This window comes from Amblyomma mixtum, chromosome 5 (genome assembly GCF_055824585.1).
Source record: "Amblyomma mixtum isolate Tamu chromosome 5, ASM5582458v1, whole genome shotgun sequence".
Taxonomy (NCBI): Eukaryota; Metazoa; Arthropoda; class Arachnida; order Ixodida; family Ixodidae; genus Amblyomma; species Amblyomma mixtum.
The window spans coordinates 194,511,562-194,583,650 of record NC_143016.1 but is presented as its reverse complement, the minus strand read 5'-3'; the positions used below and the strand labels follow the sequence as shown (position 1 = coordinate 194,583,650).

The following is a 72,089-nucleotide window of genomic DNA, read 5'->3' as shown; positions in this document are numbered from 1 at the left end:
TCCTCGAAAACGCAAGTCAATTTCCTTGACACCACTGTCCACTTAGAAAATAGCAAGCTCAAAACCACACATTACAGGAAGCCTACTGACCGACAACAATACTTAGATTTCAGTAGCCATCATCCAAGACACTGGAAACAAGGTATATTCGTAGGACAGACAACGAGACTAAGAAGAATATGTAGCAACGACGACGACTACCTGAAACACCTCCACTCGCTAAAAAAACACACTAATCACCAGAAACCATCCACAGACAAGCCTTACTAATGCGTTCCAACGAGCAACCACTTTGAAACGAGATGTAGTTCTTAAAAAACGAACAAAAGCTAGCAGTCAACGACCTCCTGCACTTATCACGAAATACTAAAACGCGCTTGCAAACATAAACAATATCCTGCGGAAATACCACCCCATTTTAACTGGTAACGACCTTCTCAAGAAAATATTTCTCGACGCACCAAGGGTAACATACAGACGCAACACAAACCTGAAGGACATCCTGGTGCATGCTAGGCTCGGTAAGAAACCACCACCGAATGTAACTTCATGCTCTCAACCTAGATGCAAGACATGCAAACATTTACAAAGGGACACTACGGTTAAAAGTACGGCAAGCGATTTCAGTTTCGATATAAAGACCAGTTATGACTGCACATCGTCCAATATTACCTACATGCTCCAGTGCTCCTTTTGCCAGAAACAATATATCGGAGAAACCGGGCAAACAATGAGTGCCAGATTAAACGGGCACCGGGATGACACAACACGGAATGAACAGAAGGCAGTGCCGACCCATTTTAATCAACGCCATCACAAATTCGACGAACTCATATTGTCATTCTTCAGTCAGGCTTGAAATCGACTAGGGACAGAAAATACAGAGAAGCATTCCTAATCCCCAAATTTAAAACACTGAAACCAACAGGGATTAACATGTTCAGAGGAAACCTGGAATCTCTCAGGTACATTCCAGGGTTAGCATAATTTTAAATTAACAAATGTCTTGCACGTGGTCAGACTATTTCCTAGAACCTCGCATAAGTATATTATCGCTCTTTGCACCCTTCCCACGTCATATCTTCAACCACATTTCCGCCCTTCTCACCCTCTCCCTTTCTCCTTTTTTTTTCTTCTCCTAATCCCCTACTATCAGTTCTCGGAAACCATGACATTCCTATTACCCCCTCCGCCCCCATCTTTTGGCTTTCTCTGAACTCGAGCCATTCCCCCCCCCCCCCCCCTGCCTTGTCCTTCCTTGAAAATGCCCCCCTTCCTTTCTCCTTCCTGTGCCAGCCTATTTTGTTTGCCTTGTTCTCATTTCCGTGTACCACGGTGACTAATCCTCTTGTCTGAGTTTTATAGGTCCACCCAGCGCTTCCCCCCCTGTCGCAGCCCCTTCAAAGCCTATGTTTATTACACACCCCCCGGATATAAGTTTTTCCACTCTTGCAGCTTAACGAATCAAGATTCACCTCCCTCCCCTTCCTGAGACGCATCCCCTCTCACACCACTTTCCTTCCCCACCCCCGGGGCCTTCCTCCTCGGAGCGAAGGCCCTATTTAATCCCTGCCAATGATGAACGCTTTGCCCAGACGAAGACAAGTCCCCTTGTCGAAACGTTGGCTCAAGCAAGCTGAGGTTTGCCCTCCCTTGTTCATTTTGTGATCACTCTCAAGGTTAGGTTATTTGTAAACATAAATACCCCCGAAAGCAGATTTGACAGTCGTCGCCGTAGCTCAGCGGTAGAGAACCGGACGCGTAATTCGGAGGTCGTGGGTTCGGATCCCACCGGCGGCATGTGGTTGTTTTTTCTTCTGCTTTTCTAATCAATTAGCTTTAAGCGATAACATATTCAGTAGTATTCTAAACCGAACAGCACACGATAAAAAAATCCCATGTGCCCCTTGGTTTTGTGGCTGTTAGCTTCTCTTATATATATATATATATATATATATATATATATATATATATATATATATATATATGAGAGAAGCCAACAGCCACAGAAACCAAGGAGCACAGGGGATTTTTAATATTTTTTAATTTTTTATTTATTTATTTTGTGGTGTTGATCAATTTATAATATTACTGAATATGTTATCGCTTAAAGCTAATTGATTAGAAAAGCAGAAGCTGTAACTCCGGACGTGCCACGTCCGCCGCTTAAGAACGTGGGTGGCGCTGGTGAACACTCCCAAGGTTAGGTTATTTGTAAACATAAATACCCCCGAAAGCAGGAGAATTGACAGCCGTCGCCATAGCTCAGCGGTAGAGCACCGGACGCGTAATTCGGAGGTCGTGGGTTTGGATCCCACTGGCGGCATGTGGTTGTTTTTTCTTCTGCTTTTCTAATCAATTAGCTTTAAGCGATAACATATTCAGTAGTATTATAAATTGATCAACACCACAAAATAAATAAATAAAAAATTAAAAATCCCCTGTGCCCCTTGGTTTCTGTGGCTGTTGGCTTCTCTCATATTTATAACGGGCCCCTCATTCCCCTTTTCATATATATATAGTTTGCGAAAGCATGAAGTCCTTGACTGCTGCCAAGAATATATATCGAAGTATGTGCTTCGTTAAAGGAAACATATTTATTCGACTCGACGTTTCGATCGGAAGTCCGATCTTCTTCAGGAGTGATTTTACTTTGTTAATTAAGAAAGTAAAATCACTCCTGAAGAAGATCGGTCTTCCGATCGTAACGTAGAGTCGAATATGGTTCCTTTAACGAAGCGCATACTTCGATATATGTTATGTTTCCTTTCGATGTTTCCTTTAACGAAGCGTATACATCGATATATATATATATATATATATATATATATATATATATATATATATATATATATATATATATATATATATATATATATATATATATATATATAACCGTAATTCGGTTGACACACGGTAGAAAAACAACAACCGTTCTACCGTGTGTCAACCGAATTACGTTTATGTTCTACCGGATCCATCCGATCTTCACCCCCTTCTTATATATATATATATATATATATATATATATATATATATATATATATATATATATATATGTGTGTGAGAGAAGGCAACAGCCACAGAAATCAAGGACACAGGGATTTTAATTTATTTATTTATTTTGTGGTGTTGATGAATTTAGAATATTACTGAATATGTTATCGCTTAAAGCTAATTGATTAGAAAACCATAAGAAAAAAACAACCTCATGCCGTCAGTGGGAACCGAATTCACGATCTCCGAATTCTGAGGTCGGAGGCGCTTTCGGAGGCAGATTCGAAGGCGCTGATGAACATTCTCAAGGTTAGAGAGAGGGTGTGGTAGATGGTCCCCAGGTAGCACACGGCAGCGGGCCAATATTGGAATTCCACTGGCAAAGCGTGGCCCTAACTAGGCCCAGAGTTGCCAGTGAGCATCCGATATTGGTTGTGCCACTCCTTAGCACATCCAACAATGGCCCTGGTTGTCCGTTGCTTTACCAGTATTGGCTGAGCCGTAATTAGATCCTGGCTATCATGGGCCAGGTTAGCCAGGATTGCCCCACTGTTTGCCATTGCTGGCTGTGCCATCATTGAATCCTGGCTATCATGGGCCATGTTAGCCAGTGTTGTTCCACTCTTTGCCAGAATTGGCTATGCCATTTCCGGGAGCTGGCTATATTGGCCTAGGATTGCCACCGCTTATCCAGTGTTCAAAGTATACTGGCAAACGTTGGTAAACATTGTGTCATCCATTAAAATGGGTTCAAAATTATTTTTATTGTCGAGTACCATATCTGCAGTTCATAATTTTCGAACGCGCTAAAACATGCGAGTTCAAAGATTTGGTTTTATTTATTATTATATTTTAACCGAACACTTTTGCAGTTTGTGAGCAAAGCTACCCATGATTCCGTTGGAAAAGCTGCACTCTGGTTGAGCAGTGAGCAGCAACAATACGTTTAGGAGAATTGCGATCGAAGTCCTGTTGATCAGAATTAACGTTCTGATTACACCCGAGACGCCTTCAACGAAAATTGTCAACAGGCGCCTTCTACAAAAATCAAATAAGTTTGATTTGATTAAACTTTTGGAATAAAAAAATCACTTTTTTTTTATTCGCTCTAGGAATTCACTGCCGCAGTGCGCAGCTGGTGTCTGCTTCATGTAGATCGCGATACAAACGTAATAGATTAGCGCAAGTGCATTCGCTAAACCGAAATTGTGCTCAGTTTTGGCAACGTCCAGAAACGAAGCAGTCGCCTCGTAATTTCGAATTATGCGTTGCGCTCGTGAAATATTAGGCGGGTGCTTCATAAACGCACGCGGACACGTGCTAAGCGATTCCTACGCTTCCCTACCTAGTGCCCTGTGATCGCGCCTTTCCCGTGTTTTCTGATTTGCTATTTCCTTCCTTTTCTGCAAATCGTAGTGTTGGAAATTGTTGTTTTTGACCAGTTTATTCTTCTGTTGCGTAATTTGCATTGGGGGCAATATAGCTCTTGCTCACATCCTTGCATATTTACTCGCAAGTTTTTTTTTCTTTCGAACATGACCTTTATTGATGAAAACCATCGAAAGTAGTTGCGAACCGCAATTCAACATGCCTTTGTTTGTTTTTGCTTTTTTTGCGCAAAACTTCCACACCAACAAATAATTTGAGGATTCCTCGACGACCACTGAATAAATGGATTGACAACTGTAGTTAAACGCATGTTAACCTAGCTTGTTTGGCGTATGTACGGTACATGAAACTATGAAAGAGCACGCATTCTGCTTGGATATTTTTTTTGCTTTATATTTTTGTAATTATGTGGTAACATTTTAAGCTATCTTGAACTGACAGAAGCCACATCATACGGCCCCACAAAATACGCGAGTGTCTGAACTCCTTTTGGCGAAATTCATCTTGAAGCTCCAAGTTTTTCACTTCAAAATTTTCGGGCTTTTGCTGCAGCTTTGTAGCAATACTTTGACGCTTCCTTGTTTCCCATCCACTTGTTCCTTGTAGGTATTGCTTTCCGTACTGCCTGTGGCCATGTGACTCATTCTCCAAAAATTCCAAACCCTTGTCACGTGTTTTGGCCCCTTTCCCTCTCTCTTTCAAGTCTTCCCATATCTCCCTACCTGTTCTCCCGGCCGCGCCCTTTCTTTAGGTAGCGGGCTAACACCCCCCCCCCTCCCACCCCGCGAAGCGCTTTTTTTTCTTTTTGGTTGTCACTTCCTCAAAGCTATTTTCCCTCGCGCGCAGCTACGCGCTTCGCTGTTCGTGCACCCTTCCACGATCTCCCTGTCTCCACCTTTCAGCTCGAGAACTTTTCTCGGAACCACAAAACCTGTATAAAGGAAAACGACTCTCTCCCCTCCAGCCAACCCCCCCCCCCCCCCCCCTGCCCCCACCATCGTCTCCACTGCTCGTCTTGGAACCGCGCGACGCATCAGAATAAAACATTCTTGACTCCACGGCGGAGCCCAACCACGTGCACAACCAACACGACGAAAATGCATGCACACTCGAGCTAGCACCGTTCATAGTCTGTGCACGCGAAAAGCCACGCTCATATATTAGGAGAGCTTCGACGCTGTTCGTACCGCCTGCAAGATCTTATTTGTAAGTACTAAAACTCTTTTATCTTGATATACGTCTGGAAGTTAAAGTGGTTTTTGTAGTAAACGTTGCTTTGACTACATGCGCCTTTATTTTTTCGGCAGGAAAACAGAGCGAGCCAATAAGCACGAGGACGACTTCTGTGTACCCACTCTCATTGCGAAATGGCTTGCTTGACGTCGTGCGCAGTGGAATTGTGGGCGAATGGTGAGAATTTAATTTTTCGTCTTTGGTGAGATGAACTCACTGAAGATTCACTACTTTGGCTAACAGCGGGTTTGAACTCATATGACCTGATATGGGATGCATTCGGGAATATGTCCTTTACCGCTTATGCACGACGGAAATCAGAACCGTTTAATTAATTTTTCACTGCAGACCAGTTGGTAAGAATATGTGTAATACTTCCGTACTGTTTCTTTTTGCCTTCTACACTTGCAGACTCAATAGAAAATCCGCAATTTCTGGTTAAAGCTTTTGCCCAAGTTCTCTCGCAATGAAAAAGGGCATTACTCTGGACTATCAGACTAGTATATTTGTGTGGTTTGCAAGTCGCAGTTTCGAATCCAATTATAGCATGCATGCGAAGCGACTAAGGTAAAACAAAGGTGCCCTGAGTTCCTTGCGTTCAGCGTATTTCGCAAAAAATCGCAAGCCGTATTTTTAACCCTATTAAAAAAAACTAATCAAAAATGTTGTTTTGACGTCCATGTGGAAGAGACGCTACAACCTGTGCATATTTACTTGAATAAAAAATTAGCTCGCAATTTAGAGATACGAGTTATGATATTAAAACAAAATAATACATTAATCTGTTTTCAATATCACATTAATTTGCTTATCTCGCATTGAATATATTTACTGGGAGTGCGACACGACGCATTGGACTAAATTAAACCATTTGGTATAAGGGAAGTTTAGTAAATTAAATTCCACTTTGTGCAACTAATGTGGTGCTGGTTCTTAAGAATAAATTTAAAATTATCCTGTAAAATATGTTGCTAGTGTCTTCACGATGACTGTGTTTCACAAAATTCGGTGTTATTTAATCATTTTTGTTTTTGTTCTGTGATGGCCATAATTCAACTTACCATGACATCATGCATCTCGATCGTTGCAGGCTTGGCGCATCGTGAGGCCATCGTGCAAGAGCTGGACGAGGAATTTGTTTGAATGCAGTCCAGCAGCCCTCTTGCAAGTGGAGTGCAACGATTACTTCGGATATGTCTGATCAGTTCACTGGAGGACAGCTCCATTGAGCATTTTATGGATGCCTTAGCCGTGCCACAGCAGCTTGCCCAGATGCTTTGCCCAACCTGATCGGCACGCACCAAACTTGAAAATAAATTGTTTTCCCACAGCCTCTACCACCATGCTCTTGGGCCCCCTTTCTTTACTCCCCAGGGTGGCTGGTGGTAGCGCAAACCATCCTGTGCGGGCTAAAAGCGTGATTCTTGTAACTCAAAGCAATAAACGGGTCTTTTTTCTGGAATTCTTTCGCACCCTCTATTATGAATATTTGCTAGGTAGAATGGTATGTACATCCATCCACAGTGCCGGTCATTGGCTAGTGGGTTAATTGCATGTGCCAGCGTTCGAAAGCTGTATGCCGTTATTCGAAAGCTGGAAACCATTATTCGAAAGCTGGATGCCATTATCCGAAAGCTGGAAACCATTATTCGAAAGCTGGCTACCAATGTTTGAAAGTTGGCTACCAATGTTTGAATGCTGGCTACCAATGTTTGAAAGTTGGATACCAGTATGAGACCCTTGCTGGCCCATGCTGCAGAACGAACATTGGTACTGCGTTGGCCGCTTGATCGTCCGAACATTGGCCCAAAACTGGCATGAAATTAGGTCCAATGTGTAAAGTGGTAGCGCTCGGCCCAAATGCCAGTGTAGGACCGATGTTCGTGCCAATTTTTGCCAACAGTTGACCGACCTTCGGCCATTGTTGTTGTGCTGCCTGGGTCCTTTGCGATCACAAAATGAACAAGAGAGGGGAAAACCTCAGGTTGCTTGGGCCAACGTTTCGACAAGGGGACTTGTCTTCGTCTGGGCAAAGCGTTCATCATTGGCAGGGATTAAATAGGGTATTCGCTCCGAGGAGGAATGCCCCGGCGGTGGGGAAGGAAAGTGGTGTGAGAGGGGATACATAACCGGAGGGGAGAGACATAACCGGCCGCGGCGATTCACCTTTGTTCTCTACGTCACGCGCTAGCGCCGCGCGCTCTCCCCTCGCGCTCGCCCCGCGCCTCTTCTTTATTTGTATACCGCAGCGCGCTCTTGGTTGCGAAGGTCGTATGCCGTTACATCTTTCCACCGGGGGGGGGGGGGGGGGGGGGGGGGGGGGGGGGGGAAGAGGTGGAAGATAAGAGTCTCTTCCAGTCTCCAAGATAAGAGGGGGAAGACACCGCTGGTGTCCCCTAGCGCGGGCTTCGCTTTGCAGGCGGCATCGAACTCGTCCCGATGAGCCCGGGCTGAGGTTCTTCGCACCGGCGCAGCTTGGTGCGCAGGAGGCATCGTCACGTTGTGATGACAGTGTCGTCTGACACGAGACGGTCCCGGTAGATCCCGGGGCTGCTTGTAGGCGACTCCTCGCCGTACGAAAACTGCGAGGGCTTCTCGCACCGCGGGACTTGGGATTGCGTTCACGGAGCAGCGCTCCACTTAAGGGGCGGCATTCAGGAAGGGAGGCCTGGTGCTGGTACGGGAGGGCGGCACTAGGGAGGACGTGGGAGCCAAGTCGGGATCACGGTGGGGGCCGGAGACATAGCGCTTCATGTTGGAGACATGTTCCGGAAAAATGTGGTGCACACCGCGTGGTCGAAGCTCGGGGAGGTCTTCTAGACGGTACGTAACGGGGCCGAGCCGTGCAACTACACGGTAAGGGCCGCGGTATCGGGGCAAGAGCTTCGCGGCACGGCCAGTCACGCGGATGGTGCGGCGAACGAGGACCAAGTCACCGGACCGAAAGGAGGGAGGTGGTGGTGCTGCAGCATTGGACACTTGCGCACGCACATGGGCCGTGAAAAGGTTGCGCTGAGCGTCGAGGAGGGCGGAACGAAGTCGTTGGGCGCAGTCAGTCGGTGACGCAGTAGGATGGCGAAGGCCCAACTGCGCGTCGAGAGGGATGGAGGGCGTTCTGCCATAGACGACTGAGAACGGCGTGACATGCGTTGTTTCTTGAGCCGCAGTGTTGAGTGCAAAAGCTGCAGCAGAAAGAAAACGATCCCAGTTTGTGTCAAACGGAGCGACGTAGGAGGCGAGTATATCCGTAAGGGTGCGGTTGACACGCTCCACGAGGCCATTGCACTGGGGATGATTGACGGATGTAGTGGAATGCGCAATGCCGAAGGAGCGGAGGGCACGCTCAAATTCTTGGGACATAAAGCAGCTCCCGCGGTCCGTGATGAGGCGTTGTGGCACACCATGCCGAAGAACAAGATGTTGTTCCACAAACAAGACGGCATGAGCGGACGACGTGTCGGGAACGGGCAGTGCTTCGACCCACTTGGAGAAGTAGTCGACCGCAACCAGAATATACCGGTTGCCGGCGCGTGTCTTCGGGAACGGGCCCAAATGATCCAGTCCAACCAGTTCGAAAGGTGAACTCGGCGGCGAAAACGCCTGCGGGGGTGGCTTGGTTACTCGTGTGGATGACTTCCTGAACTGGCACGTCTGGCAGGACGCCACGTGTTCCTTGACGTCTCTGGGCATATTAGGCCACCAAAAGCGCTCCGACACTCGTGCGTAGGTTTTGCTGCGACCAAGGTGACCAGCCGTGGGAGCGTCGTGTAGGCCGGGCAAGATTTGCGACCGCAGTGTTGCCGGCACAACTGGCAACCGCACGGGTGGTCGACCACGGAACCACTTCACATGACACAAGAGGTTATCCTTCATTTGATAGACCTGGCGCAGTTTGCGGAGACCTGCGCCGACGGCGGTGCCAAGGGAGTGGATTATGGCAGCAACGTCGGGATCTTGCGCTTGCGCAGTCCTGAGGTCCGTCAAAGCTGTCACGGAACAAGGGTGGCGAGAAAGTAAATCGGCATCCTGATGTGCAGAGCCGCGCCGATGCACTATGTTGAAATCATACTCTTGAAGTTGCAGGGACCAGCGTGCAATCTTGGCATTTAAGTGTTTGGCAGACTGCAGCCAAGTCAGAGCGCTATTGTCCGTGACGATGGTAAAGTGACGGCCGTACAAGTAGGGACGGAACTTCTCGACGGCCCAGACAACGGCGAGGCACTCGAGTTCTGAAGAGTGACGGCGGCGCTCAACGTCGGAAAGCTGGCGGCTGGCATAAGCTAGGACTTTATGGTCACCAGACTCGTCTTCCTGCAGAAGGACAGCGCCGAGCCCATCTTGGCTGGCATCCGTGTGGAGGACGATGGGGGCCGATTCGTTGTAATGGGCCAACGTAGGAGGCTCGAGGAGCGCGTGCTTGACGTCAAGGAACGCGAGCTGTTGGGCCGGTGTCCAACTCCACGCTGCATTCTTCAGTAGGGCGGTCAACGGAGCGCTTCGCTTGGCAAAGTTGGGTATAAAACGACGGAAGTATGAAGCAAATCCGAGGAAACTTTTGAGCTCCTTGGCAGTGGTGGGAGCTTCGTAAGCCGTAAGCGCTTTTAGCTTCTCCGGGTCGGGACGGATGCCATGCCGGCTCACAACGTGACCCAAGCACGTGACCTCTGCGAAACCGAAGAAACATTTCTTTGGTTTTAAGCGAAGCCCAGCAGAGGTAAGGGCTTCGAGGACGAGTTAGAGTCGCCTTTGGTGTTCATCAAACGTGGCCGCATAGACAACAACGTCATCCAGGTAGACCAGCGCCATAGTCCACTTCATATGGCCTAAGACGCGGTCCATGAGGCGCTGAAAGGTGGCTGGAGCATTTGAGAGACCTAACGGCATACGGTTGAATTGGTAGAGGCCGTCGGGAGTCACGAATGCTGTCTTTTCCACATCATCGGGGTGAACAGGCACCTGCCAGTAGCCCGAGAGCAGATCTAGGGTGGAAAAATAATGGGCCCCCTTCAGGCGGTCAAGTGCATCGTCGAGGCGGGGCAGCGGGTACACGTCGAGACGAGTGATGGCGTTCAACTTGCGGTAATCTACGCAGAAGCGGAGTGTTCCATCCTTCTTGCGCACAAGGACGACAGGGGAGGACCAAGGGCTACAAGAAGGGGCGATGATTCCCTGGTCAAGCATGTCGCATACGTGCTGCTGGATGACTCTCCGTTCAGCTGGCGCGACACGGCGAGGTTGGTGATGAATAGGCCCACGGTTTTCGGTGTTTATCCGGTGTTGGGCCCAGGAAGTGCACCCGAGTTCACTGGCGCTTAGAGCAAGGCAACTGCGATGCTCGAGCAGCAAGGCCTTCAGAGAGGCGAGCTCCACGCAGGTCAGGGTGGGCCCAAAGTTAAATGCGTCCCATGATAGGACCGCCGGCGCTGGAGTGTGGTGAGATGGTTTTTCATGCTGCAAAGACGCAACCGGTGATGCTGAGTCCAAGACTGACGCTGCACCCAATTGCGTGCCGGGAGTCAGCACGAGCGGTGCGCGGCTGATATTAAGCATTAACACGTCGGCCTCTCCATTGAGCACCGACAGAAGGCTTCGAGGGGAGGTGAATCAATCAATCAATCAATCAATCATTTTATTTCCTTAGAATAGGAGGAGTACGGGACTAAAAGCTCGAACAGCTTGACGAGGTCCCGACCCCTTGTTAGTTGGCATGACAGCAGGATGACGGCCAGTCTTACACAAAAATGAAAAAATATCACAAAGCAACGGGTAATACAGAATGAAACAAGACGGCAATCAATCGGAGAAGCAACAAAAGGTAATACAGATAAATCAACACACATAAGCAACATTAGTGAACAAAATTAGGCGAATAGGAAGGCATGGTTTAGTGTTGCGAATGAAGAAGTTGACAAAAACGTTTAATGCGACAGTTTCGGTTTCTGGAGGGATCAAAATTTTGTCGGTCTAGTAAGTTTAACAGCGAAGGTAATGTATAAGATACAGATTGTTCATCATAGGAGGTTCTCGGGGTGTGTACAAACCACATTTCTTTATGTCGGGTTTGACGAATATTTGTGTTTTCTTGGAGTTTTGCCAGATGAGTTATGTAATCAATGACAAACTTTACAAAACCTTTGTAGCACAACATCAACCTGTAATTATAAAAACAAAACACAGGAAGAATTTCATATTTTGGAAAAAGTGGTTTTGTGGAGTATGTATAATGGACATCAGCTATGTCACGTACAGCTCTTTTTTGTAGCAAATGTAGTTTCTGCAAGTTTGTCACGCCAGTTGTGCCCCACACCACAATGCAATACTGCATGACAGATACCACCAGTGCATTGTACAACATTAATTTTACCTTGGTCGGGAGAATGCGACGCAGACGAGCAATGACACCAATGGCAGATGACAATTTTGATTGTAGGTGATCAACATGCTCATTCCAGGTAAGGTGCTTTGAAAAATGCACCCCAAGGATGTTAACGGAGTCCACTATCTCTAACTGCTCACTGCCCAGACACAAATTCATATTAGTTGTCAACATCTTACCTCTAGGCGTGTACAAGATTACTTTTGTTTTCTTCGGGTTGATTTTTAAACAGTTTATCGCGGACCAGCGTTCTAAGTCAGACAGCGTCTTATTAGCCTTTATTTCTAGATCTGTTTCCACGTTGCCTGTAATAAAAATGGTTATGTCATCGGCATACGAAACGAATGTAGCATTATCTGTGCAGCTTGCAATGTCATTTATGTAAATTAAGAATAAAAGTGGGCCCAAAATGCTTCCTTGCGGCACACCAGTGGTAACTGCCTTCCGTGAAGATATTGCGTTATTGGCATCTACAAACTGTGACCTGTGGGACAGATAAGATGACAAAAGCGAGTGGGCGATTCCACGCACACCATACATTTCTAATTTGTTAAGAAGAATGGAATGATTAATTAAATCAAAAGCCTTAGAGAAGTCTATATATATGCCTAACGCCATATGCTTACACCTGAACGTGTCTAAAATTATTTCTTTTTGGCTCAGGAGGGCTGTTTCCGTAGAGCGATGCTTTCTAAAACCATGTTAAAAGTCTGCAATCAAATGGTGGCGGTTGAAGAATGAGAGTAATCGCTCATGCATTATCTTCTCAATGCCCTTAGAAAATACTGGAACTATTGATATAGGCCGATAATTATTCAGTGCAGCTTTATCACCGCGCTTGAAGACGGGAACAACGCGGGTGATTTGCATCCTCTTAGGAAAGGTACCTGTTGATAATATTATGTTATACACATGGGCAAGAATAGGGCTTATAATATCGAGCACAAACTTTACAGGGCGAATCTGGATACCATCGGCATCTAGTGACTTGCTATTGCTTGTAGCTCTGATACATGAAAAGACTTCAAGAGAGGTAGTGGGAGCAAGGAAAAGCGATGCTCCATTCCTGTTTACTGGAAGAAACTGAGCGTAGTTAGTGAGGCTGTGTTCTAAGTCCTGTTGCGGTGCTTGAGTAAAAACGTCATTAAATGCGTCTGGTACTGCATCTCCAGAAATTTGCTGGAGATGTCATCTCTCGGGCCGGAGTCGAACACCGGGTAGGTTCAAAAATCACATCCGCTGTGATCGGATTGTCAGACTTGGCATGCACCCAAGTTGCCGCACCCGGTGGCAGAGTCACGGCGGTCGCCACAGTCACGGTAGTGACGTCGACTGGCTTGACTCGACGTGGCCACTTCGTTCCGAGGTAGCGCACAGATCCTGAAGCACGCTTGGTCGCCGACACCAGGGACTGCCACAGGGTGACACCGACGCTGGAAATCCAGCTAAGCCAACCCGGCCCACACAGAGTTTGGCTCGTACGTGGTTCTGTGGTGGTAAAATTGAGAACGACTCCGGCTTGCTGGCACCACCCGCACCCGAGGACCACTGGCCAAATAGGGCTGTCCGCGACAACAAACTCGGTGGAGATGGTAACACGTCCGACTTGCTCCACCGGGGCGCCGTTAAAAGCTACGAGCCGGGTTTTGGCGGCTGGAAGAAGCAGGTGGGGCGCGTTGACAATAAGCGATTTGTCGAGCACATTAACAGCCGCTCCAGTGTCGACCAAGGCCGCTACGTGCCGATCAAGCAGGGCGACGTCAACGAGCACGTAGGGAGCTTCCGTTGTCATCGAAGCCGACGAAAGAAGAGGACACGGCGAACTAAGGAGTGCGGGGACGGACTTTATCCGGGGGCACCGTTCCACCGAATCGTTTTCCGACGTCAGAGGGCCAGCACAGTCCCTCGCGTAGTGTCCCCTCAGGCCGCAGCGGAAGCAGGTCGTGCGGGTGTCATTACGCCTGCGTCGGGTAGAGGCCGCTGTGGGGACTGAGAACCGAGGAGCCTGCACCGGGACGCTGTGCTCGGAAGACGGTGGCGACCCCCGCGTGGCCAGCAAAGTCGATTCCGCCTCGACGGCGAGCGCCATGGCGGCGCGGACGGACTCAGGACGCCCAGAGCGGACCAAGCGCTGCACCTCAGGGAGTCGGATGGCGTCGACGAATGCCTCGGTGCCGACCAGGGCCGCGGCGTTCTGAGGCGCCCCCAGGCGTTCAATGGCGGCGGCGAGGTCCTGGTATGTCTCCCCGGGCTCTTGACGGCGGACTCGCAGGCGGTGGTACTGCACACGGGGGTGACCTGAGGCACTGTAGTGGTCGGCGAGGAGGCCCGCCAGGACAGTATAAGAGCCCAGCTGGTCAGGCGGCACGTTCTGCAGCAGCTCAGTCGCGCGGCCTCTCAGTTTGGCGACGAGCATCCGTGCCTTCATCTGCTCGTCCCAGCCTCTCGCCGCTGCAATACTGTCCACCTGGATGCGGTAAGCATCCCACGAAATGGTGCCGTCGAACGTGGGCAACTCCACGACGGCCAATGATGCGCCCGCGCCGAGCACGCTGTTGGCGGCTACGACCGCAGGTACAGCGACGGCAGAGCTGGGTACAGCGGTGGCGGGGACGTCCAGAGGCACCGGACCCGTGTTCGGCTCGACTGGCAGAAGGCGACGGAAGTCGCGCCGGATCGCCTCCATCTCCCCAGCCTGGGCAGTCAGACGGGCCTCCCATGCGTCCATCCGCTGAGTAAAAATATCGAGGAGGCGCTCAATACCGGCGTCCAGCCGCTGCGGAGAACCGAGCCCCTCCGAGCGCCCAGGTGTAGCGATGCCGGCCGCGGCGTCGTCGGCGCCGTGGGCTGGTGGCGGAGTCCTGTCGGCTGGCACGTCGGGGACTTGATTCTGGGAGCGGGTGAGCGGCATGATCCCACCGCTGCCACCAAATGTTACGGGACGGCGGGCCCGCGCAGAGAAAGGCACAGAGACTCAGACACAGGAGACTCAGACATAACCGGCCGCGGCGATTCACCTTTGTTCTCTACGTCACGCGCTAGCGCCGCGCGCTCTCCCCTCGCGCTCGCCCCGCGCCTCTTCTTTATTTGTATACCGCAGCGCGCTCTTGGTTGCGAAGGTTGTATGCCGTTACAATATATATATATATATATATAACCCGAGTCCTGGATGTCAACCGTGCCGTAAGCCACGTTGCAAGGTTTGCAGTCATATGCAGACTACAACCATCGCTAAAGGAACATTCTCCGATTTCACCTTCAGGATTAGGGAAACCCTGAATTGCGACAGCGCGAACGTAGTGTATATGCTACACTGCAGTGTGTGTGGCATGGAATACATCGGTCAAACGGAAACACCGTTCAGGTTGCGTTTTAACAACCACAAGGCCCATACTCACGCGCTGCCAAATCTTCCTTTTTCTAAGCACCTGTGCCTGCCCCAGCATGCATTCGAAAACATTCACGCCATCCTTCTCCAATCGGGTTTCCAAACAAGTCGCCAAAGAGAACAAAGAGAGTCGTATTTCATACACAAATTTCGGACACTAACACATGGAATTAATGAAAACTTGGGCAGTTTTACCTTCCTCAAAAGCCTAACCAGCTAGAACAATTTGAACGTCTGGAATCCCTCCTCTTCCATGAAGCCTGCACTCTGCGGGGTCCCACGTCCCCATTCTTACTTTTCTTATTTTTTTTTCTGAACGTATTTACTCTTTAGGTTCCTTCTCACCCGTCCTTTCGGCCCCTTCTTTTGAAAAACCAGTCTGTACTCGAATGCCTTCGCGACGAAAAGCACGAAGGGAATGGCCTACTGTGGGTCGGACGCCGCGGCACTCGGCTGCGGGATCGGGTTCCCGCACGGCGTCTGGCCGGCCGCCCTGCCTCCCTCGACCGCGGCGCCGCGCTTCCGCCGTGGCGATAACGCGCTTGTCTTAAACAGCTCTAAATGTTGTGGCTGACTCGTAACTCACGTTACAACGGTCCAAAACACCTGCACCGCCGGGGAGCGGTCCGTTCTGTGATGTTATACACTGTACACATGCATGCGTGCGCTTGGTTCTTTCTTCTTTTTGTGTTTCTTTTTTGTTTTATTTGTGGTTTTGCTTTGTACTTTCCTTGTTAGAATATTGTTTGTGCTAATTCTGCTGGGTTCACCACCCACACCGAAGGCAGCTTCTCTCGAAACATTCCTTCTGAGAAGCAACTAGTTCCCTCCCTATCTATTTCTAAAGCTTTCTTACCCAAGCCTCCGCCGTTGCCTTCCTATATTTATTTTTATTTTTTCATGTTACTTTTGCTTCCTTTATTTTTATATTTTTGTGCATATATGTTTTTTCCCCTTCCCTGTCCTTCGCAACCGTCACCCTCTTCCCCCTAAATGGACTGGAGCACTTGCGTCTTATACTGACTTTGCGTCCCTTTCCACTAACGGGAGAGAGAGTGGTTTCACCTCACCCTTTGCGCACGCTGCGTAGAAAATGAGAAATTGTGTTCATTCTTGTGTATACCCTGAGGAAGGACGGTCCTCCGTCCGAAACTGTCGGTATTAAATTAAGATAATTGCAAGGTTGTGACCCCTTCTTCTACAAGTCTTCCTGGCCCATTGAACGACAAGACTTCCTGCAACTACTTCTACTACAATGGCTGCCAGCGCTCACACAACCGAGCGATTATCTATTCACCTCCCACGGAACCCCATCACCACTGCTATAATTGGTGACGAACTTTTCAAACACGTGTACGAGTATTTCGACCCGGCGCAACAAAACACCCCTGGCTTCGTGGTATACAGATCAGCCAAGTTCGTGGATATTCCGGCACTCTTGGAGTACCTGCCTGCCACCATCCGTAGAGTGATCCTTCACGTTGGGACAGCCGACATCCCGGCCACGGGCGCCGCTGCCGCTCTGTCAAGCCTGAGGGAGATCGTGGGGAGAATCGGCCGTGAGCACACCTCGTTGAAAGTGTGCCTGAGTCTTCCTGTTCCACGCGCCCTGAACCGCCGACGCCGAGGAGCCAACAGAAGGTTCGTCCACTGGTTCAACGCTCAGGCGAAAGTCTTTGTGGAACAGGTGCGGAGGCTATGTCACCAACGGCGGCTTGGCAGGGACGTGGTATATATCAATCACGCACTTGAAGAGTTGCCACCATGGAGAGTGCTCGCGGCCGATGGACATCATCTGAGCTTCGAGGGCGTGGCTATCGTGTGCGAGCACCTGAAACGCGCCCTCGGTGCCAGACCCCCCGCTACGGGATGGAGCGTTCGTGGACAATCGATGGCGACGACCCAGGGAGGCAGCGGCGCAAGAACAGCGCCATCACTGGCTCGTCCGAGAACCCAAGAGGCCGAGACACCCCCCGTACCGCCACGCCGCCGCTACATGACGAGACAGGCCTGCACCGAGGCGGCACGACACAACCCAACGCAGCGCAGCGACTGACTCGCTGCCGCCACAGGTACGGCCCGCTCCCCAGAAACTCACTCACCGTCATTTCTAAAAATCCGGAAAACTATCGAAAAACGAATTAGATATGAATCCCACGCGACCACTCTAACTAGCTATTCAGAATCGGAAGCCATACCAAAAGGTTTGCGACTGCAGCTTACCCCGGCGATGACAACCCTTAACGCAGATGAGGACGCGGAATGGAAACAGATTCTACATGACAGTTCATTACGTCTTGTGGACCTAATTATACGGCACAGCCAACGAAAAGCTCTCGAATTCGAGCATGTCGAACAATCCTTACGTCGTGAACCGGACCTTACGCCGAGAGAAATAACTCAGCTAAAAGAATTCGAAGAACGAAAGAAAAAAGACACAAATATGCAGAAACTTAGCAAACTCCGCCGAGACGGTGTGACCCCGGCGCCACGTTCACCAATTCTGCCTTCTACTAAAAGCACGCTAGGCCCTGAGCAACCTAATACTAGCCGGTCTTCCATCGAGGCTGACAACGTTGTGAACGTATCGAGCCATCCACTCTCTCCTTCGGAACGAAAGTTGCTCTCCAAGGGTTTAACTTTCTGCCCGACAACGGGAAAATTCAACGAATTCCAATTATATCAGGATCTGGATAACTTTGCAAGGAATCTACGTCTGCGCGAGTACTTCCGAAACCGCGAAAGCAACCGGAGAAATCAACATACCCGGGACATCAAACCAATCATGGACTCCAAACGAACACAGAGATAAACATCTAGATATGTACATCGCCGCCGTTCAAAAGGATATCATCGCCTCATATTCAAAATCAAAATCAAAAAAAGTCCCGAACAACCTCTCATCCGAGGAACGGCGAGCCCTCGACTCTTTAAATCGGCGATCTGACATTGTCATCAAGCCGGCGGACAAAGGCGGTGCTGTTGTTGTTATGGACAAGTCCGAATACATAACAGAAGGTTTCCGGCAATTGGAAAACGAACAATTTTACACGGAGCTAACCAGTGATCCCACAGGTCAATTCGAAATCGAAATTAACAATAAGTTAAAATCACTTCATCAAGATCAAAAGATATCCGGGGAAATTCTTAAAGCAATGACTCCAGTCAGACCAGTCCCTGGACGGCTCTACCTACTCCCGAAAATACACAAACCCAACCGTCCGGGCCGTCCCATTGTGTCAAGCAACGGCACACTCACCGAAAAAATATCTAGCGTCCTCGACTTCCTTTTGAAGGACATTATACCAACTATCCCGGCCTACATTAAGGACACAAATCACTTTCTCAGAGTGATATCTAACCTCAAAATTCCCAACCGAAGCTTCTTGGTTACAATGGATGTGACATCTTTATATACAAATATCCCCCACCCAGACGGCATACGCGCGACAGTGGATGCATACTTGAGGACAGATCCCCCCGTTCATCTTGATGAGGAAACTCTTTCTGCAATCCTAGGCTTAGTACTGAACTACAACAACTTTGAATTTGAGGGAAGACACTATCTTCAGGTCAACGGCACGGCGATGGGAACAAAGATGGCTCCGGCCTACGCTAACTTATTCATGTCAGCACTGGAAACAGAATTCCTGGACACTCAGTCCTTGAAACCACTCCTTTATAAACGTTTCCTTGACGATATTTTTTTCATTTGGCCGCACGACGAAGCCAGCCTCTTGGCATTCATAGCGAGGTATAACGCATTTCATCCTTCCATATCGTTCACCCACAGCATCTCCACAAAATTTATAAACTTTTTGGACGTTCAAATAGAGAAAAAAGGCAGCGTGCTTAGGACAACCCTCTACAAAAAACCCACTGACCGCCAGCAGTACCCACATATTAAGAGCAGCCACCCACGGCACTGCAAGACTGGCATACCCTACTCACAGGCTCACAGATACCGACGGATTTGCTCTGAGCTCGAAGACTTTGACCGCCATGCTGAGCAGCTAAAAACAAATCTTTTACTTAAGGAATATCCAGCGTCCATCGTCGAATGACGCTATCCTGAAAGCTCGTGGTTTAGACAGGAATAAAATAATAAATTCCCCACAATCGCGGGATAGTGAAAGGCCAAGCAACCTTATTCTCACGCATTCATCTAACATTCCACGTGTTAATAGTATCCTATCAAAACATTTTAATATTATCCAGCAAAGCAGTCACTTGTCTCTCACTTTTAAACAACCACCAAGAGCAGTATACCGGCGAAGTAGGAACCTGAGGGACATTTTAGTTAAGTCCAAAACAACGCCCAACTCCAACCCGAGTCCTGGATGTCAACCGTGCCGTAAGCCACGTTGCAAGGTTTGCAGTCATATGCAGACTACAACCATCGCTAAAGGAACATTCTCCGATTTCACCTTCAGGATTAGGGAAACCCTGAATTGCGACAGCGCGACCGTAGTGTATATGCTACACTGCAGTGTGTGTGGCATGGAATACATCGGTCAAACGGAAACACCGTTCAGGTTGCGTTTTAACAACCACAAGGCCCATACTCACGCGCTGCCAAATCTTCCTTTTTCTAAGCACCTGTGCCTGCCCCAGCATGCATTCGAAAACATTCACGCCATCCTTCTCCAATCGGGTTTCCAAACAAGTCGCCAAAGAGAACAAAGAGAGTCGTATTTCATACACAAATTTCGGACACTAACACATGGAATTAATGAAAACTTGGGCAGTTTTACCTTCCTCAAAAGCCTAACCAGCTAGAACAATTTGAACGTCTGGAATCCCTCCTCTTCCATGAAGCCTGCACTCTGCGGGGTCCCACGTCCCCATTCTTACTTTTCTTATTTTTTTTTTCTGAACGTATTTACTCTTTAGGTTCCTTCTCATCCGTCCTTTCGGCCCCTTCTTTTGAAAAACCAGTCTGTACTCGAATGCCTTCGCGACGAAAAGCACGAAGGGAATGGCCTACTGTGGGTCGGACGCCGCGGCACTCGGCTGCGGGATCGGGTTCCCGCACGGCGTCTGGCCGGCCGCCCTGCCTCCCTCGACCGCGGCGCCGCGCTTCCGCCGTGGCGATAACGCGCTTGTCTTAAACAGCTCTAAATGTTGTGGCTGACTCGTAACTCACGTTACAACGGTCCAGAACACCTGCACCGCCGGGGAGCGGTCCGTTCTGTGATGTTATACACTGTACACATGCATGCGTGCGCTTGGTTCTTTCTTCTTTTTGTGTTTCTTTTTTGTTTTATTTGTGGTTTTGCTTTGTACTTTCCTTGTTAGAATATTGTTTGTGCTAATTCTGCTGGGTTCACCACCCACACCGAAGGCAGCTTCTCTCGAAACATTCCTTCTGAGAAGCAACTAGTTCCCTCCCTATCTATTTCTAAAGCTTTCTTACCCAAGCCTCCGCCGTTGCCTTCCTATATTTATTTTTATTTTTTCATGTTACTTTTGCTTCCTTTATTTTTATATTTTTGTGCATATATGTTTTTTCCCCTTCCCTGTCCTTCGCAACCGTCACCCTCTTCCCCCTAAATGGACTGAAGCACTTGCGTCTTATACTGACTTTGCGTCCCTTTCCACTAACGGGAGAGAGAGTGGTTTCACCTCACCCTTTGCGCACGCTGCGTAGAAAATGAGAAATTGTGTTCATTCTAGTGTATACCCTGAGGAAGGACGGTCCTCCGTCCGAAACTGTCGGTATTAAATTAAGATAATTGCAAGGTTGTGACCCCTTCTTCTACAAGTCTTCCTGGCCCATTGAACGACAAGACTTCCTGCAACTACTATATATATATATATATATATATATATATATATATATATATATATATAAGAAGTTCTCAGAGGTCTTCAAGCATCGGAAGCTGATGTGTTACACTTAAAGAGAGTCTGCATATTACATACCACATATTTCCACTCGCTTTCGATGTTTTTTTGGCTGTTTAGGCCTAATATACTTTTCAAATAAAAATCGTGCAGCAGTGTCGCTTCCGTGCGGGTATGTCTTATGTTGCGGCAACAAATGACTTGAATAAGACCAAAAGAATGCTGGATTCAAGCAACTGTTCTCTGTACCAGATTAAAACTTTTTGCAGCTTCGAAAAGGCAGTTTAGTGTCGTAAAACTTAAAGGGCAACTCCGGCGATTTTTCAGCCATTTTAAGTTAATGGCTGTTTTGTGTTCCTAAGAACCTCCTGTATTGTGTACTATAGAAGATTTTCAAAAGCAACCGTAAAATAATTTTTAAACAGCAAAAAACGCAAAACTCGAAACCGAAACCGCAAAACCGAAACCGGGGAGGTGCCTTCGTGCGGTACTGACTGTGACGTCACGAGCGGGTTCGCCCAACACCCTCGCCGCGCTGTGAAGTCCCCCAAGATATCACAACTACCCAGAGCCGCGCTGTCGACATGACTGAAAGCGCGGAGGACAGCTTTTCCGAGACCAGCGAGTCTTTCGAAGACGACTCATTCGACGATTTTGGACTGGACGAGTCGCTTTTCAGGTATGATCCACCGCCGCCCGAGCCAGCCGAGTTACACCACAGGCCGCGTCACCTGCAGCACGGAGGCGATCTGAACTCGGAGAAGTGATTACTTGAGTAATTTCTTATGCATGCATTTGTGACAGAGTCGTCAGAACAAAAGTTAATGAGATGCTCCCGCCGACAGCTGTTCGTGTGGCCAGCGCCGGCCGACCCAGCCTGACGAAAGAATCTGCTGCCGGAACTTTGCCGCGGTGCACAACGTCCTTACAGAGGCATGCATCACTAACAGTCATCTCTTTGCGAAGCTTTGTCTCGACGGCGAGCTATTGGAAGTGAGTTCACGCCAACTACAGTTCTCAAATCCAACATACCGCTTCTTTTTGACGGCCGCGCTTCGTTCAGCTGGCCGCTGCTATAGACGGTTGTACTAGAATAACGTTGGCACAGAATATGCCTTCAAGCGCCAGTTGAACGAAGCCTTAGCGAGTCCAGCTCTCTTTGAAGTACACGCTGTCTTCATAGCAATCTGGAGCGAAATGTTCTGAGCACAAGCGGGAATGCTTCCTCGGAGACCAGTTTACACGGCGGACAGCTCTCACTAACTTGTCGCGAAGGTTCTTATCGCTAGGAAACCTACGGTAGATCACGCCCGTTGTCACAGATCAAGAATTTGTGCACCCCACAGCACAACAGAAGTTGCCGTGACCCATCACCCTGGCGTACACATCACATCAGGCACGTTGAGATGGCGCGAAATTGCACTGGTATAATTCCGGAGAGTTCCACTACGGACCTCTTTCTTCCTTTCTTCTTTCACTCCTCCCTTACGTCGCGGTTCGGGTGTTCATTACTGCGTCATTTACTTTCCTCAAACCAATTTTCAGTTTTCCCCTGCACTGCCAGCGCCAGCGCGCGCCCGACCGCCGCCCCGCCAGTGACGTCACAGAACAGGGTGGCCTGTAGAAGTTGCTCGATCAGTGGGTGCCGCTCGCGTCGAGGAGCGCTTGCTTTCAAAATTCGCTTGCGGAAAAACTGCGCCGGTTTCAGATTCGAAATTTTACATGAGGCATCAGACTATCATAAAGAATACAGACTTAAAATTTCATTTCAATCGATGCTCATCGAAAAATCGCCGGAGATGCCCTTTAATGAAGTTCCGTAAAATTTGGTTTTCAGCAGATTTTACTGGTAGGACTCCGGAAAAGGAAATATTTCCCGCATCGACAATGCGTACTGGCGTCTATCTCGGCCTCTGACTACATCATTAATGGTTTTTTAGTGAATATATTTACACTCGAACGTTGCTCCAATACAATTTTCGTTGCTTTAGAAAACCAAATGCATAAAGACTGTTTGATGGAGCTGAACGGAATGTTTTCGGCCCACGAAACTCCTATCACAACCTCCTCGTTGCACACTCAACATCCGTGCTAACAGATGCTCGCAGCAGGGCTGAAGTGGGAATGAGTGGAGTGGCAGATCGACGCCTCTAATCGCGGCAGGGTAAGCAGTCGCAGAGCTAGCCAGAGTTTATCTCGGTAACACTGATGCCTGCGTCTGCTCTTGAGAAGAACGGTCGGTGCTCCTTTTGGCGCAGTGAGTGTTTTGCCGTCGCATTCTTCCCGACCACCATGAATGCGATGCACGTGTGGCGACCTGCTTACCTGCTCAGCCTTGCCCTGCTGTACTTGGAGAAGCGTTCCACTGTAGGTAAGATCCGCGTCTTCATGTATGGCGTCGCCGCTCAGTGCAGTGAAGGCGCAGCAAGAACCTTACATTAGAGAGGCTGTTTAACAGCGACTTTAAAGAAGCGGTCCTGGGGCATTAATTAGCCGTGGGAAAAGAATGTGTTGGACCCCCGTACACACGTGTGCATGTGCCCCCAACCGACTTTGACCGCATGACTTGACTGGTTTATTGGGGTTTAACGTCCCGAAGCAACTCAGGCTATGAGGGACGCCGTAGTGAAGGTCTCCGGAAATTTCGACCACCTGGGGTTCTTTAACGTGCACTGACATCGCACAGCACAGGGGCCTCTGAAATTTCGCCTTCATCGAAATTCAGCCACCTCGGCCGGGATCGAACCCGCGTCTTTCGGGTCAGCAGCCGAGCCCCGTAACCACTGAGCCACCACGGCGGGGTCGCATGACTTGAGGTGGTGCGCTTTCAACAGTGCTCACTCAGTGTTCACGGGTCGTTAAGGCTCGGATCCTACTGGGCAATGTTTTGCTGGTGGTTGCCGGTGACTGCTCGAGTTCTGGAATGTAATTTAATTTTAGCGCCGCTTACTTTGAAGAAGTTCTACCATAGCAGCAGTGTCATAAAAAGAAGATCACTGGAAATGTAATCCAGTCGGAAATGAACACTATAGGCGTCTCAGCCTGTATTTGTATATACTGAGATACTACTGCAATTTTTGAAATCTGAATTTCAAAAGCTTCAATTTAAAGCCGCAATTAATTTAAAAGCACTGTTTTGACGCAGCGATGATTCTTTCGGACCGATAGTTGCCGTTCTCTTCTTGAACGTCTCCTTTGCCAGAGCGTGGCGAAGATTTAGCTTTTTAATAAGGGAGTAATTACTCATTGACGTCCACCCGAGCGCAGCCATACGGCTACAAAGGAAAGCTATACAGCTTTCTCAGAAACTTCGTAGTTAAAGAAAAATTCGTGCTGGTCCGGGGTTCGAACCCAGGACCGCCGCTTCACCGGAGCAGTCGCTCTACCAACTGAACTAACCAGGACGGCAAGCTTATGGTGAATGAGTAATTACTCCCTTATACAAATCTGCACCACCTTGGGGGATTCCCCTAAACATTTTTGGTCATTTAGCTTTTTGTTTTACTAAAATAAACGCTATCAATAAAAGTCGGCTTTTTCCTTCTATAATCGGTCTTTCAACAGAGTGTTGCGGGTATTTTTAAGACAGCTTTAGACGTTTTAGTTTTACGCAGCCACCTTGACTCGTCCGCACTGAAAGGCTCAGCATATGTGAAAACCTGCTCGGGAGGCATCCCATTTTCGACTCCAATCTTGATAAATGAAGCCCCAAATTTACCGACGTGGAGGACCCAATTGGCCGGCTCTTATAAAAGGTCTGGATGGGCAGATAACGGTGCTACACAGCTGCTGATATAGGCAACCTGAAAACTTGACAGCTTTAAATAATTTAGTTACTTTTTCTGCTACTTCACTGTTCCCAAAGGTCAAAAGGGCGTACAGGAAAGTTGCAGGCGTGTTTAAAACAGTCCGCTTGAGTGAACAATTCTCTGCCACATCCTTCACAGCAGACATAACAGCTATGTTACAAACCACCTCACGTACTCACGACTGTATGTCTTTATCAGCGCTTCACTGCTTTTACTTATTCGTATGCTATGAATCGCTTAAAATAATCGGCAAGATTGACGATGGTACACGCCGTCACCTATCACAAGATTCTTTATTCTCTTTTTCTTCGTCAACGCATAATAGCGAGAAAGGTGAATGAAAACCCATGCTACACTCATGGCGTTTCTTTCAAAATTACAACTGGCTCTCTAAACTTACATTTGTTAGGCCACTAAAAATAGGTCGAACACGAATATAAATGCTTTCCGCGCCGTTATTCAGTATTTTCGGAGTTTGAGTGAAAACATGGAAATTAATATTGAATTTTTTCATTAACTCTTCTGTTTTCTCGCGCGGCGGCAATTGTTTTCTCGCGCGGGGGTGCAACGCGCTCCCAAAACGCCGATATTCTTGCTTTATTTTTTATAAAGCTTTAATTGGCTCCGCACTGACCTCACACAAAACACGGGCCTCTAGCATTTCGCCTTTATCGAAATGCGAACGCTGCGGCCGGGATCGAACCCGCGTCTTTCGGGTCAGCAGCCGTGCGCCATAACCACTCAGCCACCGCGGCGGTCTCCGTAGCGTATACTGCGCGTGCTCGCCTTGCAATCTGGAACTCTTGGGATTCAGCAGCGTCCATGGGTGACATTTCCTGCAGTCTAGATAGCAGTTGCTCCAAGGGTGCTGTTTTGTCCCCCTACTTAGAGCTTAAAGAGGAACCGATAAAGCAGCTCCGAAGATCGGTTTATTATTTTATTTATTCCGAGGTTCCTCTAAAACGTTTTTAGGAGGAGCATACCATCGTAAATGATTTTATTTTTACAAAGAAAACATAAAATTTAATACTGCGGCAAGAAAAGCCTTCAAAAATGTCATTGTTTCAAAATGACATATAGTTGCGCTCAGGTTCATGTACTGCAATTAATATTTCACTTTATAGTTCTTGAATCAGAAATTAACAACTACACAGGTATACAACAATATTCAGCAGACTAAAGCAAGAGTTAACACGATCGGCAGCGTGTTGGTGATACATGTTCAAAAATAACAGGGCGATAAAACGAAGACAGAAGGGGAAAAAAAGGCGGCACATGTCTGGTGTGATAAAGCAAAGCAAATGCATTTTGTTTAAAGTTCGCCACTTAAGTTCCGGTTGATAACCAGATAGAAGTGTTATGTGTGTTTGACTACAGAGGAAGCATACACGTGATGGAAATACTTACCACGGGCCGATAAACAATTGCTGAACTGTAAATACCATCAGAAAAGGTAGTAAAAAGGAATGGTTGTTTCATCCATGCCGTAGGCGTTGTTCAAAGTCCTCCGACCATGCCTTGAAACAAAGCTTCGATGATCAGGCTAAGAGGCTTTGGAATGCGACTTACCCAGATGAAGTCACCACTTTGGGTTGAAATAAAATAATGAAAAAAACTGAAGACCTGGGCGTTGCAGCCTTCTTTACAGAAAGAACAGAGAAAGAATAAGTTCGTAGTGCTTGCATGTGTACACCGCCTGTCACATGTTCTTAAAAATGTAGGTATGATGTTGATGTGCTTTTTCTGTAGCAAATAAGATCTATAGAATTTTTTCAGTTGCATAAAACAAGGCTCGAAATACTGCTAACTCTATATAGTGACCTGTGGAATTAAGCATAATTGGAAGTTTTTCTAGTACCCTGAGGGCATAGTGTACAAAATACCTCTGTCCTGTGGTCAAATTTACATTGGACAAACGGACTGTGTATGAAGTTATTAACACACACTGAGAAGACATCATAAATGTCTAAATTCTACCCAGACTACTACATTTGTTGATCATTGCCGAGAGTGTCAATCCTGTTCTCCTTCATTACACTATAGTGGCATATTGTGTGAACAAGTCCAATTCACCAGAGAAATTGTCGAAGGCTACCAAATGAAGAAGAAACCGAGACTGCATGTCGGCAAACCATCTGCGTTCCTGCGTAATGGTACGGTTGACTATCTGGACCCAACCTAGTAACACGTGCCTCATGCTTTTGTTGTTTGGTAGTTGCCTGTAATCTCTTATATTTCTGTTTCCTGTGATGAAACTCCATCTCAGAGTCAGGGTTGTCTTGTGTTTTTCTGCCTTTTCGTCTTTGTTCCCTCGCGCTGTTATTTTTGAAAGATTAATTGAACACACTAAACTCTGTTGTATAAGTAATGCGAACTGGCTAAGCAGTAAGGTGGCTCTAATCATTGGTTGTCTGGGCGTTTTTTTTTTAGTTTTGAGCCGCTCTGAAATAAGTGAGACAGTATGAGCATAGGATTTTTTTTTCCAAAACAACAGTAATGGTGCAAATCTGGAATTCTCTGTCTGGCTTATTTTTTGCTAATGGCTGCTTGAAAGCTGAATTGACGCATTTGCCTTGAGATTCCTAGCTCTGAAATAATAGGTAATGTTTTATTAATCACTACTAGTTAGCAGCAGCGCCCTCCAGACGCTATGCAGCTGCGGAATGCCTGCTAATGCGTACTGTGCTTTATTGTGTCCTCTACTTTTGGTTCTATCTTTGGTTTCATCTGATTCAAATCGGTTTTTCTTGCGCACACTTATTAGAGTGTAAGCATCAGAGCCTTTTCAGCTCAGCTGATTCGCTTTTGTGTTTTTTTTTCTAAATTGGTATCAACTGGTCGTCTCAGAAGTGGTCGTTAAGAAAGCTTTCTAGCTTCTGGCACCGCACTTGAGACATTAAATACGCATTCCCATCCCATGCTAATATGTTATTAATGGTTGTGATGGCCATTGCATGTGCTACTTCCAGCTTGAGCTGGAAAATCTCACATCAGACCGGCTCTGACTAGGCTTTCTAGAGTATTGACAAAATGAAGTGTTATTCCTGTCGGAGTACTCTCGAAGCCCGCCGTTCGGCTTATCATTCCCACAGCTAAGTCTTTGGCAGATACAGAATGTAGGGTCCTGCAAGTACCCACTTTCAAAGTCTGTCACAGACCTTCTACGCGATGGTATTGCCTTGGGGGATTCCCCTAAACATTTGACCAACACAGTTCCCACTTCGAGTTACTGATCAGTTCTCTAGCGCCCTACCATAAGCATACCGTCCCGTTTAGCTCAGATCGTAGAGCCGCTGCTCCGGCGAAGCGGTGGTCTTGGTTTCGAACCCAGGGCCAGGACGAATTTTTCTTTGACTACAAAGTTTCTGAGAGAGCTGTTTAGCTATCCTTTCCAGCTTCGGCGGACGCCAATGGGTAGTTATTCCTTTATTAAAAATCTACTCCACATTGGGGGATTCCCCTAAGTATTTCGCCACATTTAATAGAGTGACACGTGTTTCTAGGCCCCGCTCAGGCACTGGGTTCCCTGCATCATCCGTACTCTCCTCATCACTCCCCACCGTTGCACAAACACATCATATTTGTGGTTGCAGGAATATCACTCCTACCAGCATACACGCTGTCATTGTTTCCCAGCCGAGGCGACCACAATGTACATGAGTAGCGCTGTCTACGACCACCCATTCCGGCTAAAGCAGCTCTCCAACGAAAAGGCCACCATAGACTGAGGAAGATGGCAAGAACGCTTCCCCATATACTACATCTGAGCAGTTTCTTGCAGCAGAGCGAAACCTACGAGGAGTGCACAGGCAGCGTTCTTACACGGAAGGTCGTAGCGCCAGCCCAAAATGGGCAAACTGGCATATCAGATAGCGTGCGTTAAATTGCGCATGCGCTAAACACTATTTGATATCGAACACTTAACATACGCGAGAGTTACGTACGCTATTTCCCGAGATTAGCGCGCGTGACATTTGCGTATGCTAAAAGATCGTATCCAAAATGAGAGCACCCTTCGATCCTGGATCCCATACTTTGGATGGGATACTTTGATGTTATTGCTGCTTTCAGCCCGTTTACAGGCTCTAAATTGGGCGCAGGGCTTTCGCTTCCTCTGCTCTAACCTATAATAAAATATATTATATATAATATATTTAATAATAATATAAAATATATAAATTATAAAATATATAATATAAAATATATTATACTATCTCAAATTTTCTTCACCATCAATATGTAATTTTTTGCTTAATATTGCAATGTTAAAGCCCATAGAAAAGTATGTTCAAACCCGATCCACTGCAAAATGGACACTTCCACGCGCTAGAACGAATTATGGCAAGCACGCACTTAATTTCCTTATACCTCATGTTCTAAACAGCTACGAATCTAACCACCTTAGCATGTATAACCTCCGACCACGTGATTTAAAAGTGTACTTTGTAAATAATATTCCATAACTTCTTCTCATATATTGTAGTATGTATCGGTGTCATTTTCCCATTTGTCATCAACCCAGCAGTGTAAAACTTTCAAACGCATTTGTTCAGTTGTAATGTTTTTTCTACTTTCAAAACTACTTCTCTGTATAGCAATGCGTTCAACCGTAAATATTATAATTTCTTTCTACAGTGTGCTTGTATGCGACCTGCCACCGTTATATGTATGGGTTTATTTTATTTATTATTTTGTAATGGCTCTTAGATGAGCCACAGGCATTTTCAAGCTATTTTCTTTAGCTTTTGGCCTGTGGCTAATTCTGAAGTCTGTATGCCCATTTGTGAAACAAAGTGAACCTCACTTCCAAAAATATGAGGGATCAATTTGCTTTATTTTTTTTAGAGTGGCAATTAAGCGGATTCTAGTCCTAAGAGCAGCGTGGGTTTTTTGACAACAATGGTTCATTTTCTAATAACCAGACGGCGCCACTAGGCTGAGCAGACCACTTTGTGCACTGAAGGTACGAATATGACAAATGAAGGAACTTCCCGCTAAACGCTTGCGTTTAGCGTACTTTAACCTGCACAGGCTCCTGGTACGTGGACAGTGTGTACTCATTCCTAACCTTACGAGTGTCACCCGCGAGAAGAGACGACGATCGCGTAGCAACACATTTAACCCGCTCTTCTGACTGGCAGAGGTCGTCTCCACCTTACATAGCGCTGCGAGGAACTGATCAGATGGAGTATAGGTCGCTGTGAAGCTTGCGGATCCGGAAGTTTTCATTTTTATTGTTGGCTTCTGTTGGATTGATACATTCCCAAGGTGTGGCATTAGCAAAGCTGCGTTGCTGTCTTCCCAACTGGTTCTTCTTTACAGACCTTCTATTTTATCTTACAGCGCAGCTCTTACGCGCCCGTTTTTGCGTTTGGCGGCTTCGCCGTCGTCGTTGCCGTCGCCGTTGCCTGTTGTAACCAGCACTGGACACCCTCTAAAGGGACACTGAGGCGGTTTTCCAATCAGCTAACCTTCTAGGGTTTTGAAGTAGTGTCATTGCTGATCACGTCTGTGAAATTATTTTTTCGATTTTGGCTAAAACAGTGGCGCAATCACCAGTTAAAAACGCGATGTTTAAATTTCCCGCGCCCCGCGCGAGCGCAGGAGAGGGGAACAGTGAAAGGGAAACCTCGTCCTTGTCGGCCAGCGTGACGTCATGTTGAGGAGCCGGGGATGCTTCGGCGCACCCGAGCGCGCTTTCAGCGTGCGTTGTTTCTCGTGCTGCATGCGTTGGTCCTCGTACTGCGTGCGTTGTGACGTACAAAGCGTGTCAGCCGACCTTGAGAATCAGATTCAACAGGTACTACTCTGCGTTCGTGTCTACGAACAACTACGGCCGCGACTGTGTCGTCTTCCACTGTTTTCCGCAAGATCACAAGCTCGCAGCGCAACCGCTCGCTGCTGTGACGAAGAATTCATGCCGACTAAAGCAAGCTTACTCTGCTCGAAACACTTTCGTAAGAGCGGCTACAGGCAGAGCTTGTCCTAGTGTGATCTCTGGAGATTTCTGTCGAAAAGGCGCGGCTGAACCATGACACAGTTCCATCGATTTCCTCGCGCTTGAGAGGCGTGTCACCATTCCGAAGAAGCGCCTCTTTTAAAAGTAGAAACATGCTCACTTAGCCCCTGAAGAAACCTTATAGAGGCTTAAGCATGTGTCGCTCTCATCAGCTTAGGTGCAGCCAGACCACCTGAGACGTGCTCAGCAAGGCTCGGTTAGTGATTTTATACTCGGTTCGATGTGCCCAAGTAAGCAAGCAAGCATAGCAAAGCACAATAAAGCAATGCAAGCAAGCATCGAAGCTCTTCATATGCGGCATCTCGTTTAATCCTAGCTAAGCAATTAAAATGAAAGCGTTCGACGTTGATTTGGGATGCAAATTTATGAGAGAAATGAATGCCAACCGAGTTTTTGCAAAAAAACACCGCAGCCTTACTCGGTTTCTTCATGAAGTTGTGGCAGCGGGCGAGTTGCAGCTAGCTTGGCTGTTAAACACACATATAGTTTGCAACTACTTCACTGAACCTAAACTGCAAATCTAGGAAGGGCGAACGCTTCCGAGGCAGCGATTAATATTTTCTGGCATCTGCTGAACGCGCCAAGAGTGAAGAAGCAGCCTTGTGCGCGTATTTGGCTTGGTTTCCAGCGCACCATGATTGCGTCGCTAATTTTGACACCAACTTTATGCTCCTTCATCGTTTCCTTGAAATACTTTCTTGCCCCAACCTGCAACGCCGTGTACTGAGTACAGGATTTCTTGTACACAGTGCTTTGGGCCTTTTCTTTAGGATGACGCTCTTCCGGGCGAGCCAGGAGGCGTTCGGTGGTGGTAATTGACTTGAGTATTGTTCGCACCGCTTCCTTTCCGAGAATACGACCCGAGGTTGTGCTGGCACCTTTTACGCATGATCTGCATCGCGTCTTTGACGCTGGCGTATGCTTGTGCTAGGCATAGAATTTTTTGCTTGTGTCTTTTTTGGTTTCAGGTGATACGTGGAATGAGCAAACTGTAGTATCCTTTTCTTCGGTGGTCAGTAAAAAAAAACAGTCGCCGTATTCGCTTTTACAACGACACGGAAAGCTGCGATGTGCAGTCAACGCAGCGCCGGATCCGCATCGGCAGCTTCTCCAGTCCTCAAAGTGACGTCACGACCTCTCTGGACCAATCACGGGCGGCGGCGCGCCGCGCGGCGTGCCCCGCGGCACAGGCCGCATATTTTGGCTAAAAAAAGGCAATTCGCGCTTGTTTTTGCCGTATTTGGATGCGATATTCCAGTATACAGCATGAAAAACTATAGCACGCCGCTGCCAGCCCGATTTTCAGAAAAAGTGCTTCAGTCTCCCCTTAAGCTGCGAAAGCAATGGAGCGGGAGCTTGGAAAGGACGAAGTAAAAGCACAACCTCCTCCCCTCCTTAGCAACCGGCACGCCGGCGGGGGGCACAGCTGTGCATAGCAACCGTGACGTCACACAGTCGCGGTAGAACGAGCGCGCGCGTCCGCAGTGGCAGCTACACCGCAGCTCCTTCGCCAGACGTTTCGTTGCAGTCGAGTGAGTGAGACGCATGGCTCCGAAGCGGCCCAGTGATTCCGCGCCAAGCGGTTCGGGGAAGCGGCAGTGGTTGACCACAAGGCTTTCGCCAAACACACTTTAGAATTTCCAAAGCGTCTGCGGCATTTTTTTGAGGAAACGAAATGCGCGGTATCTGTCTCCCACAGCTGCGAAACCAATAGAGCAGAGCTAAAATTTAAGCTGGAAAGCAGAGGGTAAAATTTATAAATTGGTTTTTGAGAAAAGGAAATGCGCAGTAACAAATCTCGGTGGACACCTGAATCAAAGGGAAGGCACATAACTGCCCTCTTGGAACAATAGACACCTCAATCGTGCTTTAAGCTACGTGGCGGTAGCGAGAGATGTGCGCTCCATGCTTTGGCATTGGCAGCTTTGTGCCAGAAACGCTGCCACCTGCCAGGGTGGCAGGGTGGGTGGGGACATTAATGCAGATAAAATGACAAACAGGAATTTCTTACCACTTATGCGGGAGAACATCCCGTTCGTCTCACTCGTAATGGATCCCACAGCTGTGACAACCTCGCGAAATACTTACGTAGACCTCGTTTTTGAAAACTAGACATTGGTGCAGCAAGTCGAGCACATATTCGTCTATTTCTCCGTCCACAAAGCTTCCTTCATGACAATCAAGAATGGTTAGTGGAGTGTTTCTTGAAGAAGGATTATGTGTGAAAAATAACAAGTTGTCTGTAATTGTACATACATGACTTGCTCGAATTATTTGCCTCAAACTATCGAAAAGCTGAAACACGTGATGAGCTGCGCTCAGAGAGAGAGAGAGAGAAAAGGACGGAAAGGCAGGGAGGTTAACCAGGCGATGCCCAGTTGGCTACCCTACACTTGGGGAGGGGAACAAAGGGGAAAAAAGGAAAAAGAGCGGCAAGGAAATGAGTTGTCTAAGTGTCCAGCGACCACTATGTCACAGGGACAGAGGGCGCGCACAGGAAACTTAGATTATAGGCGGGAATGCAACCCCGAGTCCCTTAGGAAATTCAGGAGCGCTTTCACCGCTTTCCGTTGTCTGGAAGGTTGCGTCCAAGGCCCCAGAACGTTAGACTCTGTTAAAGGACGCGAGTCCAAGCGGAGCAGAGAAGCAACTAGGCAACCGCGCTCTCGCTCAAAACGAGGGCAGTCACAGAGGAGGTGGCTGATCGTCTCGTCACAACCACACTGGCCACACGCAGGAGAGTCAGCCATTGAGATGAGATGGGAATAGGCGTTTGTGAACGCCACTCCCAGCCACAGGCGGCACAACAGCGTAGTATTACTGCGGGGGAGGCCGAATGGTATATGATGCTGGAGCAAGAGGTTGAAGTGATGCGAGCGGGGTGTCCAACCTCCAGGGGCAGACCACGATGTTAGTCAGGTTTCGGGCGAGCAGTTGAAGGTGCCTTGCTGCGTCAGCTCTTGTCAGTGGTATGCGGACAGTGTTGGTTGTCTCGTGAGCCGATCGAGCAGCATCAAATTTCGCATTAGGAAATAACGTCATCGTCGGTAATTTTTGGTGCCCTAGCACTAAGATCTCCAATCCCCATAATACGCCGACGTTCCCACCGGGTTGTGGGCAACCTTCAAGAAGAATTTTTGACCAAGTATGCAATTTAATGGCAAAACACTCGATCATCGTGAGTACGATTCGAGCTCAGGGCGGCGGCAACCCCTTAGCTTCCCTGGCCTCTGCATTAAATCAGTACGTCGTCGCCGCAGCCGAGCATCGCTTCAGAGGCAACAGCAACAACAGCCGAACATTCAGCATGTTTATGTGCCATTCACTGCAATGATGAGGAGGATGATGATGATGATGATGTCCTCAGGTTTAATGGCACATACCCACGGCGGGGGATTGGCCAGGGTGCATAGCGGATACAAACGCACTAATGTACAGGAAATAGAGTATTTTGATAACTTTGGGACACAAAGACAGAATTTGCACAAAACAAAAATACGGAGAAGGAAAAGTTGTGAATTAACAATCTAGCAGAGGAATCTACCAGATGAAATTATATAATCGTGAATATAATCGCGCACTGGTTTCAGGGAATATCCCTTTGCGCTTGCCCCGAAGGATAAGAGAATCAAAATAGATAGAGGAAGCCCGAGCCAAGAGAGGGGGATCTTCAAGAAAATTCTACGGAGAGCAGCGAGCCGCCGGCAGGAGAGGAAAAAATGTTCTATAGACTCAATTTCGCCACAAGACTCACAAAGGATGGATAACGAAAACCCCGATCGGCATAAATAAAGATTGAGCCGCGGTATCCTGCAGCGCAAAAGGGTCATGGACACCTCACATTGCCTCGAACTGCACATCCGCACATTCCAAGGAAATGCCAGGTGTTGAATATCTGCTGCAGCAAGGAGAGGTTCATGGGTCAAGGAGTAGAGACGCTGGAATCGCTGAAAGCGTGCTAGAGTCAAGTGAACATATTTGGGACGAAAGGGACAATAGGTCCATCAAGGGCAGAGTTTGCTAAAAAATCATCCATCTCATTCACTGGTGCTGTGCTTTGAAGGTCGTCGTCTTCATCAACTTCAATCCATGCGCAATCGCTCTAGAACACACCGCTATCACCTCGCCTTCTTAAACCAAACCTCGTAGCGAAACTGAAGTGAAAAGCGAACCTTGAGCGCACCTAATTCGCATTCGGCCAAGCAAGCTGAATATTCCGTCATTTTTATTTATTCTCGTCTTTATGGCTAGGACTTGCGGCGGTCGCCTCTTTGTGTTATGTGGGTATTGGTGGTGGTAGAGGTGCAAACATAGAGGCGTGATTAGACTTACTGAGTCCTGTCGGCAACTGCTCCAATGGAGTCAATGATTTAAGAGGTTCCGTCCCTACCACTAACCCATAAGGCCACTGTCCTCTAAAAACTTCAGTAATGATCGTGACACTAATCGTCGCTCAGTTCGGGAGACCTCAGGGTACGCGATGCGTGGGATGTCGTCCATGAGAACGTTCTGTCTCCTCAGGTTCTTGAGCAGTGCCTCACGTTCAGCACACAAACACGGGCACACTGAAAGGTAACGGTTCACATCACCCACAACATCACAGTGTACACACATAGGTGAGGCGGCGCGGTCAATCTTTTGCCATTCTACTGGCGTATAGAGAGAGTTCATGCGCACTCGATACAAGAAAGTGGCTCTGTCGTGCGACAGGCCTCACGTAACGCAAGGGAGGTTAAAAAGTACCGAAGTTGAGAAAAGAGTCTATAAAAAACACACCGCTACTGCCTTGCGCTCTCAAACCAAGCGTCGTAGCGAAGCTAGAAAATTACAATGCCGCGCAAAAACTTTCTTCCCTCTAATATTGCACACGACTGTACATAATTTGGTGTCATGTCTGCAAGTATCGCTGCCTACAACCGAGGGCCCCACAGTGTTGTCTGCCACTTTTTATAAGCTTTGGCTGATCAAGAAGTGGTTAATAATCAACCATTTTGCACTGTGCCCAGTCTGTTTTAAAGGAGAACATTTGTTGTTATTTTTGCCTATTGTGTATTTTTAATGCATATCTGGCAACATTGCGTGCTTTTCCAGAGCCACCGACCATCACTCTCTCTCCGCGCAACCAGACGGTGATAGCAGGGCGGTCGGCTGTGTTCGTCTGCACGGCTGCAGGGCACCCACAGCCGCAGATCGAGTGGCGTAAGAAGGGAAGGCGCGTCTCCAACACAACCCGGTACACTTGGAGAGAGATCGTCGAAGGCTCAGTCCTGCGCATCGAGCCGGTCCGCGCCCGGGTGGACAGCGCCAAATTCGAGTGCCTTGCTGCCAACGGTGTCGGCGAGACTGCGCTCGCTCAGTTCACGCTCGCTGTGCTCGAAGGTGAGAGTAACCTGTGTTCATGCTTGTTCGAAATTCATTCCATTCCGTTTCGCAGCGAGAGCCGCGTGAGAGCCGCGTAGTAGTATAGTGTACGCGGAGAACAGAAAGACGGGTGAGATAGCGGACGTGCAGTGGTCCAGGTGCGTGCAAGAGCTAGAATATTCCCTTTGTCTTCGCTGCTTACCGCTTGAGATTCCGCTTCAGACACCACGGCGATACCTTCTCCGATGGGCTCTGACGCTTTGCGCCGGGCACCTGATCGAGAACAGCAGCGAAGAATCAGATATGACCCATCTCGTCGTCGTGCAGGCAAGCCTGGAAGCAAGTGCGGATGCCAGCTCGAGGCGACCATGGAAGGAACCATGAGGAAGCATGAGGCTCGGAACGCTGCCCATAAGGGAAATGCTAGAACCAGCTAAGGTGCGGCAGGTGGAGCGGGGGATGTACGCACCTGGGGCGCTATGCTGGAAGGCTCGAGTTTGCTGAAACTCGGAATCTTCCCGAGCTCTGGCGACGCCCTCAGATGAGTGAACTAATGGTAGCAAGACAAAATTCCACCCTTGTCACGCCTCCAACTTCATTGGGTTATCTGGATATATTCCGTGCTTTATCATCACATCGGCGCTACCTCATGGGGCTTCTTGGGCGGTCTACAAAGAACGGGTCACGTGAGCCAACCGCCGGTGCACTTTTCATTTGTGTGTCGCTCCACCAAGTGCATTGCGTATGCAATTAGACAAACGAAGTTTGTTGAATTTTATAATGCACTTAGTACACCTTTACAAGCATTTTATAGTGTGCAAGAGTTGGATTTAAAGCGCTTTAGAGTGATTCATGCATTATTAAATTTTGCTTTGTACCGCGAGGGAACGCTACCAACGCTACGGTCCCGTCATCAGCTGACTGCCAATGGCCACGAGCCACATGTGCAACGCGGTGAACGTTACGGAAGTAGTACGCAAAAAGAAAAAAGAAAAAGGGGTGTACCACTCCGCGCTGTTCTGTGGCCGTGTGGTCTAACGCGTCACTCCGGAGAGTCGACAGGCAATTGGAGTGCGTGGGTTCAAATCCTGCATGCCAGAACTTTTTTTCCCACTTTTTTTTTCATCGCAAGTTGAATTTCGCGTGACTTGAATGAGAAAACTCGTTTTGTTCAGAATCGCTTGAATATTAGGTCGTGTTCTGAAATGAACTGCATGCATCTGTTCATTTGATGCATACCGCGTTAATGTGAGCTGTCCGAAATTCGTTGTCAATGAGCTCGCACCGGCTTTTGGTCAGCAGTGGCGGTTTTCTTCCCGATCCTGCAGCATTGTGACTATACTTTTTAGATGCAAGCGAAAGGTTTGTGCGAAAGATGACATTCATTCGTCGGGTTTAATTAATTAGCACAGTGGTGAGTGCTCTGCAGTGGCCCGATTAACAAGTGGCCGTCTGCAACTTTCGATTTCGCCGTTGCAGAGGAGCCCACTTTTTTGTGGGCCTCCCTTAAGGTACCTGGCATGTTAGGAATTGTTCTGTGCAACCGGTTAGCGGCTGATCCAGTCTTCGCCAAAAGAGGCTGGGACCGACTTTAGCACTGTTCTGTAGAGCAGCCCAAAGGGCTTGGCGAGAAAAAATATATTTTACTGATCGCAAAGTTCAGAACCAAGATGTCTGTTAATTTACAATGCTGGTTTATCATGCAGGAGCGCAGAAAACATGTTCTAGACTTCTTAATCGCCTATTTTCTCACTGTATATGTGTCACATTCTTGTGCATATCTGCAATTCTTTTGTTTTTGTTAAGATATCTCCGTTCTTAAGCAAAGCGCCTTTTCCTTTGTCATTGAAGAGGGCTCTATAACTTGGCTATTATATGCGGCAAAAGAGCAGTATATTTAAACTGATTGGTAAAATTATTTTTACACACACCACCTCGATATGGCCTGTTTTCCCGTGTTAAGTGTTACATTTTAAACATAGTCTTGATTCACAGTGACAGAAAATAGTACTGCCTCAAGAGTCAGCTTAGCTCGATTTCCCTGCTCTCCTAGAAGAGCAGAAGCTGCTCAGGCGGGATTTGCATGCAGCCAGATAAAAAGAGTTCCAAAATACTTAAAACACTTCTAGGAAAAAATACTTCGAAAGAGCAAACAATAAATGAGACAAGACAATCAAGAATGCTGACCCCGCAATGTTTGCGAGAAATGGTTTATCCTGGAAACACCCAGCGGCATGGATCACAGTGCATACAAATTAAAGGACAAATGCAGTGGATGTACACCAACACACAATCAGTCAAGTGCTCCAAAACTGAAAAAAAAATGTGGAGCCATCGAACAACACCCTTTGATAAAACGAAAACCTGACCAATGTATTAACAAAGACAGGACTAGAAACAAATTCACATTTAACTGAGCAAGAGCCAGCTTGAAATCATTCACACCTCCGAAAAATTGAGGACAAAACATAGAGTACTGGCTACCTCAACACTGGCACTGCATAACATGTCAAAATGACCAGAGAGTGACAGTAATGCAAGACAACACCAAACCAGGAATCCCTTTTCAGGACATGAAGATCAGACACCCATACATACCATTCCCAACCCTCACACACAAAATGTGGACAATGCCTAGGGGTTTGTGAATGTTCCAGCTTTTCGGACAGCATAATTGAATAAATTTCTGTTCAGTTAGTCGAACGAATCAAACAGTATATGTTCAAAATTATTTTAAATATATCCAATTTGCTCTCAAATTTTCAGATACTTTTCGAATAATTGACACAAAGCTTGATTAAGCTCCACTGTATCTTTCTGCAATTAATCTTCCAAAAACTGCACACATTGACGACGTGTACCAGTATACGTATTCTAATTGGAAAAAGTACTATTTGCACTCCCTTACAAATTCTACTTCTATACAGACACTACTAACACGACCACCTCACCACCTACACTACAAGTTACTGCCCGATACACTTTGATGCAACGAATTGCAATGACGCAATGATTTGATGTAAACGTTACAATTTTTGATGGAAATGGTACAATTTCCTCTGTAGACTGATAACACACACACATACCCACATGCACACATATTTCACATTTCCGCCCACACATGCACAAAGGTGATCACAGCAAGCCGATGAGTCCTGTCTCTTTCCTCGGTAGTATGTGTATTACACATCAATTCGAAGTCAGACAAGTTCCTCGATGCCACTCAAATCTTCATCACTGGAATCAGTGCTCGACTCATCAGAGGAGGAGTTGCACAAGTCAGAAATGCTGAAGACAACCGGTTCAATTTCAGCGTCAACAGTCATATCGCATTTGCATGCTTCAGCCTCAACTTGCTCTACATGAACACAACAGTTTTGCCAGTTTTCCTGGCTTACAGACGCCAGTGCTTCCGGCAGGAGCTTTTCCACTTCAGCCAAAGTGAAACGTTTATTGCGACTCTGAATATTGCATAAGAATGCAATCTTGGACTTGCTCTTCGACCGGACTTGCTCTTCGACCGAAAGCGAATGAGGCCCGGTACGCACTCTCCGCAGGCGTGGGTCGTCGCCTAACTCTTTACACAACCATCGCACCGATGTTTTGGACAGGCGAAAATATTCGTCGTCGGCCATGGCAGTAAACACGTCAGAGGAAGCGATGACCCAGGCTGCTGCTGCTGCCGCCATGACAGTCCCGAGATGAATTCGGGGCACTTCACCGTTCACGAGTTTAGCTCCGAGTTCACCTGTCAATCAAAACCATTGGTCACGCCCCCGGCGTGCCGTACATAAATTATAGGCGTACGCGCTATGGGTGGGCCACTCCCAACATCCCTGCCTGCTACAGGTATGCTGCGCGGCTGTGCTGATTGCTGACAGACATCGACGATGTTGACCATCGAAATATAACAGGCAAAAACGGACGTCATCGCTGATTAATCTAAGCACCTCTGCGAAGGACACGCAACGTGGCGACAACCGCCGATTTCTTCGCTCGCATACCAAGATTGCACAATACTATATAGCCTGTTGCAACCACGTAACACACTGCACCATGCTGACGGCGCGTCACGCCTGCTTGCAAGGCGTCAAACACGGAGCACGACGACGAAACGGTGCTTGGAGCACGTCCTACTCCAAAACATCGCACCACCGGTGTTTGGCTTGGCCGTCCTTTCATCGGTGATAAAGCTCAGCATCAATGTGTCAAACACATCCTGTATCGACAAACGGTGGCTGCTCGAGACCCAGTGCGATAAAGAGTTTGTAATTTCCAGCACGCAAGGACTGCGTACTTCACAACCGTAAGACCTTTCTGTGTTATAAGTCCGATTCCATTATAACAAACAGGATCCCTCATCTGTCCGAACGATATTATTGCGATGTCACTGCGGTATACAACGGCGATCGACGTTAGTGACAAAACCAGTACGCAAAGCCTTGAAGTGCGCGACGTAAACAAATACTACGCAGATACGCGCGCCACCACCTTCACAGCTTTTAGTCAGCGTCTGACGACATAGGATGAGTTGCGCCGCTGGGTAGCACGCTCTTCGCATCCGCAGTGCACTAAAGAGGCGCCACACAAAACAGGTATACGTAATGAATCATTGAATACAGCCAAACAGCAATTTTTTCCTCACACCGCATCACCGACGCTCGCACGGCCAATTTCTACCGCTGATATTCGCCAAGAGCGTACTAAAAGCAATGGTACTAAAAGCAAGCGGGGTGCGGCAGCGGCCGTAGCATCGGAGAACTCCACCTGAGGGCACTGCAGAGAGCAGCAGTGACGCGGGGGTACAGTGCAGCTCAGTTTTTTGCTTTTGTGTATTATGCAAGCCAGAAGATGCATGACTAATATTTTAATATACGACACAATAAAATATATTATCGCAATGTCCGAAAAAGAAGAGAGATTCAGCGTGTAGTAGTTGCCCAGTCTTTCCAGTCGAAGGCAGCGCTACCGGCGGCGTGTCAGCGGAGGAGCTCTCTTGTTTTCGGCACGGTCGGCTGCCGCTCTAGTTCGTATGCAAGCTACGTTGCAGGCTATGGCCTCACTATCGCCACTAGCGGCAGAATGTGTCAAATTTTTGTTAATTCCCTAAAGCTATCCTCTTCAACAACGCTTCATTGGATTCACATTTTAAAATACATTTGGAAATGAACAAAATGTTCATAATATCTTCTGTTGCTTTTTAACGTATTCGAGAGAAGAGAAAGGGTTGATACAAGAGTGCACCTAGTGCGCACTGTTCGTCTTCGGAAATGGAGAGACAGATAGAGCATGAAAAATGATGAAAAAGAAGACACGCCTTTGACGCGCCCGAAAAGGCGTGTCAAACAGCTATAGTCGGATACAACTTAAGTCTGCAGTGAAGCTCCGCCCACATTCAGCCTCCGCGCGTAGAATTCCTCCACGACGAAAAAGTAGTCTGTGGCTGAAACGTTTCTTGTTACGTAAACAAGAAGCTTAGCACAAGAAAAAAAGTTGTGAGCTCTACAGCTTTGATACGTGGATTGTTTGATAGAGTCAAGCATTAAAAAATTTATTTCGTTTACAGTTGCGATTAGCCAGCGGAGTGATACAAGACGCCGCGGACCGCGGCCCAGTGTTAGCAACTGCTGTTTTTATAAGTTGTATCTATAGCGGCGAGTGTGCAGATAGATAGCAGAGAAGTCACGATTTCGCGATTGCTGATATGGCGCTGATAACTTCAGGTAGCGCTGCGGCCTGGTATTGTGCAGTGTATTGTGTTTTAAGTGTGAAACAGGCGCGTAGGGTGCGCTTGTATCGCGTTTACGTGGCTTTATCTCTACATTTTATTGTCTGCTGCCTGCCCACGTTCCGCGCTATCTTCGTTCACTGACTGCCGTCATCGCAAACTCGGATGAAACTCGGGCGAGCGCCAAACTCGGGCCTTCCGGCATAGCGCCCCTGGTCGCAAATGTGCTGCGGGAAGTGATCGCCCATGTCTCAAGCTACGAACATACGAAAACAAACTGATGAAAATAATCGACTCGCAAAGGTGGTAAAGTGGTAAAGATCGATTATGACCAAATTACGCTAAAACCTGCAAGGACCAGAAGATACAGAGACATAGGAGTAGAGATTGCGCTCGTTTTTAAACTTCGTAAGACCGCGTGGATATGACAGACTTTACAGTGGGCAAAAAAAAAGGTGAAAAAATCATGATGTCCTGCCCGCACTGCATGGAAATGACAAAGAGCGTTGTTGGACTGCAGTGAGGACTGAAAAATAATGTGTTCCAGCCCGTGTCACTAGGTACAAAGGGCTAGCACGCGCGCCCGTGGATTTGACAGTTGTAACAGAGTGTCTGACCTGTAGGTGGATCTGTTATTGAAGGGAGCGAGGTTTCAATCGGTTGAAGAATTAAACCTTCTTCAGGCCAATTTATGCGACTAAATGACCGATTACTCCAAGACTGCATGCGTACAGAGCAATGTGTATTAGCTTGCATTGCCTCACGGGCTCTTGCGGCTCTTCTGTTCTCGAAGCACTCGCCAGTTTACCATTTGAAGACGACCGTGCCTCTGCCTACCTGCAGTGGAAGGAAAGATCTCTGCATGAGGACACTTCCGGCCACCCTGATATTTCCCCGGGCACAGCAGGCTAGCATCATCGTGGAAGCTAGAGCTTTCATCGACACAGGGGAAAGGAGTGAATGGGCCCGTATTCTATCAGAATCCACTTGTCCAGCTTCCGACCATTGGCTGGATGACGACTGGACATCGGCGCCGTATGGCAACGGCTGGATATGGCAGCCGATGTTGGTGATTTGTTATTCATTTCTTTTTTATTTGATTTCACCTCAATTTTTCGATTTCAAGATGTGATTATTTCATTTTTAAGTTTATGATGAACTCCTTCGCAGCCGTTGAAGTAAAATCAGCTATATCGTGACCTCCGTCATTGGCCGCCTGCTTCTTTCGTGTGTTTCTGCTGCCACGCCAAATGAAATGAAAAACAGATAATGGATCTGGAATGAAGAAGATGGTTCAGCACCGCCACCAACGACGACGAAGCGCTAGCGCCACCCATAAAAGGCTCGTGCTCATGATCAATATTTCTCTGCAATGAAAGCTTTCTGAAACGTGGAATATTTAGCCCCGTTCTCTATTTCAGTCACCGATCTCACAGCATTTGTTTAACCTATTTCAATTACACATCTGAGATCCTTTCATTTATTTCCTAATTGCTATTATTATCATGATTATTTTATTTTTCCCCACTATTATTTTCTTGTTTAACATTTTGTACACCTATCAGTTGCCGCCTGTGTCTTGGCCAATCCCCCGCAGTGGGTATGCGCCATTTTCTAGAGGACAACAACAACAACATCAACTGCCGCTGGTGTGCCAGGCTGTCGCCTCGCTGGTTCCTGGACGACTTGCGCCCGGGTCTTCGTTGCCAGCGCTTCAACGTGCCAATAAACCACTCTACATTTGGTGGAGGTTGCTGCGTTCACCGTTCCCCATCACCGTGGACCTTCGCAGTCGCACCATCCCGATGTCCAAGAAGAGTCAACAGCCCGCCCCCCCGCCGCAGCCAGTCATCTGCACCGGTGCCATCCGGCAGCGCGACCCCGCTGTTTTCAGCGGCCACAGCGACCAGGATGTGGAAGATTGGCTGGAATCATACGAACGGGTGAGCCGCCATAACAACTGGGATGACAGCGTCAAACTGACCAATGTTATATTCTACCTGAGCGACGTAGTGAACCTGTGCTTCCGAAACCACGAGGCCGACATTCCCACCTGGGCCGTTTTCAAGAGCACACTTGCGGAGGTTTTCGGCCGTCCCGCCGTGCAGAAACTGCACGCTGAGCACAGCATGCGTGTCCGAGCTCAGCACACGGACGAGACTTTCACGAGCTACATTGAAGATGTAGTCGACCTATGCAAGCGTGTTGATCCGGCTATGTCCGAAGCTGACAAGATTAAGCACGTCCTGAAAGGCATCGACGACGACGCTTTTCAGATGTTGCTGGCGAAGAGCCCCACCACCGTCACCTCGGTTTATACACTGTGCCAAAGTTTTGACGAGTTGCGCAAGCAACGTCTTTGCGCTCGTCGCCCTCCCCCGCCTGCCGACTCCATCTCCGGCCTGGGCGTCAACCACGACTTACTAGCCACAATCAAAGACTTCGTGCGGGAAGAGGTCGCCCGGCAGCTCTCGCTCATATCTAACCCACACCCGTCACCGCCCGTCCTCAGTCCTGAGATTCAGAATGCCATCACGCAGGAGGTCGCCAATGCACTTTCTAGTCTTCGGCAACCGGCACCCTTGGCTCCCCAGGCCGGTCTACTCCCGATCCAGCCCGCCCCAGTTGCCGCCCCGTTAAGCTACGACCCTCCAGTAAGCATGCCGCCCGCACCCATGCCTCTCACGTATGCCGAGGCTGTCAGAAGACCACAGCGGCCGCAGGCCTATGCATATGTTCCTCCTACGGTGCCTGCGCCTGTTGTTTCCCTACAGCGTTTCGCGCCCGCTGCCTACAATCCTTGGCGCACGGCTGACAACCGACCGATCTGCTACGCCTGCGGTTTTCCAGGCAACGTCGCTCGCCTCTGTCGACGTACTCTGCCTGCGCCTCTCCACCCACTGCCGGACTACCGCGATACGGATCGCACCTTTCGCCCACCTTTCGAACCACCCCATCAGGGTACCTCACCTGACCGCGCGATTGGTCCCCAGCCCTACGTTTCCCACCGCTCACCCTCCCCTCGCCGCCGCCCCTTGTCGCCCACGAGGCGTCGCCCCGTCCCCGCCGATTCGGAAAACTAGCAGCCGCAGTTCCTGAGGCACGAACTGCGCTATCATCGCCCTGCTTAAGTCCTCGCCTTTCGCCGCCGAATCTTCTTGAAGTGATGAAATAACAGCGCAAGGAACAGGACGAAAACACGAAGGAAGAAGACACAGACACGGGCGCTGACTAACAACTGAAATTTTATTTCGAAGCAGGACACATATATAAAGTACAAAGAGGGGGGTGTGTAATAAATAAAATAACTGAAATAAAATTTCAGTTGTTAGTCAGCGCCCGTGTCTGTGTCTTCTTCCTTCGTGTTTTCGTCCCGTTCCTTGCGCTGTTATTTCATCATGGATTACCAACTAGCCCGGCATCTTGCACTTCTGAACTTCTTGAAGTGTTTGTGGACGGCGTCAAGACACTTGCGCTTGTGGACACTGGGGCCACCGTTTCTGTCATTAACAAAAACTTCTGCCGTTCGCTTCGAAAAGTTACCACCCCATCTTCTGGACTCTCCCTCCGTACAGCTAGCGCCGAGCCCGTTCATCCTTCTGCCCCTTGCACAGCACGCGTAGGCATCGCCGATGTTTTATATGTTGTCCAATTTTTAGTTCTCCGTGCAAGCTCCCATGACGTCATCCTTGGCTGGGATTTTCTATCCCGCCACAGCGCCGTCATTGACTGCGCCCGTGCGCATGTCGTCTTTTCTACGCTCTGTGATGCGCCCTTCGACGAGCCTTCGATTCGCCGTGATGCTAAGCTTGTTGTCGCCGAGGACACTCAAATTCCCCCTGACAGTGCTGTGCTTGTCCCTGTTTGCGCCGCCTGTTTCTGACGCCACCGTTCTCTTCACGCATTCCCCCATCCTTGCTTCTCGCCGACGCCTCTATGTTCCTTTCGCCGTCATCGACATTCAACACGGTACTGCCGCCATCCTCGTCTCTAACACCTCCTTCTCTGCGTTCTCCCTGCTCCGTGGCGAGTGCCTTAGCCATTTTGAAACCGCTAACTTGATCACTTCCTTGGACTCCGATGTGACCTCCTCCAGTCCTGACATCGCTGCCCTCACCCCACGTGGCGCTACTCCCGGTCACCCACTGCCTTCGGACATTTTCGACCGCTCTATTGACCCCGCCCTCGACACAGCTCAACACGCGCAGCTTCTTGGCCTGCTCAACCATTTTCGCTCATCGTTTGACCACCAGTCCTCTTCTTGGGCCCGTGCGACCACTGTCGAGCACCACATTGAAACCGGTACCCATACTCCTCTCCGCCAGCGCCCCTACCGGGTGTCACTTCCCGAGCGCCGCCTCATCGCTGAGCAAGTGGAGGACATGCTACAACGCGGCATTATTCAGCCATCTTCCAGTCCTTGGTTATCCCAAGTTGTCCTGGTGAAGAAGAAGGATGGCTCGATACGATTTTGCGTGGACTATCGCCGGCTCAACAAAATTACGCGCAAAGACGTCTACCCGCTACCCCGTATTGACGACGCCCTTGACTGCTTGCAAGGCGCCGAATTCTTCTCCTCTCTGGATCTCCGTTCCGGCTATTGGCAAGTCCCGATATCTGAGTCCGACCGTCCTAAAACGGCATTCGTTACCCCTGACGGCCTATATGAATTCACCGTAACGCCATTCGGTCTCTGTAACGCTCCCGCCACGTTCGAACGATTGATGGACAACATATTGCGCGGCCTCAAGTGGAACATTTGTTTCTGCTACTTGTATGATGTTGTTGTGTTTTCGCCCGATTTTCCGACGCACCTCCAGCGCTTGCGCCAGATATTGATCTGCCTCACCCGTGCTGGCCTTCAACTTAACCTCAAGAAATGTCACTTTGGCGCCCGGCAACTGACAATACTCGGCCACCTCGTATCCAAAGATGGCGTCCTACCTGATCCTGACAAACTCCGTGCTGTGGCTGATTTCCCTAAACCGACCTCTACGAAACAGGTGCGCCGATATGTGGGGCTCTGCTCCTATTTTCGATGCTTTGTCCCTAATTTCGCCTCTATCGTCGCGCCCCTTACGAAACTCCTCAATGGTACCGCCGACCTGTCTACGTGGGACTCTGCCTGCGATGAAGCTTTTGCTGCGCTCCGCCGTCTTCTTACTTCACCCCCTATTCTTCGGCACTATGACCCCAGTGTTCCTACTGAGGTGCACACCAACGCAAGCGGAATTGGCCTCGGTGCTGTCCTAGCCCAGCGCAAGCCCGAATTTTCTGAATACGTTGTTGCGTACGCAAGCCGTGCTCTCACCAAAGCTGAGTCGAACTACACCGTGACTGAAAAGGAGTGTCTGGCCGTAGTGTGGGCTCTCACGAAATTCCGCCCTTACTTATATGGCCGCCAGTTCACCGTCGTTACTGATCACCACGCCTTGTGTTGGTTGGCCTCCCTCAAAGATCCCTCAGGACGCCTTGGCCGCTGGGCACTCCGTCTTCAGGAATTCGATATTACCGTAGTCTACCGGTCGGGCCGCAAGCACTCCGACGCCGACGCCTTGTCACGCTCGCCGCTGCCCTCTCCTGTGCCCTCTTCCCTCGTATCTGATTCCCTACTCGCAGCGCTCACTACTATCGACATGCCCAATCAACAACGCCAGGATCCATGGATTTGTTCCTTGCTCGATGCCCTTCGTGCACACTCTACGTCCTCCTTCCCTCGGGCCCTTCGTCGCCAAGCTTCCCATTTCGACATCCGCGACGATCTCCTGTACCGCCGCAACTATCGTCCGGACGGCCGAAAGTGGCTCCTCGTGATTCCCCGCCATCTTCGGTCTGAGATCTGTGCGCACTACCACGCCGACCCTCAAAGCGCTCACGCTGGATCGCTAAAAACCTACGAGCGGCTACGCCAGAGGTACTACTGGCGGGGCAAGTACAACTTTGTTCGTCGCTACGTTCGCTCCTGCACAGCCTGTCAGCAGCGGAAGTCACCTCGACCCTCGACTGCCCTGCTACAGCCATTACCGTGCCCGGCTCGCCCTTTCGATCGTGTGGGCATCGACCTATATGGACCGCTGCCCTTCACGACCGCCGGGAATCGATGGATCATAGTCGCCGTGGACCACCTCACTCAGTATGCTGAATAACACAATCTTGCGGGCTAGTTGGTGGGAATCCATACGATTTCAGCAGTGCGAACACGGTTAGGAAAAAACAGACAGAAAGGGGGACAGGACAGAGCGCTGAACTATCAACTTTATTTCAAGAATGACCAAGACCCCGCTCTTAAATACACACGCCACAGAAACGCCCACCTGGGGCCACAGAAACGCTGCCCTACCTGCGGCTACTGCTCGCGACGTCGCCTTGTTCCTTCTTCATCACTTCGTCCTGCGTCACGGCGCTCCGCGAGAACTTCTCAGTGACCGCGGCCGTGTTTTCTTGTCGGAAGTTGTTCGTGAGCTTCTCGATGCATGCCACTCAGTCCACCGTACCACTACCGCTTACCACCCCCAAACCAACGGCCTCACCGAACGATTCAACCGTACTCTTCGGGACATTATCGCCATGTACATTAGCTCCGACAGCTCTAATTGGGATCAAGTCCTTCCGTTCGTGACCTATGTGTATAACACCGCATCTCAAGCAACCACCGGCTTTTCCCCATTTTTTTTATTTGGGCGCCAGCCTTCCTGACTGCTCGACACAATCCTTCCCTACAACCCTGACAGCTCAGAATATACTTCCCTTTCTGATATTACCCGCCATGCTGAGCAGTGCCGCCAGTTGGCTCGCTCCTTCACCGCCGAACGTCAAGGGCTCCGGAATCATGAGTCGGATCAAGACACGCCCGCTACACACTTCTCCATTGGATCATTAGTCTGGCTCTCTGTTCCGGCTGCGTCCAAATTTTCGGCCAGGCACATTGGTCCTTACCGCATCTTAGAGCGTACGTCACCAGTGAACTATATCATCGAACCGGTGACACCTTCTTTGGACCATCGCCGCCATGGCCGCAACGTCGTTCATGTCAGCCGCTTGAAGCCTTATTACAGCCCTCTCGTCGTCTCCTCGCCTTCAGTCGCCAGGATGGCTCCCTCTTTCCGCCGGGGCAGTTGGAATGAAGAAGATGGTTCAGCACCGCCACCAACGACGACGAAGCGCTAGCACCGCCCGTAAAAGGCTCGTGCTGGAGAACTGCCGCTGGTGTGCCGGGCTCTCGCCTCGCTGGTTCCTAGACGACTTGCGCCCGGGTCTTCGTTGCCAGCGCTTCAACGTGCCAATAAACCACTCTACAGATCTATATACACTACTGCTCCAGGCCCGCCAAACTTCTTTCCTCTCCTCCGAGCGGTGCGCAAAATCCCGTCATAGTGAATTCGTGGACATAGCAACGCCGAAAGAGATCCACCCACTGATGACGCCGCCATCGACGTTCTCTACCTTATTAGTTCTCTGGCTTTTTCAAGCCCTCAACTCCATCGTGAAAATTGTAGCCACGGATACCAGTTGTCCCAGTTCAACGCAGCAGTCGCCGCTACGGCGCTACGTGATAAGTATACTTTTCTCAAACTTGTTTTATATTAGCAACTTTTAGGATGGTTTGGACCTGTGTACAAAGTGGGCGGAGAAAGAAAGATGAGCATGTTTAATGCATTCTTGAACTAAATGGTGCCTGAAAGCAGGGAGTATAGATCTCCTTCTCTGGCGACCTGTTGAGGCCCGCGGTTAGAAACGTCGGAAAATGCTAAAGGTCGCACGCTTCCATTTGAAAAGTCTGGCTAGCTTCCATGGCACCAAACACATGAAATATTAAACTTGTTGGAAGGAAGTTGGTCACTAAGTCTAGAAATAGGCTTTTTGATTAATACGATGGCTTTTTCGGCTAAATATTAACTACGTTGCCACACATCGAAGCACAGCCCACCCATGTTGACTAGTAGGCTGAATAAATAAATTCTATTGCACAACGTTTTGACTTATTGCAGATCAGCGCCCAGATGGAATCAGATTTTTAGCCGACCATTGGTAAAAGCTTTATCTCTTTTTAGGATTTCAGCAGCGCGATCACCCTTCAGCTATGGCGCACTAAACTTTGGCCATTTCCTGCGTAACTCAAGAATAGCGCTCCAGCTGCATGCGCGTCGCGACGCCCGTAAAATCACGTCACTCCACAGCTTGGATGCCACGCGGCCATCCCACTAACGCTATCCGTGCTGCGCTGCTCACCACTCCTTCCTGCACCTGACGAGGCAGGGAGGAGAAGCTAACACGCTGCGTACGCCGTCGAGCGCCATTCACTGGTGGGCAGACATCATCTTCATCATAAGCCCGACTATGCCCCGCGTAGGGCAAATACCTCTCCCATGTCTCTCCAATTAACCTTGTCTTTTGCCAGCTGCATCTTTTGCCACTAGCGGCTATATCGCTTTCGCATTACATGACCTGTCCAAGCCCATTTCTTCCTCTTCATTTCGACTAGTATGTCATTAACCTGCGTTTGTTCCCTCACCTACTCTGCCCGCTTCCGGTCTCTTGCGTTACGCATATTTTCCTTTCTATCGCTCACTGTGTGGTCCTTAACTTAAGCTGAACCGTCTTCGTTATTCTCCACGTTTCTGCCCCACAGGTGATTACCGGTAACCTACAGCTGTTTTATACTTTTGGTGGGCAGGCAAGGTAAGGCAAACGAGGGGAGTGTTATGACGTGCATATGACGGAAATGAAGAGTCACCGGAACCAAGGAGCGTAAGGGAATGTTTCTAAAGCTTTTTAATTCTGATCTAATCAATAGAGAATAATATTATAAGTTTTTATTGCTGAAAAATAATTGCTTAAAAAGAATACAAAAGCAATCACATGCCGCTTTTTGGATCCGAACCCACGACCTCCGAATTTCGCGTACGGTGTCGGCAACTTGTCCACGCGACTTTAGATTGTTGCGAGAATTGGCCAAAATATGTTGAGTCACAGCGACCAGGGTAACAGAGATTTCGAAATTCTTGAAACAAAAGTGTAGATTTTACAAATAGTGAGCCACAAACCTTTCATTGCAATGACCGGCCTTTATGTAAAAGCTACAAAAGGGAACTATTCTAATTTGGCGAGAATGTTTCAGGTACTTTCTTACCTGGGCCAGCATTGCTTCTACTCCGCTGAAAAATTCAGTTTTTTCCTGAAAGGACCGTTTTCATATATTATTGGCGGGCTTCCCAGAAAGACCTGGTATATCATAGTGCGCCTACCCAAAGGCAAGGCCGCAGACTTTAATCAACTTTAAATAAGAGAAGCGCCGCCGCTTGCTCACGTGTGGGATATTTTAGGCAGGATACGCACGAATACAAACCACATTTGTCCTAAATGAAGACACAATCTGCTCTTTTAGTCATATGTAAAGCTTTAAACTTTTGCCGAACGAAAGGCTAAGCAACATAATAGCCACGGGTTTGCCACGCAGTTTATGTACCTGCAACTTAAACGTCAGCCGTAGGGGTCAAAAGTCGACGATTGATATTTAGGGCTTCGATTGGTTGGTTTTTTTGGTTTACCGTGCCAGACCGACTAAGGCTAAGTTGCAATAAAGGGGAAATTAAAAATAATAATGCATGACATAGTGAATTTGCAGCATAAATAACGTTTTACCTGTCAACGGCTGTGTAGAAAAAGTCGTTGCATAACGGACATTTAGTAACAAAATTGTACAGTGCTATTCCCGTTGATGATTTGCCTCTGGACTGCACGTGTACGGTTTTCAAGTAGGTTCTTGTCTTTCCTGATGCACTTCCTCCCTCGCCCGTTTCCTTTGCTTCCTTTCTTTCTGCGCGCTGCAGAGGACCACAACATTCCGCCGGGATTCCCACACTTCGCCCTGCTGCCAAGAACTATGGCCGTGCAAAGAAGCCGTAACGCCCTGCTTCCCTGCAAAGCCAAAGGCATCCCCGAGCCCACGATCTCCTGGCTGAAGAATGACGTCCCCGTCAACACTTCCGACCCACGCTACTCCGTCACCGCTGAAGGCAAGTCTTGCCGTCCGAAGGGAAAGCCTTCCTTCCGGTGGAGTTTCATATATCACCGCCAGTTTTGGAGCGCAGATATTCCTGAGCCGCGTGCAACATTTATCCAACAAGAGTTCTAGAGAGGGAGAGGGCGAGTAGGCTCATGCTGCATGGTTCAAATGAAATGTATCATGGAATTGGGTGGGGAGTGCTGACAGGTCTTTTTTACCGAATTACGGGCCACAGAGGTTATGATTAAGCAGGGAAAAGTATATTCGGGTAGCTACAGAGATTAAGCTCCCGTTGTGAACCGATTTATTGCAGACAAAAGGGTTCTTTGTTGTGCAAGAACTTATCTTCACGACGTTAATTAGTTACTTGCTGAAGATATAGATTGCATAAAGATTACGCCCAAGAAAACTGAAAACACCCTGTCGGAATTTTCATCCTTCTGCATCAAAAGTGTATTTGAATGCGTACAGAAAGCGGCTTAGATTCTGGGTGAATCATGGTTATGCGAATAAGGATCAAGGAGATTGCCTCGATATGATTTGAACGTCCTCTTATACCCTCAGCAAACGACAAAATTCACCATGTGTCGTCTTTAATAAAAATATGTACAACAAATAATATGAAGCTTACAAGGGTAGACGTGCAGGCTAGTTGGTGAAGGTTGGGAATAATATGATATGCGCCGTCTGTCAAATCACATATTTGTATCGGTCTTCCTTTCTAAAGCCACTCTGTTGTGCGATTCTCAGAATATTTCCTGATGAGGCAAGTAGCCATAAAAACAACAGCACCAGGCCAATTTGTAGCATTTTACTTGGAAACGGACCTTTTGTGGACATATTAATGATTTTGTAAACATAATAGGTGCTTCAAATTTGGTTGTATATTCGGATAACACCAATGTGTTCTTTTCGGGTAGGGATTTAGATGCGCTGTTCAGGGAGGCAAACTATTCGTTGTTGGGTTTAACCTCATCGCTGAGAAGTAACCGGCTCGCATTAAACATAAACAAAACAAAATACGTACTATTTCGCTCTAAGGGTACGGAAATGCATAAAATTCCATGTTTAAAATTTAAAAGCAAGGGCATACAACAGTATCCTACCACCAGATTTCTAGGTCTGACATTCAACGAAAGTCTGTTATGGAATGCCTTCATGGACTTAGAAGTGACCTCTCTCGCGCCAGCAGACCGCGTATGTTCTGGGGCAATTCTGCTGGACATGCATGCTGCTGCATGCTGGACAAATGCATGCTGGACAAAGGACCCAAATACGGGCTTCCACCTTCTGTACCGGTTCAAGACCTGGCAGCACTCAACCGCCGCATAGCAAAGAAAGCGCCGACCGAACAACGAGAGAGATGCTTGCTCGAAGGTGCGGAAACTCTTTTGAAAACAGCTGGTTTTTCTAATAATAGTCATGTTGGCACGTCCTTGCGGAAAGTGGTTACTTACTTTCAAGAAAAGGGGCTCTCTCTACTCCAGGCCGACAAAAATGGGGGGTTTGTTGTTTTACCGGAAGGTATTTTCCGCGAAAAAGCCCTTCAGGCTGTGCAAAAAAACTTTACCCTGAAGGAAGGCCGTCCCAACGTTGCAAAAAAGAAAGTGGCCAACCTTTGCAAGGACGTAGGAAACGATAAGTTGTCGAAGCAGATTATCAATTGTAAAGGCAATGCTTTGAAAGTGTTTTTCAGTGCCAAGACGCACAAACTAGATGTTCCGTTTCGAACTATTGTTAGTGAAAATGGTACGTGGCAGGTGCTTGTTAGTCGGTTCCTGCAGAGATCTTTGCGAGTGCTCACCATTAATGACCCTTTTCTTATAAAGAATTCTAGAGAAGTTGTTGATTTTCTAAAAACCAACCGCAGCATTGGCTTTGCATTCTCTGTGGATGTGGAAGATTTGTTTTATTCAATACCCCACCGGGATTTGTTCGCGTCACTGAAACAGTGCATTGACAAGAGTGGCGTCGTCCCTTTCCAGAATTCAGCTGGTATGTCGGTTGACAATTTTCTAACACTTTTAGAATTTTACCTTCAAGGAACTTTTATCGCTTTTAACAACAAGCACTACTTACAAACCAAAGGAATATGCATTGGGTCTTGCGTAGCACCCCTTTTAAGTGATATTTTTTTAGCCAGTATTGACGAGATTTTAGCAACTGTTTTTAAACCGGACGAGGTCACAAAAGTGTACCGTTATGTTGACGATTTTTTGATCTTATTGGACAAGCAGAGCCCTTTACACTACTGCGCTATTGCTGACAAGATTTTAGACGCTTTTAAACAGCATGGAAAGGGATTGACTTTCACTTGCGAAGTTCCAAAAAAAGAGAAATGTCTACAGTTTTTAGATATTCGTTTAAAGTTCGGTGGGGATCACGTGTGTTGGCGGTACTCTCCACGTGTCCAAAAACGACTTTTACCATATGATTCTGCACACTCTAAAATAATAAAGAGAAGCATTGTGAACTTATGCCTAGAATCTGCACTAGATAAATCGTGCGAACATGAAATGCAGACCAGCTTTGACGGCCAATTGGCACGAATATTGGACTCGGGCTACCCTCAGTCGATCGTGACGGCTGTTGCCGAAACCCTCCTGAAAAAGGTAAAGAAGAGCACGACGTCCACGAAGACGAGGGAAGTTGAGCGCACTGTGCGTCCGGAAGTTGCCCCCTACCTGCACGCAGTCTCGCATAACTTGAAAAAAGTAGCGAATAGGTTTGGGGTGCCACTCGTTTTTTCGGCTCCGAAAAAGCTTGGCCAACTGTGCCCTCGTATCTCCGGTAAGGAGGCTACAAAATCTGGATGCGGGAAAAAGCATACCAAGCCCCATGTACAATGCCAGTCAGGAGTGGTATATGAAATTCCACTGTCATGCGGAAAAGCCTATGTCGGCCAGTCTGGCAGATGTGTCAATGATCGATTGAGGGAGCATGAAAGGAATTTTGAGAACGATGAAGATGTTAACTTAGTAAAACATTGCAGGTCTTGCCAGGATTGTTCGCCTCAGTTTGACGATGCAAAGATTCTAGGAAAAAGCAAAGATCAAACTGCACGTGAACTACTAGAAGCGTACCATATAAAGAAAAAGGGTGATTTTTGTGTAAGCGATACCTCTATTCATTTGTACAAAGCGGAATGTGATCTTTTCTCTGCCACACGATAAGATGTATCTGATGTATCATGTATCTTTGTTATTCATGGCATGTGTACTTTCCTGCGCGCGCATTAGCAGCGGAATCTTTATATTTCCCATTGCTGGCGAAATAAAATCAGTTGTGAGTGCAGCGTTTGTCCGTGTCGTAAGTGTTTTCTTCCTTTGTGCTCGTCTTCTTTACGCTGCAGTGATGTGGTAGGATATTTCTCTGCAAATATCTAACGCTGTTGCAAACTCTGCATGAGGGTCAAACCGCCGCTTGCCACTGGGTGGCACAACCTTCTCAGGCACTTTTCCGCCCTTTCCCCCAAGAGAGTAGTTTTGTATCCTTGTCTTGAATAAAAGTGATTGACTGGTTATTTTCATAATCATAAAATAAAAAGCTGAAAATAGGGGAATACCGACAGCCTCCACATGTCTGCAGGCCCTGTGATATCTTCATTCTATTAGTCAGGAATTTGTCAGCCATTCAAAGAAACAATCGGGGAAGTCGCATTAGGAATTTTAGCGGAAGCACCTGGTGATGTGTTTATATATTTGTAAATATTTTTCTTCCACTCTGAATTTTGTCAGGAATGGGAATGGCAGAAAATACAAAAAATACTAGCACGAAGAAATACCTCAGCCACCGCCACACTAAATGAAAAATTAGAAAGTGGTTAGGGGATACAGATACAGACATAACTCCGCACTATCCGCCCAGAACTACACAGGAAAGATAGGAAGCTCATTTAAAAGAGGAGTAAATTGAGGTGGTGGTGAAACTTTATTTCCACCGGATATAGAGGAGCGACCCGAAGTCGCTCCCCGCTTCAACGGTGGCCGCTATGCCTTGGGCAGCGGCGGCGTCTTCAGCCAGCTGGAGGAGCTTGATCTGTAAGCTCTGCAATAGAGCTTCCCAATGATCAGAGTCGGTAATGAACTGACTCGCACGTAGGGACTGGGGGCAGTTCCAGATCATATGATTTAGATCGGCTTTGCTATCACAATTTTTGCATTTGTCGGAGTATACTCCTTCCAAATAGCAGCTACACAGTTGGGGATTTGGGTAGGTATTAGTTCGAACTTTGCGCCATGCTTTGGCCTTTTGCTTGGAGAGCGGTTTATCTGCTGGAGGGAATCTGAGCCTTGCAAGCCCGTAGTGTTGCATGATTTCTCTGTAAGAAAACAACCTGTCCTTGCCGTAGTATAGGGCGGCTGTGCTGCACGACCCAGCTCGGCGGGACAGTTCTCGAGCTAGGTTATGAGCCGCCTCATTACCAGCAAGAGAGGCATGAGCAGGCGTCCAGATTAGGCGAATGCGCCGCGTGGGCTGATAATTTAGCAGAATACGTGCTGCTTGTAAGGAGATTCTTCCAAACGTGTAGTTACGTATCGACAATTTTCAGTCGCTGACAATGGTTTCTGCCGAGTATCCGGCAATGGCTAGAGCAATGGTTGTTTCTTCTCCAACATGTGTGTGCTGAGTGCGTATAGTGCCCCCGGTTATGAGTGCAGCCCGTTCCGTGGTGACCACAGGTATCATTAAGAAAGCGTTTACCTAATGATTTGGCTCTCTCAGCATGACGTTCAGCGTGGAAATCTGGGTGCATGTTCCGAGGTAGTGGGGTAATGACCAGAAGCTGGCGTATATGTTTTGGAAGGTCAGTTGTTGGCCCGCCTTGTCATTCGTATGTTATGCCTAGTGTGGACAGAACGTGTCTGCCAGTTGGTGTGGTCGATAGTCGTTCGTACTGCGAGACGGTGACCGCTTCAATAATCTCACTTAGGGTGTTATGAATACCGAGACCTAACACTTTCTCACTGGCTTTGTGTATGGGTAGCCCAACTGCCTGTTTGATGCCGTTTGTTACTATGGCCTCCACTTTCTCTTTTTCAGCTAACTTGAGATGCAGGTAAGGGTATATGTAAGCTATGCGGCTGATTACAAAGGCTTGTACTAAACGGAGAGTATTGCTTTCCCTCAAGTTGAGTGGCGGTTACTAATGCGGCGAATGAGTCGCATAATTTGCGGCGAGGTTCCCTGAAGCTTCTGAATTACGTCATCATTGAAGCCGTGCTCTTGTAGAATTAGGCCCAAGATTTTAATTTTGGGTACTCGAGGAATGGGGACTCTGCGAATACCGAGTTCGATGACCGGTGGGGGTTGCGCAAGGGATCTGATTTTGCGGAATATGAGAAATTGAGATCTGGCTGGAGTGCACGGCAGCCCCCTGGGGCCTACATAGTTTCCGAAGATATCGATGGCCCGCTGGAGTCTCTCCTCGATTTCGGTATCACTGCCCTCGGCGGTCCACAAGGTCATATCGTCAGCAGAGATGCTGTGGTGGAGTAGCGGGATCTGCGCTAATTGATGTGGGAGTTTGAGCATTGCAGCGTTGTAGAGAAAGGGTGACATGATCGATCCCTGCGGGGTGCCCTTGTTTCCGAGGGGAAAGGCATGCGAGTGGAGACCTTCTACTTGAAAATGCGCCTTTCTAGCTGAAAGAATGTCGCGGATATAGTTGAAGGTGCGGGCTCCCACGCCGCGTTCATGAAGGTTCTCCAAGATCGCATCATGTCTGAAATTTTCAAAGGTCTTTTCCAGGTCGAGTCCGAGAATTATTCTGGTGTCCCGTGTATTTGCCTCAATAATCTGATGTTTGAGCTGAAGCATTACTTCCTGCGTAGAACGTTTTGGTCGAAATCCAATCATGGTGGGGGTAGACCTCGTTCTCCTCCATAAACCGGTTAAGGCGGGTATGAACTACGTGCTCCATGAGCTTACCTACACAAGATGTGCGCGAAATTGGCCTGAGGTTCTCAAAGCTCAGTGCCTTCCCTGGCTTTGGAATGAGAATGATCTCTGCCGTTTTCCATATTTGTGGGATTGAGCCCTCCGACCAGCATTTCTGCATATACTCAGTTAGTGATTGTAGTGACTATTCATCCAGGTTGCGGAGGATCTTGTTGAATACTGCATCTGGGCCAGAGGCGGATTTGCAGTTTAGCCTGGCAATCTCTGCCCTAACCTCATCCACAGTAATGGAGGAGTCGAGCTGCTTGTTTTCTGGATCAGCATAATCTGGGAAGGCTTCGATAGGAGCATTGCCAATATATCTGTCTTTAAGTTCAAGGATAAGGTCCTCTTGTGTGCCTGCGTATACATGAACAAGCTTTTACAGGTTCTGCCTCTGGGTGGTTCTGCTACCTGTAGGGTCAAGTAGATAACGGAGCAAGTTCCAAGTCTTAGAGACTCCCTTATTGTGATCCATGTGGTGGCATATGTCCTTCCATTTTTGCTGAGTAAGTTTAGCTGCATGATCCTCAATCTCCTTGTTTAACCTAGCTATTCTTCTGCGCAGATTGCGGTTTCACCGCTGTTGTTTAAGTCGGTTCTCGAGTCCTCTGCTTGCCTCCCATAGGTGAAGAAGCGGCTATTCACAATCTCCAGGTGGTCAGCCTGCTCTAACGTACGGGTGGCTGCCTTGGCATCTTTACAAAGATCCTTTGGCCAGACATATATGTCTAGTATTTCGGGGGTATCAGCTTTTCTGGCGCATCTTTTAGCGCGGAACGTGTCCCAATTGACCAGGGTGGGGGCTCGAGCGCTACGACGTTTGGGGCCAGTTGAGGCAACTATTTCCAAAATGTAGCGATTGCTTAGTAAAACACGTTGCGGGGCTAGCTGGTTATGCATTTTCTTTCGTTCAAATTTAAGCAGCGCTAACTTTTAGGACGAATACACAGAGGACCTGGGCGTGCATGTTAAAACAAGCCCTCCACACTGGTGGGAAGCCTGCTGGAAGAGAGGATGCTAGGAAGGGACCAGTGGTGCTAGGCGATGTTACCCTACCCAAAGACATCACAGACGTCCTTGAAAAAGGCCCGAAATACTGCTTTGAGCCCAGCGTGTCTATTCATGAGCTGTTGGCCTTTAATAAAGAAAACAGCGCCCGTCCTGTCATGTCCTCTGTGTATTCGTCCTAAAAGTTAGCGCTGCTTAAATTTGAATGTAGTGATTGCTGCCGAAATTTTTTAGGTGTTTATTCATGTTGGAGTGCTCGAATGTTTAGCAAAAGTCAGATCGGGAGACGTATCCCTGGAAACACTGTTACCGCAGTGGGTGGGGACTACTGGTCTGTCAGAAGAGTCAACCCACAATGTTGTGCGGTGAGCCACAATTTTCAACCTTTAATGTCTTCCTGTGAGTACCCCCAAGCCGGGTGTTGTACATTAAAGTCTCCCGTGAAAATAACTGGGTGATTGCCTGGAAGTTTCAGGGTCGCCTGAGAGAGCGGGACGAAGCTTCAGTAACACGTTCTGCTGGGCGAGTTGGTTCATCTTGGTAATGTAAAAGCTTTTAGCGCAAAACGACTAAGAAAGGACGGGGACAGAACACAGACACACAGGAGCGCAACTCTCAACTAAATTTATTGCCAGATGAAGCAGTCATTTTACACACTGGTGCCGCCGCGGTGGCTCAGTGGTTACGGTGCTCGGCTGCTGACCCAAAAGACGCGGGTTCGATCCCGGCCGCGGCGGCTAGAATTTCTTTGGAGGAGAAATTCTAGAGGCCTGTGTACTGTGCGATGTCAGTGCACGTTAAAGAACCCCAGGTGGCCGAAATTTCCGGAGCCCTCCACTACGGCGTCTCTCATAGTCTTAGTCGCTTTCGGACGTTAAGCCCCATAAACCAAACCAAACCATTTTATACACTGGTTCCAGTACAGAATCTGCTCACATTCCGAAGACTGCGTACATGCGCACACGCCAGGCGACGCTGTCGATCACACATCTTGTAAGATAATCCTATCTAAAAACTTGTACTCGTTAGAGTACAACTTCACCGAGGGGCTGCTGACACACACAGATCCCTTCTTCCTGATGTGGAACGCCTCTGTCAACACCCGAGAGGCCTCATCATTGCCTCTTCGGATAACCCGTTTATGTTTTAGCAATGGCACGCATGTCCCTGCCCTATCACAGGATCTACAATGAACAGCCATGTTGGTTCCGGTCCCCTGCTCAAGGCATCTTTCGTGTTCTCGCAAGCGCTTATTCAAACAACGTCCAGATTGGCCAATATATATTCTTCCACAACTGAGGGGTATCTCATAGACGATTCAAACATTGCAACCAACATATCTGAATTGGTGCTTCGTTAGGCATCCCTTATTTCTCTCGTCACCATTCACTCTAGGGCATAGGCTTTTCAGCTTGCAGGGCGCTGAAAAAACAACTGGAATGCGGTATTTGTTGGCCACTTTTTTTAAGTTGTGGGCCACGCGGTGAGAGTATGGTATCACTTGAGGCCTTTTCATTCTTGCCCTTTCGTTCCCTTCCTTATCTGCTGCATCCACCGCTGGTTTCCTCTTAGATTTTTGCAACATCGTCTCAGCCACAGCAGTTAAAAGGGTTAAAGGAAAGCCCGCTGATATCAGCCTCGAAATCTGTGAATCAAAACATTCCTGAAGAACATGACAACATGACTTATTAATAGCTTGTAGTAAGCACATGGTTGCAACAGCCCTTTTTACCGTCTTGGACTGAGCAGAATCATATGGCATAATTTCCTTTTGGGCACGAGGCTTATAGCACCAGCAAACTAAACCATCTTGAACAGAGATCTGAAGGTCCAGGAACTGCAACTTGTTACCCTTCGGAACCTCATGCGTAAAATTTAACCCTCTTCCAAAGTGTTTGAAGCTGTTTAAAACTTCCGCCACAGTGTCGTGGTAGGTCAAGGAGTCACAGAGGAGTCAAGGAGTCAGAGGCAATGATGAGGCCTCTCGGGTGTTGACAGAGGCGTTCCACATAAGGAAGAAAGGATCTGTGTGTGTCAGCAGCCCCTCGGTGAAGTTGTACTCTAACGAGTACAAGTTTTTAGATAGGATTATCTTACAAGATGTGTGATCGACAGCGTCTCCCGGCGTGTGCGCATGTACGCAGTCTTCGCAATGTGAGCAGATTCTGTACTGGAACCAGTGTATAAAATGACAGTTTCATCTGTCAATAAATTTAGTTGAGAGTAGCGCTCCTTTGTGTCGGTGTTCTGTCCCCGTCCTTTCTTATTCGTTTTGTGCTAAAAGCTTTTACATTACCAGGACAAAGCTTGCTTTCCGTAACTTTGGGCTGCTATTGATATTCAGCACAGACAGACTGTGGTCGGGTTTCCTAGGCGGAATTAATTTAACTAGCACGTGTGTGACATTTGTGACTGGGGTATCGTGCTGGAAAACAGTAATATTTTGTTTGACAAGAGTCGTGACTCCACGCGTTTCACCCCCTGCTGAAAAGGATTCATATCCAGCTAGCTTGCTATTGGTTTGTGTCTCTTGTAGTGCAATTAATTCCGGTCTGTCCCTATTGTGGAGAAATTGTTGGAGTACAGCTCGTTTGTGGCTAAATCCTCGGCAGTTCCACTGACAGATTGTGTAATTAGTTGTGGCGCCATATTGATGCTAGTCTGATACCGTTTCAAAAGAAGCGGATTTGCGAATTTTGAGGGGAAGGAGCCCGCTGTCTGCTTCCTGCTGCCAGCGGCATAAGTTAAGTAATTCCTGCCGGTGTCTGCATAATTCATCCATGATGGAAGTCATTGTATGCTGCATTTGAATGAGGGTGTTGTTAGTCTGCGTTAGCGTTTCTTCAATTTTGTGAATGCTGTCGGCTAGTTTTTGGCCTTCGGGGAGGGAACCGCTTTTCGCTTAGGCGGGGGTGCCCGCGTTGATTCAACATGCATGTCCGCTCAGGAGGAGGTAGACGGGGTAGGGTTATTGGCGCCACCGGTCGTAGGCGGTGACCCAGTCTGCATTTGTTGCTGTTTTAGAGCGGCATTTTCTTTCTTTAGGTCCTCGACCTCATGAAGTAATTTCCCTACCAGCATTTTCAGGTCCCCTAGCTCAGAGGGGTTGGAGTTAGATTACTGGGAGGTTCTATCTGCCCAGCCTTCCTTTTGCGTGCCGACGACGTCCTGGTTCAAACCGGGGTTCCGCGGCTGGTGGGAAGGTGTCCTGAATTTGGAGGCGGACCGGCCTCTCTGTTCCAGTCGTGGAAAGGAGGTGGATCGATGTCTGTAGTTCGTCCGCCCCCTGCTTTTGGAGCGGCTGCGTCGCTCACTAGACGGCGGCGTCTCTTGGCTATGATGGGTCGGAAGTTGGCGTTCCTGTTCCCAGCGGCGTTTGCTGACAATGTATGGAGTGCGGTAGATCTCTCGGCATTTGTTGCTGCCCAGTTCATGGCCCTTACCGCATAAGGCACACTTAGGCTCGCAGGTATGTGTCTCAAGTAGGCTGGCCATGCCCCATACGCGGAAGCGAGAGTTTTTCGGGTCCGGGCAAACGTTTCTGCGATGTCTGAGTTGTCCGTACAAAGAACACACTTCGTTTTTTTTTTTGTAGAGGCAGCAGCGAATCATGCCACCGCCAAAGCTGATCCAACTGGGAACTCGCTCACCGTTGAAGAGAATGAGGACCGTCTGCGACTGCGCACCCATGCGCCGGACTCCACATATTGGAGGATTTCAGGGATGCTGAAGGTTCGCTAGGATGACAGCGTCCGATACATGTTTGGGAGCGCTTTGGATCACTCCTTTACCACTGCCGTCCGGCGTGGCGACATACGAGGTGATGTCGATCTTGTTCTCGCCGTAGGTGAGCTACTGGATGTTTAAGTAACGTTCCACTCGTGCCGCGGAATGGGTGGCCACAAGTATGGTGTGTTGCTTGAAGTTGAATAGCATGCAGTCTGCAGAAGATTCCGCCAAGGTGAGGCCCGCGGCGTCACGAATGAGTTGAAAGATGGCGAGTTGGCCACAACACTCGAGTATACGGAGGCCGCCCGATGGCCGGAGTATCACCTTGGTTAGGCCCTTGGGTAGGCGAGGTAGGTTCGACGCCACCGATTGTCGAGCAAGTCGGCGGTCAAGCCTTTTCGCAGAGGAGTCGGCAGAGCGCCGCATGCCGCCCTGCCCATGGGCGCGATCGGTTCCATTGTGTGCCGCGGGGTCATTCCTTTGGCGTTCGTGATCGGATCGTTTCGATTCACCGACGGTGAACCAACCATATGGGTGCGAAACTTCTTCGGGGGCTATATCAGTCCGCTCCACGGTGACTTCCATGTCCAATGTTGGGCGAAGATCCCACTCAGAAAATGCGGCACAGCCCCGTCAGAGCGGGGTCGCTAGGCCTAGCGTAGGCCTAGCGGGCCGTGCGTACCGGCGAGAGCCGAAACGCAGAAAAGTCCGCCGAAACAGGCAAAAAGGGACTTGCCGATTCGTCCGACGGCGTTATCCGAGCTTCAAAAGACGAAATCCAGGTGAGACCGGTGTTGACCGTCGCTGAATTCAGCGGTGGGTGAAGGGAGGAGCGTTCGCGCGAGCGTCCGATCCACGCCACGTCCAGCGTGACCCCTTCGAGTAAATGAGGAAAAAATTTGATTGAGTGCGTAATGCTTTCCAAAAAGATTCTTGTGGGCCACTTTCGGTCATTCCGGATTTTACTGTTTCTTTTGCATTTTGTGAACACAAAGTGACGAAATACAAAAGGGAACACATTTTATTTCTTTATGATTTATGCCTTGTAATACAAGGAAAGCGGGATTGCTAAGGTGAAAGCGTTTAATGCCTCATCGTTGTCGACACAAGGTTGTCAGCAGAGGTGTCACACTTTTGACGGGTGTCGACCGAGATATTTGAGACAGTTACTGCGAAATTTCCTTTCCTGAAACATAATTTTCATTTTCTTCATTATGGCCCATATTTCTCTTTCTTCTTTCACTCCCACTTCCTCCCTTTCTGTACGGTGCGGTTCAGGTGTCCTGGGAGGTGACGGAGAATTACTGCGCCATTTACTTTCCCTAAAAAGCGTTGCGTTCAAAGGGCAAGACATCGCGCCGAACGGGTGGTGGCGTTCTGTGGTCTCCCTGGCAGCACTACAACACGCTGTCGCGTTCCACTCCTAAATGCGGAGATTAAGCCTCATTGAATAGCAGTTAATTAGTATTTAGTCATTAATCAGTAAGTAGCCAATAATTAGTAATTTGCCATTGCTTAGTATTTAGTGATTATTATGTGCGACGTCACAAGTACCACAGAGGCAGTCAAAGTGGTACACAAAACGCTTTGCCTCAAAGCACTTTGGATAATCAATGTGCCCCCTGAATTTTTTTGCAAAGTTTACCTCTCTATACATAGCAGCCTTATCGCCCCAATGTTTCGCGCAGACTTTAAAATGCGATTGATTGGGCAGTACACAACGAGGCAGCCCACAATAAAGCCCGAGGTTTCGTCGACCGTGCAGTGGATGAGTCTGGTTCCCTGAATTTCACGAAGGACTCCATGATCACATATCATGATCTCACCAATCATTTGGAACTAGAGAGGAGAATTTTCCCCTCTCCGGACAAAAGCCTGACTTAAGAGCAAGAGGTTACGTGGCGTCGTCTACAGACGAGATCGATACGCACCCCATCACTCCTCGCGCACATTTATCCAGATCTTTATAACCCAAATTGTAAACACTGTGGCCAACGAGCCACCTAGGTTCACATCCTGTGGGACTGCAACATAGAGCCACCTCCGGGTGATCTAGTTACAGCTCCTTGTCTCGAGCGGTGGGAGACCGTGCTAGCTAGCTCTGACCCCAGAACGCAAGCTTTGGCGGTGGAGTGGGCTGACAAAGTCGTCGAGGGCTGCGTACTCTCGACCACTTAAAGCGACCTCTTACCAAGCTCTTTCCGGCGAATAAAATGTTTTACAATCAATCACAGCGAACAGCTATATGTCATAATGCTTTTACTTGCACCTGCTATATTTTAATGTCAGTATCATAATCCGATGACCAGGAACGGAAACAGCGCCCGAGCTCTTAAATGCAGCGTAGCTCTCTGGTATTGCCGGCAGATGACAAAAATTCTGCAATGAGAATTAATGGACATTTGCTCGTATAAATATTCACAAGCACAGATCAAAATTCTTAAGTAATAGATTGGTGACTAGCGGAATCATTCATAATTTCAAACTTAAAGAATCTGTAGTTTTTCTTTTTTTACTTCATGAAGTTTATATAATTAGTTGCAGCACCAGGTGACAGTTGTACATTCATTTCGCTCAATACAAGCAAGAAATACATTTCTCGTTACTCACCCTGGCCAGTTCCTATGTTTTCATGATCTTACTACGCGTCCTTTTTCGTAGGTACTTAGTGACCTAAATTGAATTCAGTACACTAGATGAGCCGCCTTAGGGATTGCGAAGTGCGTAAAAGAAATACGAGAACGTTACTATGTCTCTACCAATGAATTCAGTGAGCACTGCGACGTTCCTCCATTTTCTTCCTCTTGCGCTTTTTCTTAATTTTTCTTCTAACACAAATTCTCTTCTTTCCCTGCCTCTTCTGAGTGCTCGTTTTCTTTCTCTTCCACTTCTCCCTCTTGCTTTTTGTCTTTTTTTTATGTGCTCTTACTCATTCGGTTCTTCATATAACTTCGTCTCTTACTTCTTGTCTCTTTGTTGCCTTCATGAGGCTCTCTTCCCATGAATTGGCTTCTGTTTGCCAAGAACAAAGAAGTGCAGAAAGGAGAAACTGAATTGGTGAGGACACTCCAAGCCTTGGGAAAGAAGAAGAAGAGAAAGAACAAGAAGTAGATGATGGGGTAAAGATTTCAATTGAACAAGAAAAATCGTCGTTTCTTTTCTTTCTCTTCTCCTTTATGTCTTCCTTTTTCCTGTAATTATTTTCCCTTCCCCTTTTTTGCTTTCTTGTAATATTTTTTTTCTCAATTCCTTTTTCCGCTGTTGATGGGCATAGCTTTTGCATACTTTGCGCAATGTTCTCTTTTTTCTTCTTATCCTTGGCTGTTCTCTTTTTTTCGCTTCTGCTTCTTTCGCTCTTCACTGTTTCCTTTTATGGGTTGTTGGCTTGGCTTGCGGATTTCAACAACCAATAATTTTATGAACCTCATCGCCATCATTAGCCTGACTACACCCACTACAGGGCAAAGGCCTCTCCCACGTCTCTCCAATTAACTATGTCATTTGCCAGTTGTGGCCACCGTATTGCCGCAGGCTTCTTTATTTCATCCCCCCACCCAACTTTCGGTCGCCCCGCGCTACACTTGCCTTCTCTTGGAATCCACTCCGTTACCCTTAAGGACCGGCGGTTATCTTGCCTTCGCATTATATGTCTTGCTCAAATCCATTTCTTCTTCTTGATTTCGACCTGGATGTCATTAAACCGTTTTTGTTCTCTCACCCACTGTGCCCGCTTCCGATAAATGACAAATCGCGGTTACGTCCGTACAGCGTCTCTTGCCGTACTTTAGAGAGATCAGTACTGAAGCCAGTGTTCTCCCTCTTAGGTTACGCTCGAACTGCGGTAATTCATTTTCGCAACACCCTAGCTTCTCATGATACGCACCTCCACCAGCACGTCCACCAAGAGGAACACATGTGGGAGCATTCATTTGCAGCACCAGCACAGAATATTCCTTTCAGTAACCCGTTCTTAAACATGATTGTCCTGTTTGCTTTCACCTAGCTAACATTTATACAGGCACAGCAGAAACGTGGGGCAAAAAATTAGTATGCAGAATAGCGAACTAATATTCATTAGTCCGCTAAGGGGGCAGCAGTTAAAAATTGGCAGCGAGGCTCTGGAAGTACTAAGAGAATACTAGTTAGGGCAGGTCCTGTCCGCGATCCGGATCATGAATAGGAAATAACTAGAAGACTAACTAGGTGATGTAGCTAATTTGGCCGGTTCTCTCAATTTGTGAATGGCAGTTTAACATTATTCCACAATATAAAGGTGCATAGCAGCTGTATATTACCGGTACTTACCTCTGGTGCAGAAAAGGGGAGGCTAACGAAAAGGTTTCAACTTAAATTGATGACAACGTAGCAGCTATGGGCAGAAAAATTACTGATGTGACCTTAATAGAAAAGGAAGAGAGCTGAGTGGTTGAGAGAATAAACGTGGTTTAATGATGTCACAATCAAAAATCAAGAAGAAATGGGCTTGGGTAGGGCATGCATGCAATGCGAAGTCAAGATAACCGCTGGTTGTTATGGGTAACGGACTAGATATTAAGAGAAGATAAGCATAGAAGGGGGCTGCAGAAAGTTAGGTGGGCGGATGAGATTAAGAAGTTTGCAGGGATAACGCGGCCGCAGCCTGCACAGAACAGGCTTAATTGGAGAGGTAGAGGAAAGCCCCTCGTCCCACAGTCGACGTAGTCAGGCTAAATAACGATAATGATTTTAATGATGACTGACTGCCAATCCAAGGTCCTCAGGCGCTGTCAAGGTGATCCTCCATACATTTAACGCTGCAGTCCTTCCACGATATAAGGAAAGTGAATACAACTGGATTTCATAGTTCAAAGATGGCCTAACTGTGACATCTGTACTTCCTTACAGGTTCGCTACAGATAGATGATGCCCGGGAACAAGACCAGGGCAGATACGAGTGCCTTGCAGAGAACAGTGCTGGCACCGCCATCTCGCCCATAGCGTCCCTATACGTTCGGGGTAAGTGGATACTGCCTCCCAAGTCGGGAGTAGAAGCCCATCGTTTGGCTGAATTGAGTATCTCAGAATGGAAGGATCCGTGCCGTAAGTTTCGGCTTTAGTTGTCATGGCCGCTTTGGCCATTAACGCCGTCGTGTGCGCTACGAGTGTTGGGTATTGAGTCGCATCTTGGGTACGACCTCAGCAACGCTGACTTTGCCGGAGCATGCTGCTGCAAAAAAAAACGTAATGGTAGTGCTGCTTTGAAATAGGCATTAAAACAGAGATGCCAGAAGTATGTCGTTTGGATCGACAAACTGTCCATATTCGTTTTCTTCGTCTATTATTCGAAGGCAACTAACATAATGCGTTTGCATAAGGTTCTCGAGAAAATGTGAGATTCGACTGGAGCTTTGCAGAAGGAGCCATACGCTATCGGAAGCGACCACGAACAGTCAGTAAGAAAGCAACAAAGCAACAAATCGCTTTATTCAGAATTTATTTGAAACGTTCTCACTCGCACATCTGGTGGCGCTTATAGCGTGAGCTAGCGCGTATTGCTCTTTCTGAAAACGAACTTCCTAAGCTTGTCACTAAAGCTTCTCGGCAGGAACATTGTTTTCCTTGATTCAAAGAATATTCAAACTACAACAAATGCGCAAGGAATGACAGTAACATGGCGGGGAGGATAAATCAGGTGCCGATGTTGAGCGCTCCGCTCTTGAGGCATCGGAGTAAGTTTTCCTCTTGCCAATTGCTCCATCCCTTTTCCCAAGTGCTACCAGCTACACGAGCACTGTGATCCATAATAATAGGCTAATGAGTGCCACATTTTTCACTTGTTTCTCATCTGTGCTAGACTCCGAAGCCGTCTTTACTGCCCTCTAGATTGCGCACTGAATGCGAAGACTACAAAAATGTTATATTGTGATGCTCAAGACACGATGCCACATGTAGGCTATGAGGAATGCTCTTGCCAAGGGTTCCAAAATAACTTATACCACCTTCGTACCCTACCGTGCGCCAACGACGCTCAGCACATGGCTTTTTGGTATTTTGCTTTCATCGAAAGATTGCTCCCGCAACCGGGATCGTGCCCGCAACACTGAGATCTGCTGCCGAACGCTATCCTGAATGTTTGCTTAATTTAGTACGTATATTTGCAGACGATTGCATTATTTATACTAATGTTAATTCAGTTGAAGATCAAGTTAAGCTTAATGGTTACCTGCTCAACATTAGCGAATGGTGTAGAAAGTGGCAAATGTCTTTAAACCCCAGTAAAACAGTATGTATGACAATCACACACAAACATCAGCCACTCGAATTTGACTACTCATTACAAGAAAACAAACTTAATCGAGTAACAGAATACACATACCTGGGAGTGACAATTACTTCAGACCTGCGTTGGAACACTCACGTACATAACATTGTTGCTAAAGCAAATAAAAGATTAGGATTCATTAGGCGGTCACTTAAGCATGCTACACAGGATACTAAACTTACTGCTTATAAGACGCTCGTACGCCCGATAATGGAATATGCGTGTGAGGTGTGGGATCCCTACACTCAAACACTTGCAGCTGAACTGAAGCGAGTGCAGCGACGTGCACTTCGCTTTATCTATTCTCGCTTCCGACGACAAGATCAAGTAACCCCACTTTACACTTTAGCGAACTTGCGCCCTCTTCAATGTCGCCGGAAACAAAAGAGACTCATTCTTTTCTATAAGATTATGAACAACATGGTACATATCGATAAGCAGCAATACATAAGCGAAACTACTTCACGTATCACTCGGGGTAAACACTGCAGACACGTAAAAGAACAAAAGTTTTCTAAGCACTGCTACAAGCATTCCTTCTTCCTGTCCACAGCGAGAGAATGGAACAGACTGCCAGAGAATGTGGTGCTCGCATCGGGTGTGGATGTGTTCTCTGCTGGAGTTCGTGATTGGTTGGTATAGTGCCTGATATAATGCGCCTTGCATTTGTGTTGGGCATGGTGTTTTCACATTGTTTTCTGTTTCATTGCAGCGATATTTTTGCGCATTTTTATTTGTTGCTTAGAGGTCAGTTCCATTTTTTTGATATGTTAAAACTTGGCACCGACTGGATGGTGCTGGTGTTTTGTTTGTCGTGTTCCGCCTTTGTAATCTGTACCTTGTATCACTCCTATCTTGGTCCTGACCGGACTGATAGTATCTCTAATAAATAAATAATAAATAAATAAATAAATAAATAAATATCTTGGAGTTCATAACGTTTCTTTCAGGCCAGCGTAAAAAGAAAGAATAGCCCGAAAATACAAGTTTTCAGTGACTCTTTTAAAATAATCACCGATATTGGACAGCCTCCAATTAATGAAAGATGCGGAAACTGGACGTAAGGCGTAGCGCGGTAGGCAGCTTCGGTGACTGCGACGTAATCTGGAAACCTGTGTTGCAGATCGGCGAGTACCGCCCTACTTCACGGAGCAGCCGGATTCGTCGTACGAGGTACCGCCTGGCGCCGCATTAAACCTGACCTGCGTGGCCGTTGGGTCTCCCATGCCGCATGTGCGCTGGCGTAAGGGGGACATCGACCTGTCTCCGGCGAGCGAGGTACCAGTGGGGCGCAACGTACTCGCGCTGGAGAACGTGCGCGAGTCGGCCAACTACACCTGCCTGGCGACCTCCTTGTACGGGAGCATCAAGCACGTCTCGCAAGTGCTCGTCCAAGGGGAGGACGGCAGCACACCATGGACCTCTGAAAGGGCTTCTACCCAAACTGCTGAGATATGAAAAAGAAGCGCTGCAGTAGGCAGTTGTTTCTTCGGCAGAGTTCCTTGTCCATACCGGCTGCAGAACTAAACTTCGGAATCTGGATACTTCCCAGGGACACTTCACGTAGGTTTTCACATGGAGGCGTCAGCAGCGCGCATCAAACAAAATCAATTGCTGTGCATTGTTATATTCAACAGAAACGCGGAAATTTGCGCCTTCTATAAGGTTTCACAATAGGAGCATCCCATTTATTCATTGTGAATTCATTGCTCTCCCTCATTATGCTACCATGCACAACGACCTCACTATGCGAAGGAGCCATACGCTATCGGAAGCGATTTTGGATCCAGTACTGATTGAGAACGATTGGTGAGAAACTGCTCAATCCACTGTAGTATGTTAGGATGTAAGTTCAGCCGTGCAAGTTTTACTAATAAACGACGGTGGGGAATTTTATCAAAAGCTTTCGCAAAATCTAGAAATATGGCATCAGTCTGTTTGTTACGGTCAAGATTAATGTGCAAGTCGTGAAGGAACAACGCTAATTGGGTTTCACGAGAGAGGCCCTTACGAAACCCATGTTGTGAAGAATGGAAGAATTCATTTGAGTCTAAGAAATTTATAATTTGAGAGTAGATGACATGTTCCATTATTTTGCAGGGTACTCTAGTTAATGAAATGGGGCGATAATTCATGGGGGAGTCTCTGTTACCTGATTTGTGGACTGGAACGACCTTCCTCGTTTTCCAGTCATCTGGAATGATCCCTGAAGAGAGCGATTCCGAAAAAAATCAAAGATAAGTAGGCTGCACATGTTGATTTCACATTTTTAAGCAGTTTTGTATTAATCATGTCCATACCAGCTGATGAGGAGAGTCTCATGTTATCAGTGATGGAAGTGATACCATCTGCGAAGAATGTGATAGCTGGCATGATGGCTTCTGTGTTGAGCGATGGTAACTGTGAAGGCATGTCAAATTCGCTCGTGAAAACAGATGCAAATGCGTTCTTAAATATTTCTGCGCATTCATGGTCAGTAACCGCTTCGTGCAAGTCGTTATTGAGTGTAATATCATGATTGTGCTTAGGATTTAAAACATGCCAGAATTGTCTAGGATTGCTGATTAGTCGCTTCGGTAAGTCCATGTGATAAAATGAGCGCCTGGCGCTACGAACTGCAAGTAAGTATGATTTCTCAGATGCAAGGTATTGTTCCCAAGTGGCTTGATTATCAGTGTGTTTGCCTGTACGAAACAGGCGTTTCTTCTTGTTTTCTAGACGTTTTAGATGCTTAGCAAACCATGGCTTATTGCGGTTATTTTGGAAAGATACCCTGGGGATAAACATATTAGAGAGCATATTTAACTTATTTTTGAATATCAACCAGTTTTCGTGAACAGAGTGAGTGTCGAATGTGGATTGGTACTCTGAAAAAAACATGTTAAGGTCTTCAGTTATTGCATCGTAATTCCCTTTATCGTAAAGATTTATTGTTTTTCTGGATGGGTGCTTCTG

The 72,089-nt window shown here is 47.8% G+C and overlaps 1 protein-coding gene across 1 annotated transcript; it reads left to right on the top strand.

Moving 5' to 3' along the window:
* The first annotated feature begins 16,638 nt into the window (after positions 1-16,638).
* Positions 16,639-70,592, top strand: LOC149345320 (tyrosine-protein phosphatase Lar-like). The gene is made up of 5 exons (XM_089547404.1): positions 16,639-17,070; positions 36,065-36,437; positions 51,978-52,163; positions 67,718-67,828; positions 70,258-70,592. The coding sequence occupies exons 1-5, from the start codon at positions 16,639-16,641 to the stop codon at positions 70,590-70,592; spliced, it is 1,437 nt and encodes a 478-aa protein (XP_089403530.1).
* The last annotated feature ends 1,497 nt before the right edge of the window (positions 70,593-72,089 follow it).

Bases quoted from the DNA above. Each gene is read 5' to 3' on its own strand.
- LOC149345320 (XM_089547404.1), top strand. From the start codon at position 16,639: ATGGCTGCCAGCGCTCACACAACCGAGCGATTATCTATTCACCTCCCA. The intron at 52,164-67,717 runs GCAAGTCTTGCC...ACTTCCTTACAG, and splicing joins CTACTCCGTCACCGCTGAAG to GTTCGCTACAGATAGATGAT. The intron at 67,829-70,257 runs GTAAGTGGATAC...CCTGTGTTGCAG, and splicing joins AGCGTCCCTATACGTTCGGG to ATCGGCGAGTACCGCCCTAC.